General features: G+C 45.4%; 2 protein-coding genes and 2 pseudogenes across 10 annotated transcripts in view; 1 reads left to right on the top strand and 3 right to left on the bottom strand.

Annotated features, from left to right (window-relative positions):
- Positions 1-6,351, top strand: part of WNT2 (Wnt family member 2) — a 55,466-nt gene extending 49,115 nt beyond the window's left edge. Inside the window, exon 5 of the mRNA XM_006100191.3 lies at positions 6,116-6,351. Coding sequence (XP_006100253.1) covers positions 6,116-6,345 — 230 coding nt within the window. The 3' untranslated portion in view covers positions 6,346-6,351. The remainder of the gene's footprint in view (positions 1-6,115) is intronic.
- A 6,190-nt stretch (positions 6,352-12,541) lies between these two features.
- On the bottom strand, positions 12,542-36,741 carry LOC102419020 (annotated as a pseudogene).
- Positions 36,742-40,100: 3,359 nt separating this feature from the next.
- LOC102418699 lies at positions 40,101-41,840 on the bottom strand (annotated as a pseudogene).
- Positions 41,841-46,077: 4,237 nt separating this feature from the next.
- The window catches only part of ST7 (suppression of tumorigenicity 7), a 246,223-nt gene continuing 222,074 nt past the window's right edge, over positions 46,078-70,226 (bottom strand). For 4 of the 9 annotated variants that reach the window (XM_006100186.3, XM_006100189.3, XM_023763800.1 and 1 more), the window contains 4 exons: positions 68,334-68,484; positions 56,595-56,687; positions 53,847-53,986; positions 46,078-46,346 (listed from right to left, as the gene is read on the bottom strand). In XM_006100186.3, the coding sequence (XP_006100248.1) occupies positions 46,251-46,346; positions 53,847-53,986; positions 56,595-56,687; positions 68,334-68,484 (480 nt within the window). In that variant the 3' untranslated portion in view covers positions 46,078-46,250. Of the gene's footprint in view, positions 46,347-51,930; positions 52,961-53,846; positions 53,987-56,594; positions 56,688-68,333; positions 68,485-70,226 lie in introns of those variants that run through there. The other 5 variants (XM_006100184.3, XM_014465581.2, XM_023763802.1 and 2 more) reach the window with 4 other exon arrangements.

Genomic DNA, 70,226 nt, shown 5'->3' with positions numbered 1-70,226 from the left:
TGTCACACGGTCAAGAGCTCCAGCTCTGGAGTCTGACAAACCTCCCCCGCATCCCGACCCGGCCACCTGCTGGCTGTGGGATGGCTCCCTGAGAGCCTCCGTGTCTTCATTTCCAAGATGGTATAACAATAACACCTACGTTAGCCCTAGCCGGTTGGCTCAGTAGATGCAGCATCCGCCTGCAGACCAAAGGGTCCAGGTTCGATTCCAGTCAAGGGCACGTACCTTGGTTGCAGGCTCCTCCCTGGCTCAGGCCCTGGTCAGGACACATGCAGAAGGCAACCAATCAATGTGCTTCTCTCACATCGATGTTTCTCTCTGTCTTTCCCTCTCTCTTCCGCTCTCTCTAAGATCAATGGGAAAATATCCTCAAGTGAGGATTAACCAAAAAAAATTTTTTAAAATAATACCTACTTTATAAGTGTATGAGAACTACATGTGAAGATGCGGGCAAATGCTTCTCCCGGGGCCCAGCCCACGGCAGTGCTCCATAAATACTGACCTCAATTATGAATGGAAAGAAGAGAAAGAGGATGAAAAAGAAGGTAGAGGAGAAGGCAGAAAGAAGAAGAATGAGGGAGGAAAGATGAAAAAAGGGATGGATGAACCTCAAGGCTATTTGGTTTTGAAAATGTGAGAAGTGTGCCCTCTGGGCGCAAGGCTGACAGAGCTTGCTCTGTCTCCCCAAGTGTTCCTGTCGAGGCCCAGGCAGGGGTGAGTGACCCATTAATAAGTGGGTATGTTGTTTAGAAAAGATATCTGAGAATACATGTCCCAAATATTCAGAACTAAATAGCAGGCAGGCCATACAGCTCAGTGGCTCCCTCTCACAGAGAGAATGTGCACATATGCACACAGATAGACTTGGTTCTTATCTATAATAATAAAAGCATAATATGCTAATTAGACTGGATGACCTTCCTGACAAAGCTGGGCCTGCAAGGGAAGCCTGGGTCCCTGATGCCAGAGGGAAGCCGGTGCCGGCAGCCGGGGGAAGGAAGGCCTACCCTTGCATGAATTTCGTGCATTGGGCCTCTAGTTCTGTAAGAATAATGGTGATGCTTTCAGTTTTGGAAAGACTAGTGAGAAGCTGCAGAGACGGTAAAGCCTTATTGCTGTCAATTATAATGAGTCCTTATTATAATTCCAATAAAGGAAAGCCGTCCCAACAAATTTCACATTGCTCTGCACTCCAGAAATGTGCTCTTCGGCCATTTTGAGGAAATGGCTGTATATTTGCTCAGATGACGGCAAGTGTCAGAACTGCCCTTATGCCTGTCATTAGAGCTAATAAGATCCAAACCCCAAAGCAGAGCCCATGTGCAGCCCAAAGCTATGCAGCCTCATCTCTCCCAGGACTTCAGAGCCTGCCCTTCCCCTCTGCCGTGGCCCATTCTTGGGCGCTGCTGCCACCTCACAGGGCCCATTGCCACTGCTGCCTACTCCCACCGCTGTTCTCACATCAGTGGCTCTCAGCCTTCAAAACCCCCTCTCATCTCCCACCTGCTTTTCCTACTTGACACCCCAGCCACCCACTCCCTAATTCAGTGAGTGGGAGGTTCTTTCTTGTCTGGAATGCCTTTCACCGCATTTCCCCCTGCTAATCTTCTCATTATTTATATCATACTAGAGGCCCAGCACATGAAATTCGTGTGTGGGTACAGTTCCAAGGCCTGGCCTGCGATCAGGGCCATCTTCCCTGGCTGCCCGCAGCTGGCCCTGCCCGCTGCCACCACCCACCCTGGTTCCCCATTCACCATCAGGCGATCAGAGACTGACAGCTGGGGAAAGGGACCAAGAGTTGGTCAGTGCACCTCATAGTGACTGGTCGAGCGGTCATTCTGGTCATTCCGCCATTAGGGTCAATTTGCATATTACCCTTTTATTATATAGGATAGAGGCCTGGTGCACTGGTGGGGGTTGGCTGGCCTGCCCTGATGGGGGCCCCAGATCAGGATGGGGGTCCCCGCTGGGGGGTGGGGACGGCTGGGGCGAGGGGTGGCATGGGGGGTTTACAAGCTGGCGATGCCCCCGATCAGGGTGGGGGTCCTCACTGGGGGGCAGAGCCGGCCGGGGTGAGGGGCTGCAGTCGTTCTGGTCTCTAGTCGTTCTGGTCATTCCACCATTTCGGTCGCTGGGCTTTTATTATATAGGATTTCTAATGCCACCTCCTCTACAAAACTGCTATTAACAGCTTCTCTTCTGATCCTGATTGCTACTATTAATATTAATACCAATAAATCTATAATAATAAAAGCGTAATATGCTAATTAGACCAAATGACCTTCCAGAGGAAGCCAGGGATGTGAGGGAAGCCCAGGTCCTGGGGGCCTGCTGGCGGCTAGAGAGAAGCCCAGGTCCCGGGTGCCAGAGGGAAGCCGGTGTCGGCAGCCGGGGGAAGGAAGGCCTACTCTTGCACGAATTTTGTGCATCATGCCTCTAGTATTATTATAATACTAGGGGCCCAGTGCACGAATCCATGCACCTTGAAAGGAACTGTGGGCCACATGGCTGTGGTAGGCACAAGGGTTGGTCTCGGCCCATCCTCCGTGCCTCTGTCCGGCCCCTCCTGCCGCAACCCCCGGTCTCCTGTCTGCCAGTAGCCCCACTCCCGCCGCCGCAACTCCCATGCGCTGACAGTGCTGGCCCTGCTCGTACCTGCTGACTGCACGGAGCGATTGGGGCTGGCGCCAGCAGCGGTTGCAAGTGGGGCCAGCACCATCTGTGATGTGAGCAGCGGCTGCTGCCCTGATTGCCCCGAGCAGGGAGAGGTGGAGAAGCCCTCAGGGGTGATCAGGGCCAGCAGCCGCTGCTTGCACCTGCTGATGGCACCGAGTGATTGGGATCGGTGCCAGGCACCAGCAGCGGGTGCGAGTGGTGGCTCAGGCATTGGCTGTGAGTGGGGCCGACACTGGCAGTGGGTATGAGTGGTGGCTCCGGCATTGGCTGTGAGTGGGGCCGACACTGGCAGTGGGTATGAGTGGTGGCTCCGGCATTGGCTGCAAGTGGGGCCGACACTGGTAGTGGGTATGAGTGGTGGCTCTGGCACTGGCAGCGGGTGCAAGTGGGGCTGGCACTGGCAGCAGGTGCGAGCGCCGGGCAGGACTGCAGCGTGGGAGCAAAGAATTTTCAGTAACCACCAGAGGCTCGCCCCGATGACAGTGACCGGTGCCCAGCCTGGTCTGGTGCCCCTGCTCACCTGCCCCACCATCCTACTGCGGCCAATGCCCACCCTGTTCCACACACGCCCCCTGGTGGTCAGCACATGTCATAGCAACTGGTTGTTGTTCCGGTTGTTCCACTGTTTGGTCTATTTGCTTATTAGCCTTTTATTATATAGGAGGATGCTTGGCTCACTTCCCCTAGAGCCGTGGTCCGCAAACTGTGGCTTGTGAGCCACATGCGGCTCTTTGGCCCCTCGAGTGTGGCTCTTCCTAAGCCTTAGGAGTACCCTAATTAAGTTAATAACAATGTACCTACTTATATAGTTAAAGTCTAAAAAATTTGGCTCCCCAAAGAAATTTCAATCGTTGTAGTGTTGATATTTGGCTCTGTTGACTAATGAGTTTGCTGACCACTGCCCTAGAACATAAGCTCCTTGGGGCAAGATCTTTGTTTTGTTTGCTGATAAATTTTAAGCTCCCAGAACTATGCTTAGCACATAGTAGGCACTCAGTAAACCCTTGTTAATTGAATGAATGGTTCCTATTTATTGAGCACTTATTATGCAGGGCACTTTTGTGAATTATCTCATTCCATCCTCATCCCGATGAGGAAGGAACTGTATTTATTCCAATTTTTCCTGAGAGGAAACTGAGGCTTAATTGCCCAAGGTCACACAGTTGATACATAATAAAGCTAGGATTTGAGCCCTGATATGTTCAAGCCCTAAATATCCCCATTTACCACCTTTGAGCTTTGTCTACAGTGGTGCTTTGTGTAAAACTTTTCTGTAGGCTATAGTAGGTTTTCAGCAAATTCTCCAAGCAGGTAACACAGTGTCTCAGACATGTTTGTGTTCACCAAATGTTTATTGAATTTCCAAAATGGGTGTGCTGCTCTGGCCAATGTGACTCAGTTGGTTGGAGCATCGGCCCTACACTGAAAGGTCGCCGGTTCAATTCCCCATTGGAGCACATGCCCTAGGTGGCAGGTTGGATCCCTAGTCTAGGCAACTGATCAATGTTCCCCTCCCACCTCTCTCTCTCTCTCTCTCTCTCTCTCTCTCTCTTTCGTCTCCCTCTCCCTTCCTCTCTCTCTAAAATCAATAAAAACACATCCTCAAGTGAGGATTTTTAAAAAAAAAGAACTTTCTAAAAAAAAAAAAAGGGTGTGCTGTTTAAGAGGCAGCATTTGGCAGTGAGTCCTTCTTGCACAATCAGTAATTCTGAGCACTGCCCTGATTGTTGCTGCAAATCTCGGCCCAGATGCTGCCTCTTCTAACCTTTGTTTCTTCGGCACCATGTAGGATCAGGGATGTCCCTGGCTGACCCACCCGCCACCCTGACCCTAGCCCCTGCCATCCTTCCTCTCTCTGCCTGCCTTCCTGCTGTGGGCGCCTGATCACGCAGAGCAAGTTATGCCCCTCCCCGCTCTTCTCTTCTTGACCCCACACTCTGCTTGAACCTGACTGCTTCCCTGGTCATTCGTGACTGTCAGGGCAACATGACATTTATATAGATAATTGGAACGCAGTGCAGATTGTGATAAACACAGAGAGAGTCAGGAGGCACTGGAGGAACTATGAAGAGGAAGAAATGGCGAGTGACATGATGAAGGAAGGGGAAGTGAATTAAGTTACTGTCTTTTTGATTCCAGTAAAAGCTATGAGCCCAAAGGTTGGAATGCAGCCCGACCTCAGGTAGAGATAGAAGTAGACGGAAAAACAGTCCAGGATCTGAGCAGCATTTTCTTTCCATGTCTTATCCTTGCTGTCTGTACATCTGTCTCATTCTGGTCTCTCTGGACCTCCTCTAGTCCACAGACCTCACTGTGGTGTGTGGCTACCAATGGCTACTGCGTTTATACTTGGCAAGCCTATCTCTATCAAAATCACACAGAGTATGACTAACTGCTATGCTATACACCTAAAACTAACACAAAATAATGTTGAATGCAAACTGTCGTTGAAAATTACAATTTAAAAAAAATCACAATTCCCCAGGGAAACATACCTGATTGGCTCACTGCAAGTCAGGCACCCTCCCCTGGTCTGATCACCTGCCACCAACAGAACGGGGTAATGTTGGGCGATTATGGCTGCCAGACCCCCATCTCTGTCCAGGAGGAAGAAGCAGAAAGGACCATTGTAAGTTGAGCGGATGCTCCGAAAATGTCCACTATACTTGGTTGTCTTGTGAAAGAATTCTAGGTGTTTCCCACAAAACAAAGCAAATTAAGAGGCTTCCTATCATGGAGGCTGTTTTTCAAGAACAAATTCATAAATATGAGTCACCCTAAATAACTCAGATGATGTTCCAATGGTCTTTCTACACTAATTGTGTTCATCGAAAGTCTAGGTTCCTGGCTTCAACCAGGTGCCTCTCACACATCTCGATGGCCTGTGAGACCACGGCATGAAAGACAGCCAGGCTGGGCATGGCTCCCTCCTCCAGGTCTTAAACAAATGATACCCAACCCTCCCATCATCAGCCAGGGTTCTCTCCTCATTCTAATGAGCCCAGGGAACCAGGCCGGGGGAGAGAGGACCCCTCCCTTTGAGGGCTGCACACCCCGACAAATTCCGAGAAAGCTAGCTTCGGCCACTGCTCCCTTCATGTGCTTTGAGGTCAGGAGAGGGGACTAGGATAGATCCCTCTTTCATTCTGATCTGGCCTTGCCCACTCGGTGCTCCATCAATCCACGGCTAGGTAGGGATCATTTATCTCAGGCCGAAGTGGGGACGCTGGAGTGAGGGTGCCCGGGCAGATCCGAAGCTGCACTCTGCTCCAACCTTCCTGGACTTGGCCCTGGGCAGCGCGATGTCCCCTGGGGTTGGCCCCCGGAATGGGGGGTCAGGATGCTGTTCTGGAGGACGGATGACTCTGTAACTCTCCTCCTGGAGGCGGCTCCATGGCACCCCCACGTCCCCAGTGACGCCTCTCTGTCCTTCCAGGCTCCCTGGGCACGGCCGGCCGCGTGTGCAACCTGACCTCCCGGGGCATGGACAGCTGCGAAGTCATGTGCTGCGGCAGAGGCTACGACACGTCCCGCGTCACGCGGATGACCAAGTGCGAGTGCAAGTTCCACTGGTGCTGTGCCGTGCGCTGCCAGGACTGCCTGGAGGCCCTGGACGTGCACACGTGCAAGGCCCCGAAGAGCGCCGACTGGGCGGCGCCCACATGACCCCAGTGTCGGTCGCCGTCCACCTTCCCTCCAAGGACTCCCCGGGATCCGCAGGGACACTGGGCCTTTGGATTCTCTCAGGGAGGCGCGTGGCCTTTGTCTCCGCAGAAGCCTGTCCCGCCTGCCTGGGGTCCGGGCCTGGGCCACAGGCTGCAGGAGAGCGCGCCCCGCCCTCTCTGCCGCCAGCTTTCTAGGCACCTCTCTGCCATTTCATGACAGGCTGTTCCAGGGGGAGGGGTGTGGGCCCAGGTCACTGTCTCCACCCGCCAGACGGTTCTTCTTCCCAGAGCCCTTGGCTCCTGAGAGAACCAGTCTCTCAAAGGAGCTTTCCCTGTGTTTCCCACAAATGCTCATGGGAAATCCATGCTTCTCTCTGGAGGGTAAGGTCAGGAGAGCAGGACCAACTGCCACTGAATTAGCTTCAATTTGTAAGACCAAGCAAGGCTTGTGCCCGGCCCGGTGATGGTCACAGCCTCCAGGGGAAATCGGCGATGATCAGGAGAAGGGCGGCTTTCAATAAACGTCAGGGGTAAAATGCATTGGGAGCAGCGATAGCAGACGCCTCAGAAAAGGACGGCCTTGCATGGCTGTCCTCTCAGTATAAAGAGCTTGTGGGGACTGAGACTTCTTTCTCACGTAGGATCGGGAGAGTTGAGAAAACTGACACTCTGCCAGCATTCTGCAACTGGTGGGTGAAGATGGAGGAAAAGAACGTAGTGAATAGAGTATCCGAAAATGTGTTTGTACAGATAAGGAAAAGGGGAGGGGATCAGATTCCTACCCGGGATGATGCCTGTGACCTATGGGAGTTTGTAACTAAATGGCTTGGAGAAGGAGAACTTTGGGAGGATCAGAGCAGGGAACCAGAATGCTGACGGAGAGGTTTCCAGAGCGAAGTCCTGCCCAGACAGCCTCTACCATAAGCAGATGGTTGGCCACGTGTGCAGAGGAGTACAGCTAGGACTCACCACCCTTCACATGCATTTTAAAGACCTGACATATGTAATTGTGTTCATTTCATGCTGACGAGATGACAAAATACCGTAGCCTAAAGCAAATGACACGTAGCCTTGCTTATAAAGTTGGTAACCCTGGTATGCTCTATGGCAAACAAATCATAACTTGGAGACTGTATTTAAGAGGCCCAGCTATCATTATGGGAACATCAGTGTACAGGCTGTGGTTGGCTTCTGCCATGAGCTGAAAGATGACTATCTGGGGGAAACGGAGAGGCTGCCCGTCCCGTTTTGAGTATTACATAAAAAAATGTGAAATATATGAAAGTCCTTCTCATCCCCTCCTACAATTTGGTTCTTGTTCAAAATGTGATCGCTTCACAGAGCTATGTTGAGTCACAGGATGCTTCCTTATGTGCACCTGACGTCAAATTATTAATACTTGCTCATTCTTTACTTCTTTGGCCTCTGGTTTCTCTATCCTTACTTCATAGCAGGACATGTAGACGGAGGCCTGTGGGGAACAACTTGCTGGAGGACTTTATCATAGGAGATAGTCGCCTCCCAGCCCTCTTAACAATGACTGCATCCATGTCTTTTCCCTCCCCACAAACCCCACAACTAGTTGTCTACTTTTTCCAAAGAGGCTCTTGCTCTTTTTATCCTATGGATTCAAAAGGGCAAGAGTGGAGTGTGACAGTAGCTACTCTGAGTTTAGTGGGGTCTGTGGGGAGTGGGAAGGCCAGGCAAGCGGGCTCAGTCCTAGCTACACGGAAGCTTGCTATGAATGCCTCGCTGGGAGGGCAAAGGGACTTTCACGGAATCCCAAAGCCATTAGCCCTTCTTCCTGCTGGATGAACTGTGAAGTAAAGATCCAGGGATGTATTTAGACATGGAAAGGAGCCTAGAGACATCTCAGCTGTCCTCAGTTTATATCTGGAAAACTGAGACCAGGGATCTGTGCCAGTATCAGCCCTTACTCCAGTGCTCCATCGCAAACAGGACCACACTCTGAGTATTCCAGAAAGTTAAGCACTTTATCTATTACATAAAACTAGCTTGTCTCAGGATCAATGCGGTAGATTCTAAATAATTTTAGCATCCAAAGGCAATGTTCCTGGGATGTTTAAATCTGACTTTCTTTTTATGCGGAAGTGCATCCTCCCTGACAAGGAGCAAGGGGATAAGGCATATCCATGTTCACATCTGCATAAATTGTCCTAATTTGTAAAGGAGACTCTGCCAACCATCTGAAGCAGCAGCGGATGTGGCCATTGTGGAGGGCATAAGAGAGTGAAGTATTCTTATCTGCTCTTTCTGAAAGAGGAAATCTCCATTATTTGAAAAAAAATGAGAGGGTGGTGGTGAAGATAATCTCAAATTCAGTTTTGTTAGGGCTTAGTGAGAATTGATATTCCTTGATTGAATACATGGCATAAACTACCCAAAACAAAATAAGAGATTCTATTCAGGTCAAATCCTCTTACAAATTACCTCCCAGTAAAATGTCTTATTTATAAATTGACGTTTTTTAGTCCCAAGACGATATCCATTAATTAAATTCCACACAACAGGAGACCCTAATTCACTGAAGTGTCTTCAATAAAGACAAGAGTCTGCACGTGACTCTGAGACTTAGCAAATGGGTTGTTCTCTTCAGTAGTTTGCCTCCCTGAATGAGCCTGTGGTGCAGACCGATCTGTCTTCTGTGAACACACTTGTCAAGTACATGGCAGTTACAGCCCCCTGGACAGCCTCACGCTCTGAAAGCCTCGATGCCCTGCCTTCAGAGACCAGCCTACCTGCTCAGATGCCTTAAGCTCAAGCACAAAAGCCCCCAGTGCAATTACCACACTCAGCTCTGGCTCTGTGCCCCTTGGGAGGGGGAGCCTGGCATGTTATTAGACCACAGAAGATTCAGGGTGGGTGTGGGAGGGGCATAGGGCACCCCAGAGCACTGACTATCTTATACAAGTGTCGCCACGTTGAAATGAGCATCCCGGAAGCATCTATCAAATGGCAATGTACTCCGCAAGGAGCCAGATGATGGGAAGGGGAGTGAGAGGGAAAGGGCGGGTAGCTGTTGGCAAGTGATCGGCTGAGCACTTGTTGGTAACCTCCACCCTTCCTTCTGCTGTAGCCCCCGCCCCTCCTCCCCTCCCAGCACCTTCTTTGAGGCTCAGAGCCTCAGGCCCTTGCCCAGATCCTCTGTACCTATTGCGTGGCTCTGCTAGAGTCTGTGACATTCATTATAAGAGATGTTTTCAATTGTCCCAACCGTATTTCTTTTCATTGGAGTTACTATGTCGCTCGAAAATGTCACATTTCTTTTTCAAAGAAGATAGCTTTAAAGTCAGAAAATCTACCTTCACATTGAGATTTCTCAATCGTATTAACTTACTAAGAATCTTACCTCAACCCCATGAGACCTACAGTATGGACTTTCTCTCTCCGAGGCAGCCAACATGATTGTGCATGCGCTTGCGCTTGATGGCATTTTCAGGCCAGGATTTTGTTATTACTTCTCATTTATTAAAGGCTGGCCCAGGGCTGGTGTTTTCTCACTCAGCTGAAGAACATTCATCTCCCCTCTTGCTCACTCTCAACATAAAGGCTCAGAGAGGCATCCAATGGACCAGAACCAGTCTTTTGTATTTGTTTACTGTACTTCAACCTGGCTTTTCTTATCTTAAGAGCAAGCGTTGTGCTCTTAACCAATAGATCTCACTGGTTCCAGAACCGGTGAATTGCTTCTGTCAGGTCTGTGCGGACCTTCTGAAGAGCGATGCACGGTGGGAGCTGACAGCTGAGGCGTGCTGATCCTGACCTCCTTCCCTCGGCAGAGAAATTTTCAGTCAGCCATGAGACTGTTCTTTACATTTTTCTGGGGATCAGCGAGTTGACAGGTGGTTTGCAAAGCCCAACATGATCCTCATTTTTCTAAATCATTGTTGTTCCAGCTCTAGGGTTTTTCCCCCCTGATATTCACGTGGACTCCTGTTTAACCAAACCTCCCACTTCCACAAGCTAATAAAAGTGTCACGCAGATTGTTACAAAGAACTATTGTTATTTACAAGTCTACATGTTCTGTGAAATCAAAACATAATAAAGTGACTTTTCAGTGTTGACTTTGTTGTTTTAATCTTGTGATGTCTTGCCAAAGCCTCTGGTGAAAAGAAATCCCTGCAGGTTCTGGGAATCATTCCCTTGTCTTTCTCAGGATCACACTCAACACAACTTGATCAAGGGGTGTCTTTCAAGTTTGTAAAGATTTTCAGGGAAGACCAATGACCTACCTTACTGATAACTAGTCTAGTGCGTGAGTGGGTAAGACATTTAGTGGACTGAAAAATTATTCCAGGTTTCCACCCTATGTCCCCCTGTGGTTATCATGCAAGGGCCTGTGCCCTCTTGGTGCCAGTATGCTTTGGCAGTGCTTGTAAGTCTCCACAGCAGCCAGACACCCCCCCACCCCAGGACTTCTTTGAATCATTGCTTCCCATGTATGTGCTTGCTCCGGTCTGAAATGATAGTTTCAGCTTGATTAAAAACATACAAAACCCCTCTCTCTTTTTTTTGAGATCTGTGAATTCTGATTGTGTATGCTGCTTATATGCATGCAGTGAAAGCTCAGAATATGAAACCTCCCCAGCAAAGGAAACCCATCCCCATTTTCTCCTCCCTGATGAACTGTTTTGGGGTCGACCTAACTAAGCAAGGTGCTTACTCTGCACTATAAGCACCCCAAGGTGGCTCCACGGTCAGACTGCTCACTCTCTCTAGGATTCCATTGTTCCTTCCATGCTCAGATGGTCTGAAGAAGAGGTGGTGTCCCCTGTGTCTGTGTGTTTTGCAAAGGGCATTTCCCCCAAACATTTCTGCCTGAACATTGTCAATGACATTTCCCTGTACCTAGCCCTTTGTGTAAGAGGGCTGTGCTGCTCCTTGTAGGATCTGTAGAAGCTACCCTGGCCCCTACCCATTAGATGCCAGAAGCAATTCCCCTGTTCCCCAGTTGTGACAACCAAACGTGTCCCCAGACATTGCCAAATGTCCCTGGTGAGGGAAGGAGGTAGCAAAGGTTGAGTGAAACGGCCATTTTCAGTTAGAAATGCCTCACTGGGAATATTAGTTTAATGGGATGAGTTCTCAGTATGAGTGTATCAGACCAGTTGGGAAGGAATCTTTTGGAAAAGATATCGTATTAGAACCCCTCACATCGTGGGCGAATGAGACAGGCTGAGACTTAAATCTTACTTAGGCTGTGTGTCCCCGGAAGGAGGAAAGTTTAGCAAAGGGAAACAATAATGTGGTTTTAGGAGCTGGCAGCAGAATTCTTCTTAGGAACTCCCCAGTTTCACAACACTCAGAAGGAAAAACAAGCCCAAGATACGGCCTGGAAGGCGGAGGAGTGAGAATGCTCTAGCTCTGCCTAATATAGTTGAGTAATTTTTAGTTTCTCAGGACAGAAAGGAGGGTGATAACAAAGATAGAACACTGAAAGATGTAGGAAGTCTGAGTTTAAAGCAAAGAGAGTGAGAATTTCCAGTTTAAGGTGGGGTAGGGGATCATCTGGAGGGCTGTTCATTGAAAGAACCCCCAACACACACACACACACACACACACACACACACACACACAGCCAGATGTCCCTATCCCAGGTAACACTCGCCTTGTATGGGCGATATTTTAGTGGCAGGAAGGAATTAGGGTGCTGTCCAACATGTGCCAACGAAGGTGGGAAGGGGCAGCACAGGCTGGATGCAAGACCGGGCAGAGTGCAGAAAGAAAGAAGCCTGGGTGATTGGCCAAATAAAGAGTAACCCCAAGGGCTGAAGAATTTGGGGCAGATAACTGGCTGAAAGGATGAAGAAAGCCTGTCTTCTTTTACTTGATGAATTTTCATGGGCCAAACCAATCACTTTCATCGCCCATAGAAGTGAAGAGCAGATGAGAACCACTTGGATGAATAACTAACTGTCTGTTCCCTCATGCTACTATGTACTTCTAGACAGTAGAGCAGGACTGAAATCCAACCAACATGATCAACTGACCAGACTGTTTTTGGACCCTTGATTTTTTAATTTCCAAGTAGTGACTGGCCCCGTGAAAGCCTCTGTGCTTGAGTCACAGGCTCTGGGTTTCCCCAGGCCGTCCACCCAATCCTATGGTAATAGGATTACAGTCTTTCCTACATTCCACAAATGAGAGGACTCACATTACTGCCCGTAAATCCAATTCAAATCATAAATGATGAAGATGCATCCAGGATCTGCTTAGTTGGGTTGCTCACACTGGTTACTTCAGCAGAGGCTGGGAAGCTTGGCAAACCCATCTGTAACTGTGTAGGCGCTTCCTGGAGGTCATACACCAGCTGAACAGCAGGAAACACAGAAAATGACATCTGAATTGGAGCCTCTAAAAGCCTATCTACCCATGTAAACTTTGTTATCTGCCTCTTGAGCATTATTTTCCAATAGTAATGATGGCTTAATGAAGGACCTTGAACTCTTAATCGTCACCATGAAGTCATGCTTAATCGAGACAAATATTCTCAGCATAATAATACAACTAGAAGGAGCAAGGATTAATTTCCCTGTATGTTGCTGTAACTATAAACAATATCTCATCCTCTCAGCAACTCTCATATAGCATGATTGAAATCCAGTTGGATGAATAAATAACTCTATCTCTTCCCTCATCTTATATAATAAAAGGCTAATATGCAAATTGTCCCCTCAACTGGGAGTTCAACCAGAGGGTGGGGCTGGCTGGCCAACTGCCCATGCCCCCCTGACCCTCCCTGCTGGCCCAGCCTGATCAGCCGATTTGGGGTGGGCCAGCCGGACCCCACCTATGCACGAATTCATGCACTGGGCCTCTAGTGAAATAATAAGCACTAGTGTTTTTTTAAGTGTTGCCACCAGCCCTTGCAGATTTTATTAGAATCATGATTCAAAGATGAGAAAGTTCCCTATTCTACAATATTTGGTAACTGGAGTAAGAATTACTCAGTTGACTGTCTATACAGACAAATGCATTTGACTTCTTCTGGTTATTAACCATGCACTCACTGGGATTTTTTCTTTTTTTCTGAACTGACTGAATAATTGGGTCAAGATGATCCCTCTGGTTTGCCTTTATAGACATATTATTAAACAGTTTCTGAAACTTATGTTGTTCTGTCATATGGATGTGGAACTTCAGCAGAGCAGTGAGGTTCCGTGACACTTCCAGGATCCCGAGAGCAAGGATTCATGGAATCAGAATGTCACATCTGGAAGGAACAATGCACATTAAGTTATTCCAACCTCCTCACATTTGATTCATGGGAAAACAAAAAGAAATTTTATAGTTTGGACTCTGTTGTAAGCCAGGCACTGAATCATCTTCAGGGAAGAACAGTCATTATTCACCCAATCAGTCTGTATTGAACATCTCCTGTGAGTCAGCTGCTGTGCTACATCCTGGAAATGCAGCAGTGAGTAAGACAAGTGCCCTTGCTCAGAGCCTCTGGGAGGGCAGGCATGGAGCATGCACACTCTTACTTTACAAGTCCTTCCACATGCATGATGGAATTTAATCCTTAGAACCACCCTTAGATATAAATGTAATTATCCTCTTTTTTGAAATGAGGCAAGTTTCAGAAAGATTTAGTAATTTGCCCAAGGTCATAAAAAGACTCATAAGAGGCAGAACCTGGCCTCAAATATCTATCTCCTAACTGTCATTCCAGTGTCCTTTCCAGTATCTGGAGATCCCTCTGATTAAAACTCAGTGAGAAGTGTTCTTCCCAATGGGCTGTTGAAAATTACTTCGTTGGTTTCATGACCATATTCCCCAAATGTAAACGAGGACCGGTGCACTGCAAGGAAATTTCTGGTTTCATTTATGTGCATCCCAGACAGCAAGTTATATGTAGGTACACATTTAACAAAGTCCTACCAGGGGGCAAGAGACTTGTAGTTATGCAGATAACAATGTACTTTCATTTAAAATACATTAGTTTTGAGATTCTCCTAGAAAATTTGACATACCTCATCATAAATCTACTTTATCATGTGTTGATCCAATACACAATTGAAGATGGTTCAAAAATATTATGTATCAACTCAAACATGGCATGAACCATGATTTATTTATTAAGAGTTTTCCCCAAACTCTTACCTAATGTTTGATTACCCAGATTGAATTAACATGTCAATAATTTAAAAAAATATTTTTCATATGTCTTGCCCTCTTACCCGTGTTAACGATGGGGGACGGGGGTGGGCACGAAAGACACCTACTAAGAAAGGCTCCTGGTGGCTAACTGGGCTCACATATAAAAAGCAGAGCCTAGCAGGCATTTCTGCATAAGGGTCTCTCAGGCAAACTGCACTCCTGGAGAGACCTCTGTGCTAAACTGCAGGCCTGCACTGTGTTCCTGCCCGCCAACTGCACTTCCTGGAGAGACCTCTGTGCTAAACTGCAGGCCTGCACTGTGTTCCTGCCCTCTGAGCCAGCCCTTATAAAGGTTTCCTGGAACTATTTCAACCAATAGGATTGGGGCTTTCCCCATCCAATCAGAACGCACAGCTCTTCCTGGATTCAGAGCTCTCATTTGCATGAGGATGGAGGGGTCTCCTGTCCACATAAGCCAGTTCCCCTGGCTAGGGAAGCATGCTTTCCCTGACCAGGAAGCAGACCAGCATAGAGCTGCTTAGCTAGAGAGGGACCCTGAAGAGGGGCCTGGCACACCTGCAAGGAGCTGTGTAGCTGGAGAAGAGCCACATCACAACTGAGCTAGTCTCCACAGCGGTGCTGTCCTCACAGCCATGCTGTATCACTGTTGAGCTCTGTACTGAATAAAGTTTCCTTCTTCACTACACCCCACATTGAGACTTCCTGTTGGCATTGGATTGGCACCAATGACCATTGGTTAACACCAGGAAGAAGAGAGACAGTAAAAATTTTCTTAGCAATGATGCCAAAGAATTATTATTTTCCAGAATTGTATTCAAATGTAACCATATATTTAAAAATATTTTTGAAGGTATAAAATATATGTAAATATGATATGAGCATCTATTAGCAATAATATTTTCACCTTGTTTAACATGAAGTATGCTGGGTCTTTCTCTCCATAAAGCAAACTGGGAAGATTTGTATAATCCTAGTTTATTAGATGTTATTTGTAGGAGTGACAGGTGACCTCTCCTCTATATTCTGATCTAGAAACAGCCCAGCGGATTGGAACAATTCATGCTGCTGTCACTGACCTTCAGTTGATCTCTAATGGACTGCTCACTCAGTCCAGCCTTGTGGTTATGATTGTTTGTGATGGTGGCCAAATCAGCAAAACAAACGTCTCTTCAGCATGTAAGGAACCAAAGACAAGTCCTTACATGAATAGCTGATGTGTGTAAGAGAGTGAGAGAGAAACTTTGTCTAAAGGGAATCTTAAGTGACAAGTCAGGGGAGACGGTGGAGAATTTTTATTACAATTACTCTAGAAGTATGTGGAATAGATTTACACTCATGTTTATTCACGAGGAAAAAACTGTCCCCAGATATGCATTTTAATTTGTGAGAAAGCTGCTAGGAAATGTAAGATCATGAAGAAGATGGTCCTTAAAATAAATAAATATAATCGAGGGGGAATGTAATCCTGCCTAACATGTAATTCATTTTTTTGGAGCAATAGAGTGAGATTATGTCCAAAAGCAATTTTCCTACTTCGTGGACATGTAAACATTTTTCCTTATAACTACTGCATCGGAATCAGATCTATGGGTAGATTATATTACCAACTATGGCTGGGTGGGGGAACAATTCACCCACAAATGTCATTTTCTTTTTATGGTCCTTAAATGGGGACCCTCATCAATGCTACCTGGAGATTAAGAACCTATTTTAGAAAATTTTCTTTTAAAGTGAGTGAATATTATTCAGTTTTATTCCTTAATCCAACAATTATTTTATTCAACAAACACCTGGCACAATTTTTCATCTATCAAATATTTTTCCCTGTATTGGAGAAACAGCATTGAATAAGGTAAATGAAACAAATGAGACTTCTATTTCTGGTAATATGGCAGACTAAAGATCCACAAAAGAAGCCTCTTACTGCAAAATCCCTACAAGTTTGACATCGGGTAAAATAAGCATTCTTTGATATGGATAAGTGAACTCTTTCTACCTCTACCCTCAAATACAAAAAAGCTCTAAAGGCCAAAAATGAAGAGGAAGCTGAAAACGCGAGCTTTGGTAATCTTCCTTTCTAGGAGGTTGGTTTCTCAAGGCCCTGTCAGTGCAGAAAACAAGGTCTTGGGCTTTGTTACAGTGAAGGATTGGAATAAGGAAGCACCACTCCATCCCTTCCCACAGAAAGTCGGAACCTACATTTAATAAAGGAAAAATCTGAGCACCAGCACATGGAATAAACTGGGATCTAGTTTGTTATGAAATGGGATTAGGGTAGGGAAAAGTTAATTAATGAATTAGTTAATTAATTAGAATACATTTACAGCTCTGACCATTTACAGCTACCAGCCTCTCCTCACCTTAGCTTGATGTTAGAATTACATAATGTGTATGCTTCAGAAATTGTGTACCCAGGAAAATAACGTTAAAAGAAAGTAGCCTCAACAAAACAAAACATGACAGTTCTAGATTAAGGTGCCAGGCAGATGCAAGAACAAAACTACTTTGAGAGTCACATTTTTAACCAGGCTGCAAGGATTTTCACAGACAAAGCTTCACCAAACCTGAGCTCATAATCTACAATTACAAAACACACCAAAAAGTAAGCCATCAAGACTGAGCATTACAGGAAAAACAAACCATAAATTTAGACTCCCAAGAATAGCAGATGATACAATTATTATTCATAGACAATAAAACAGATCTGCGAGGCATGAAAAAAGAAAATTTTAAATGGAATAATAAACATGAATAAGATGTTTAATATTTAAAGGGAAAAATTAAGCTAAAAGATATTTGAAAAAATAAAAAGTACATCCATACATGAAAAATATAACCACTGATATCACAAACTTAGTGAGTTTCTGCCTGTGGCCACAGCAGAGGAAACAATGTTAAAGTCTTTTCTCCTGCTGCCATTGTGCCTAATTCAAAGTTGCCCGAAGAGCTGCAGGAACTCTTCATTAAAGGTTTGAACTTTAAGATAACCAACCAGAGACTAGGGAGCCATTTTCAGCCAGGGGAACACTCACAGACCTTGTGGTAATGAAAGATCCAAACACCACGCGTTCCAGGAGTTCTGAGTCCGTCACGTATGCCACTGTGGTGCAAGCAGACATCGCCATGGATGCAAGGCCACAGGAGGCAAATGGCAGCGTTTGGAACCAAAGATGGTTCCAAACCGTCTGAAGAGAAGGTGTCAAAGGCCAGGGGCCCAGCTACCTATATAATAGTGGCATTCAATGAGACACTGAGGAACATCATGGAAGGGACTTTGAGCAGAATAGGAAGACTGCGGTGATTGAATTTATCAATGACTAAGGCAATGACTAGAGGAGAGGCTTGCCTTTATCACCCTTGGTCACCGTGATAACCCCATGGGAAGACTGTTATTCAGAAATACCATGCCATGAACAGCCGTCACTGTGAAATAAGGAGAACCCTGGATAAGCAAGAGAGGGTGAGAGTCTCATCCAAAAGTGGTTCTGAAAACTGGCAGTGGTTTGTGGAGGCAGTTTTAGAGGGAGTGACAACTTGAGTTATGAAGGAAACTTCAGTGATCGTGATGGCTTTGGTGGCAGCCATGGTGTTGACGGGTATAGTGAATTGGGTAATTATGAAAGCAGTTTTGGAGGTAGTGGAAGCTACAACTTTGGCAATTACAATATTCAATCTTCAAATGCTGGATCCAGGAAGGGAGAAAATTTTGGAAGCAGAAGCTCTGTTTTTTATGGTGGTTTAGGTCAGTACTTTGCCAAACCCCCAAATCAAGGTGGTTATGGGTGTTTCAGCAACACCAGTAAATATGGCAGTGGCAGGAGATTTTAATTATGTCCAAGAAAGAAAGAAAAAAAAACCAATCAGAAGAGGAGAGACAGAGAAGTGACAGAAAAACTACAAGTTACAACAGGTTTCCAAACAGTAGCAAAACCTAACTGCTACAGGAGATATATGTTAGAAAATACTCCTATGGCTCCCACAAAAATAAGGAGTATTTATTACTAATTATAAAACAGGTATTTTATTTTCTGTTCTGTGGAAAGTGCAAAGCATGCCAACAAAATATTTAATATAGAGGGGTTTTTTTGTTCACTTGTTGCTGATTGCTAAATGTAATAATGTGATCATGAAGCTGATTAAATGTGGTTAAAAAAAACTCAGTGGTACACAGAAAAGTAGATACAACTAAAGAGGTTAGTGAAGTGAAATATAGATTTTAAAAAATTACTCAGAATGCTGCCCAAGATATAAGGAAATGGAAAATATGAAAGGAGGTAAAAGAGATGTAAGGTAGAATGAAAGAAGAGAAAAAAATGAGAAAGATGAGCATTTCCCAGACTGGATGAAAAATAGAAACTTTCAGATTTAAGAAGCAGAAGTTCCAACTGGGATAAAGAAAATAAATACACACCCAAACATATTGCATACAAAGTACAGACTAAAAGAAAAAAAGAAGTTATCAAAAGTAGACTTTTCCAAAGCAATGATAGAAAGAAGAAGATAATGGAATAATATTTTTTAAAACCCTGAAAGAAAATATCAATCTATAACTGTATTCATCTGAACAAGGTAAAATAAAGACATTTTTAGGGGGATTTCAAGATGGTGGTGGAGAGATATCAAATTATACCACAAAGCCACCATAATCAAAACAGCCTGGTACTGGCACAAGAACAGGCATATAGATCAATGGAACAGAACAGAGACCCCAGAAATCGACCCAAGCCATTATGCTCAATTAATATTTGACAAAGGAGGCAAGAGCATACAATGAAGTCAAGACAGTCTCTTCAATAAATGGTGTTGGGAAAATTGGACAGAAACATGCAGAAAAAATGAAACTAGATCACCAACTTACACCGTACACAAGAATAAACTCAAAATGGATAAAAGTCCTAAATGTAAGTTGGGAAACCATAAAAATCCTAGAAGAAACCATAGGCAGCAAAATCTCAGACATCTTGAGTAGCAATATGTTTATGGATACATCTCCTAGGCAAAGGAAACTAAGGATAAAATAAACAAATGGAACTACATAAAAATAAAAAGCTTCTGAACAACAAAAGAAACTATCAACAAAATGATAAAGGAGCCCACTGTGTGGGAGAACATATTTGGCAATGATACATCTGATAAAGCGTTAATATCCAAAATATATAAGAACTTATACAACTTAACAAAAGGAAGACAATCCAATTTAAAAATGGACAAAGGACCTAAATAGACACTTCTCAAAGTGGACATACAGATGGCCAAGAAACATACAAAACAATGCTCAAAGTCACTGATCATCAGAGTGATGCAAATTAAAATGACAATGAGCTATCACCTCACACCTGTGTCAGAATGACTATGATCAACAAATCAACAAATGACAAGTGCTGGTGAGGATGTGGAGAAAAAGGAACCCTAGTACACTGCTGGTGGGAATGCAGACTGGTGCAGCCATTATGGAAAACAGTATGGAGTTTCCTCAAAAAATTAAATATGGAACTGCCAGTTGATCCAATGATCCCACTTCTAGGAAAATATCCTAAGAAATCAGGGCATGTGTGGGATACAAATGTTTTTCTCTCTCTTCCTCTCTCTCTTTCTCTCTTTCTCTCTCTCTCTCTCTCTCTCTCTCTCTCTCTCTCTCTCTCTGCCTCTACCCTTCCTCTCTTAAAAATCAATGGGGAAAAACTATCCTTGCATGAAGATTAACAACAACAACAACAAAATACAAAAGATCAGTGAAACCAAATGTTGGTTCTTTGAAAAGGTTAGCAAGATTGGTGAACCTTTAGCTAGACTCACCAAGAAATAAACAGAGAGAACCCATATAAATAAAGTCATAAATGAAAAAGGTGAAGTAACAACTGACGTCACAGAAATGCAAAGGATTATAAGAAAAACTAGAGGCCCGGTGCACAAAAATTTGTGCACTCGGGGGGGGGGTCCCCCAGCCCGGCCTGTGCCCTCTCGCAGTCTGGGACCCCTCAGGAGATAATGACCTGCTGGCTTAGGCCTGCTCCCGGGTGGCAGAGGGCAGGCCCAATCCCTAGGTGCAGCCCCTGGTCGGGCTCAGAGTAGGGCTGATTGGGGAGTTGGGGCGCCGCCCCCTGTCATGCACAGAGCAGGACGGATGGGAGGTTGCGATGCCACCCCTAGTCACGCTCAGGATACGGCCGATTGGGGGGTTGGGGCACCGCCCCCTGTCACACTCAAGGCAGGGTCGATAGGGAAGTTGCGGCGCCACCCCCTGTCATGCACAGATGAGGCGGTGGTACTGAGGGACATCTCGTCCGATTGGGAGCTGAAGGGGCCACCCTCGAACTTGGTAGAGGAGAGCGTCTCCCCGGGCTCCAGCACCACCAGGGCCAGGGTCTCCGTGGAGCTGTCCGAGGCGCAGTGCTGGGTGTCCAGGCTGTTGCTGCTTTTGTGCAGGATGGTGGGGAAGCTGGCGGAAGTACTACTCTCCCCACCCTCCTCTTCCTCCTCATCTTCCTCCTTGTCCTCCTGCTCCTCCTCCTCCTCCTCCAGGCTCTGTAGGTGCTGCTGGCTGCCCACGTGCTCCTACGCATGCAGCTGCTGCAACTGGTTCTGGGCATTGTAAATGGAGTCCATCCAGCCCTGGCACAGAGCCTGCCCGCTGGCCTGGAACGTGTAGGCCCCCACGGCGCTGTGGAACTTGTTCAGGTAGATGAGGAGGAAGGAGCCAGGGTCCCCCAGCTCCTGGCACACGATCTTGTCCACCAGCAGTGGTGGCCTGAAAACCCTGGTCCCCTCAGCCTTCTTCACTGCCTTGGTCACTAAGAGTAGGTCCGTGAAGAGGAAGCAGTACACATCCATCTTGCTGTCCTTTCCCTCCTTCATCATCAGGCTGCCCTCCAACATCAGCTGATGCGTCTCCTCTGGGGAGGCACCAGGGATGGGCACGGTCAGGTCCAGGTGCAGAAATTCCTTCAGGAGCTTGTCCACCTTGTCGTTGCTACCCTCCACCACCTCGTAGGCGTCCATGCAGCTCACCACGGTGGCCAGCTGCTGCCGCTTCTGTCGCTGCCGCATGCACGCGTTCACGTGGTGGATGAAGCGCTCCACGGAGCTGATCATGGTGATGACAGCCTCCTTGGCAAGTGGCTCATCCCTCTTCCTCAGCACCGACTTGAGCAGCAGCGGGTACTTGGTGAGCCGCTGGTGGGGCTTGGCGAGCATGTCGCTCAGCTTCAGCCATTGGCACTGCTGGTGCTTCTCGGCCCACATCACCTAGGCCGGGAAGAGGTTGTCGCGCAGCAGGCTGCGCATGTACTCCATGCAGCCCTCCTCCTCCATGCAGTATCGGATGTAGGGCTTGAAGAGGGAGCTGAACATCTTGAAGCCTTTGAGGAGGTCCCAGGCTGCAGCAGCCCCCCCGTGCACAGCGCCTTCTCCACCATCGGTGCCATCATGATGCCCCACAGCCCGCAGTGCAGACACGTGATCTTGGGGATGTTGCTGAACAGGAGCGGGTCTTGGAGGTGTCCGGACTCCTCCCCAGGGTGACCCTTTACCTGGGAGTCCCCTCTGCACCTGAAGGGTGCATAAACACACAGGGCTTCGATCAGGCTCCGCTGATCCCCGGGCTGGGAGGCCTCGTGGCTCCGCTGATCCTGGGGCCCTGAGGCCTCTCGGCTCTGCTGATCCCAGGGCAGTGAGGCCTCTCTGCTCTGCTGCTTCAGGGCTGTTTGGCTTCGCTCCACCGCTTGGAGCCTGAGTATGCAAATTAACCGCCATCTTTTAGCTTCTATAATTGAAACATTGTATCTTTTGGAGCTGTTGCTTCAGGAGCTCAGAGCCCCGTAGCTGCAGGCGGGGAACCTTGGCTTCCTCCATGCTGGGGCAACCAAGCCTCTTGTTCTCAGCTGCCTGGCTGTCGGCTGCCATCTTTGCTGGCAGTTAATTTGCATATCACCCTGATTAGCCAATGGGAAGGGTAGCGGTCATAGGCTAATTACCATGTTTCTCTTTTATTAGATAGGATAGCATGAACAACATATGGCAACAAATTGGACAACCTTGGCCAAATGGACAAATTCCTAGAAATATACAATCTTCCAAAACTCAATCAGGAAGAATCAGAAAACCTGAATATACGAAAAACAACTAACGAAATTCAAGCAGTAATTTTAAAAAAAACAACTTTCTTCAAACAAAAGTCCTGGTCTGAATGGCTTCACAGGGGAGTTTTACCAAACATTCAAAAAATTAAGACCTATCCTTCTCAAACTATTCCAAAGAATTCAAGAGAAAGAAAGACTTCCACTCTTTTTATGAGGCCAGTGTTATCATAATTCCAAAACCAGATAAAGACACTAGAACAAATGAAAATTATAGGCCAATATCCCTGATGAACATAGATGCCAAAATCCTCAACAAAATAGTAGCAAACTGAATCCAGCAATACATTAAAAAACTCATACGCCATGACCAACTGGAATTTATTTACGGGATGCAAAGCTGGTATAATTTCCACAAACCAATAAATATGATACATCACACAAACAAAATGAAAGATAAAAATCACACAATTATATTAATAGATGCAGACAAAGCATTCAATAAAATCCAACACCCATTTATGATAAAAACTTTCAGCAAAGATATCATACTCAATGGGCAAAAACTAAAAACATCTCCCTTAAGATCCGGAAAAAGACAGGGATATCCACTCTTGCCACTCTTATTCAACACAGTACCAGATGTCTTAGCCACAGCAATCAGACAAGAAGAAGAAATAAAGGCATCCAGAATGGAAAGGAGAAAGTAAAACTGTCATTATTCACAGAGGACATGGTACTGTACATAGAAAACCCCTAAAGTCTCCACCAAAAAATTAGTAAGTCTAATAAATGAATTCAGCAAAATAGCACAATACAAAATTAATACAAGAAATTGGTGGCATTTTTATACACCAACTAGAGGCCCAGTGCAGAAATTCGTGGATCGGTAGGGTCCCTAGGCCTGGCCAGCATTCAGGGCCAATTGGGGCCTTCCTTCCCCCAGCTGCCGGCTGCCAGCCAGGGCCTTCATTCCGCACCACCCCCTGATGGTCAGCGCATGTCATAGCAAGTGATCGAACTCATGGTCAGTAGAACTCCCAAGGGGACAATTTGCATATTAGCCTTTTATTATATAGGATAACACTCTCAGAAAGAGAAACCAAGAAAACAATCCCATTTACTATTGCAACAAAAAATAAAATACCTAGAATAAACTTAACCAAGAAAGTAAAAAGCTGATACCCAGAAAACCATAGGACAATGAATAAAGGAATAGAAGAATATGCAAACAAGTGGAAGTAGAAACCATGTACATGGATTGGAAGAATTAACATAATTAAAATGTCCATACTACCCAAAGCAATCCATGGATTCAATATAATTCTTATCAAGATACCAATAGTGTATTTCACAGACTTAGAACAAATATTCCAAAAATTTATATGGAACCACAAAAGACCATGAATAGGTACAGCAATCCTGAGACAGAAGAACAAAGTTGGAGAAAACATGCTACCTGGTATCAAAATATATTACTAGGCTATAGTAATAAAAATAGTATGGTACTGGCATAAAAACAGACATATAGTCAATGGAAAAGAATAGAGAGCCCAGAAATAAATCCATACCATTATAGTCAATTAATATTTGACAAAGGAGGCAAAAACCTACAATGGGATGAAAACAGTCCACTCAATAAATGGAGTTTGGAATATTGTCAGATATATGCAAGAAAATGAACCTAAACCACCTTCTTACACTATACACAAGAATGAACTCAAAATGGATTAAGGATTTAAATGTTAGACTCAAAACCATAAAAATCCTAGAAGAAAACATAAGCAGTAAAATGTTGGACATTTCTCATAGCAATATTTTTTCTGATATATCTTCTCGGGCAAGAGAAACAAACAAAGAAAAATAAACAAATGGGACTATATCAAACTGAAAAGCTTTTGCACAGCAAAGGAAATTATGAACAAAACAAAAAGATAACCCATTGACTGGGAGAACATATTTGCCAATGATATATCTGATAAGGGGTTAATATCCAAATTTATAAGGAACTTATAAAACTCAACACCAAAAACAGACAAACAATCCAGTTAAAAAATGAACAAAGGGCCTAACTTTACACTTCCCCAAAGGTGGCCAATGACATATGAAAATATGCTCAATGTCACTAATGAGAGATGCAAATTAAAACCACAATGAGATATCACCTCACACCTTTCAGATGGCGATCATCAATAAATCAACAAATAGCAAGCATTGGTGAGGATGTGGGGAAAAGGAACCCTTGCTCAGTGTTGATGGGAATGCAGACTGGTGCAGCCACTGTGGAAAACAGTATAGAGTTTCCTCAAAAAATTAAAAATGGAACTGCCGTTTGACCCAGTGGTTCCACTTTTGGGAATTTAACCAAAGAAAGCTGAAACACTAATTCAAAAGAATATGTACATCCTTATGTTCATTGCAGCATTATTTACAATAGTCAAGATTTGGAGGCAGCCCAAGTGTCCATCAGTATATGAGACGATAAAAAGGCTGTGATAGATTTACACAGTGGAACACACTCAGCCATAATAAAGAAGGAAACCTTGCCTGGCCAGTGTAGCTCAGTGGTTCAGCATCGACCTATGAACAAGGAGGTCACACTTCAGTTCTTGGGTTGTAAGCTTGATCCCCAGTAGGGGATGTGTAGGAGGCAGCCAATCAATGATTCTCTCTCATCATTGAGGTTTCTCTCTCTCTCCCTCTCTGAAATAAAAAAATATTTTTAAAAAAAGAAGAAATTCTTACCTTTTGTCACAGCATGGATGGACCTGGAGAGCATTGTGGTAAGTGAAATAAGCCAGTCAGAGAATTACAAGTATCATATGATTTCACTGACATGTGACATCTAATGATGAAAATGAACTACCAAGCAAAATAGAGACAGACTTGTAGATAGAGAGCAGGCTGACAGCTATCAGTGGGTGCGGTTTAGGTGGTGGTGGTGGTGGTGGTGGTGGTGGTGGCGGGGGGGAAGGGGGGGTGGAGGGATTGAACAAAGAAGAAAAAAAGAGACAAAATGCCTGGTCTCAGAGAACAGTGTGGTGATTTCCAGGGGGAGGTGGGATGGGGAAGGAGGATGAGAGTATAGTCCAGATAAATGGTGGTGGAAGGAGACTTGCTTGGGGTAGTGAACACACAATACAGTGTACAAATGATGTGTTGCACCTGAAACTTGTATAATTTTGTTAACCAGTGTCATCCCAATAAATTTAATAATAAGGAAAATAAAAACAAATGAAAAACATTTAACCATTCATGTAGGACAGCGGTTCTCAGCCTGTGGGTCACAACCCCTTTGGGGGTCGAAGGACCCTTTCACAGGGGTCACCTAAGACCATCGGAAAACACATATAATTCAATATTGTTTTTGTGATTAATCACTATGCTTTAATTATGTTCAATTTGTAACAATGAAAATACATCCTGCATATCAGATATTTACGTTAGGATTCATAACAGTAGAAAAATTATAGTTATGAAGTAGCAACGAAAATAATTTTATGGTTGGGGGAACCACAACATGAGGAACTGTATTAAAGGGTCTTGGCATTAGGAAGGTTGAGAACCACTGATTTAAGGCAATAAAAAGGTGACTTGAGTCCCAACTGGTTTTGCTCAGTGGTTGGAGTGTTGCCCCTTGTACTGAAGGGTCCTGGGTTCAATTCCGGTCAAGGGCATGCACCTCGGTTGCAGGCTTAATCCCCAGCCCCAATCTGGGCACATGCAGGAGGCAACCAATTGATGTGTCTCTCCCCTTCCCTTCCACTCTCTCTAAAAATCAATAGAAAAATATCCTTGGGTGAGGATTAACCAAAAAAAAGGCGGGGGGGGTGGAGGTGGGGGGACCTGAACAGGAAACAGTAGAGAAAGAGATAAAAAACAAATGTAAAAACCTGGAGGAGATTGCAGTAAGGAGAGTTAGAGTACAGGTAGAAGGAGAAAGATTTGGAAGAAGAAAATGAAGATTAGGAGCTAATGGAAACTTAATTAAATATTTTAAACTAGAGGCCCAATGCACGGAAATTTGTGCAAGAGTAGGCTTTCCTTCCCCCAGCTGCCGGCACTGGCTTCCCTCCTCCGGCCGCCAGCAGGCACCCGGGACCCAGGCTGGCTTCCCTTGGGCTGCCTGCAGCTACCCAGGACCCGGGCTGGCTTCCCTCCAGCCCCAGCTTTGTCAGGAAGGACGTCCGGAATGACGTCTGGAAGACATCAGTCTAATTAGCATATTACCCTTTTATTATTATAGATGGCATTGAGGGCTCAGCTGAGAGATCAGAGAGAGAATGACATGCTTGAATGCGTAGAGGCTGAGCAGCAGGAGCAGCTGTTTGCAATAAGCAAAATTTGAAGATTGACAAAGTGAGTGCAGTGTAGATGAAGGGATGAGAGACTCTGCGTGCTGGCCATGCAGCATTTCAAGGGCCAACCCTGGGATTCTGGCTGATGTGGTAAGGAAACCTGAAGAGAGCTGGGATCCTATGAGATTAGAAAAGATTAAAGACAAAGGGTTTCGATGAATCCTAAGAGAATGAGAAACTAAAGGGCAAGAATAGGAGCCTAAGAAATTGTCCTCAATGCAAGGAAAATTACGACATCAGGTTTTGGAAATAAGGCTGTATAAAGAGATGAGTTCATGGTTTGGCTTTGGGAGTAGAGTTCAAAAATCAAAACAGAATGAGATTATGGCCAGGAAAGTATTTCCTAAGCTGTAAAATACTAATCCTTTTTATATATTGTTTTCATTATTTTTGGAATAGATGTGTTGAGGAATTCTAGGGCTTACCTGGTGCATGAATTATCCCTGTGGACACTAAGGTTGTCCAAGATGATAGCAGGGGAAGGAAGGGCTAGGAAACTTTCTATGTTTATTAGGGAACAAGATACCAGTGGATGACAGGGAAGAGAATAGTCCACCCTCATGTTGGACATGGACCTAAATAGAAGGTTGGTTTGTTTTAAAAAGGCATTGTCCTAGCTGGTTTGGCTCAGTGGATAGAGCATTGGCCTGTGGACTAAAGAGTCCAGGGTTTGATTCCAGTCAAGGGCACATATCTGGGTTGGTGGACTTGATCCCCAGTCAGGGGTGTGCAGGATGCAGCCAATCAATGATTCTCCCTCATTATTGATCTCTCTCTCTCTCTCTCTCTCTCTCTCTTTTCCTCTCTGAAATCAATAACAATATATATTTTTTAAAAAGGTGTTGCAGAATAATCTGGGAAACAGCTCTGTGGGATGAGAGAAATACTCCCTGGGCATGGGGGAAAAACCTCCACTTGATAGATGTTGAAGGCAATATAATCATCAAGAATGTTCAAGAAAGACTCTTTTGATGGCAACAAACAGAAATCCACTCAAAATAGCAACACACACACACACACACACACACACACACACACACACACACACAGCAGGTCACTTTAAGAATTCAGAGCTCTGACAGAATTTCTGGACGGGGAGCAAAGTTCAGCTGGACTTCAAATGAACTGGCATTTGTTTCTAGAAAGACGTTGGAGACTAAGGCAGCTGCTCTTCACTTTTCACTCATGCTGATGGCCCCTCTGCTTTTCCCTGTAGTTCAGCTTTCTCTTCCTCTTTCTTAGCCTCTTCTTTCATGTGCTTAAATTTCACGTGGCCCAACATGATTACTGACTCCAACTCTTCCTCATAACCTCACACTCTCACACCCTGTCCCTCTCTCTTCCCAGGTTCAGCAAGAGAAAGAAATGAATTCCTTCTCACCAGGCATGTCAAGGGACTCTTGCCCCCTCTGGATTGGTTGCGTAGAGGTCAGGTGTCTCTTTTCCTGGGAAGCATCCTAGGGTTCAGGTCCACTCGGCAGAGGCAGAATGGAAATGTTGGGCGTGTGTAGCTGAAGAGGAAAGTCAAGACTTCATTAATCCAGAGGTGGAGGGGGTATGGGAAGTCACTTAAGAAATCCATAGTGAAAAAGACCCAAGAGAAGTTTGGCAGAGGATAGAGAGCCCAAGGAAGAGGATGAAGTGTTTGGGTAGCAGGGGCTACACCTTGGGTGGCCATGGCAGATCAAGGAGGCAGGAGTTGGGCTACAGACAAGAAGGACAGGGCGAGGCTGCGTGAACACTGTGTGGGATACTAGACCACGTTAGCCCCGAGGCTGCATTCCCAGCCTTGAGGGAACCAACTGGCTCGCCCCAGGGCAAGAGTCCTCCAGCTGAGCAAGAAGCTATGGTAGGATGGCTGGAGTAGTCTGGCCTTTCAAAATGTTCCTCTTACACATAGAGGAGAAAGGATGCTGGGTAGAGCAGCAACCCTCCATCCTGCTCCACTATGCCAATTGTTGGAGCACAGGTCCTCTGACGCCGGGGATTAGATGAAGACATGAGAAGTTGCAGGCATATACTTTATTGTAGACCGTGTAGCCATTGCTACTACAGGAGCCATCAGGCAGAGTGTTCCTCAAAATAGCCCCACAAAAGCAGCCTCACAAAGTGGCCGCACAAAGCAGCCTCGCACCAGCTGGTCAGTAGTAACATATACAGACTCAAACAGAAGAGGCCTCGTGCCAATTAGTGACACTCATGCTATCCTATATAATAAAAGGGTAATATGCACATCAAAAGGAGGAATGACCAGTCACTATCACGCGCACTCAACACAGGAGCTGTCCCCTGGTGGTCAGTGTGCTCCCGCAGGGGAGCGCTGCTCAGCCACAAGCTGGGCTGACAGCTGGCGAGCGCAGCAGCCCGCTCCGAGGCAGGGCTAAGGATGTCCCACTGTGTCTTAGGCCCGCTCCCCATGGGGATGGGCCTAAGTCATCAGTTGGACTTCCTCTGAGGGCTCCCGGACTGTGAAAGGGCACAGGCTGGGCTGAGGGCTCCTCCCTGGCCCCCAGTGCATGAATGTCATGCACAAGGCCTCTAGTACTAACATAAACAGGTTCCATAAGAGTGCACTTGTGCAGTACATATATTGCTACTACTGAATCATTTCCCTCACACCTGTGTAGGACAAAGGGGCCTTGCACCTAATAATACTGCTGTGTCCTCGCTGGCACACATGCGTATGGCTAATTGGCCTTGATCATCCAGCGTACTCTGATTAGGGTTCCCACACCCTCAAAATTCAGAGTCTGGAAATCTCTTTGAAAAGCTGAACTAAGGCAAAACAAGAAGTCAGTTGTCTTCACAGTGTGAAGTGGAAAGTCAGCTGTTGGTTCTGATCCTTGTTGGTTCTTGGTGATGATGCTCACGTGTTCAGAGGTTTAAGCTCATTGAAGTTGCGCACTCAGAAGTCCCCAGGCCAGGTTCCTCCAGCTACGGCCAGCTGGCTGTTCAGCACCCCTGCTGCTAACAGGCCCGCCTTTCTCAGGGCCTGAGGCTACTTATGGTGTGGCTGCTGTTCCACAGAGTTATTGCTTCCAAATATCAACATAGAAACAGAATGGGATATGTGGGGGCAGAGGTAAGAGAGGGAGGGAGGGGCGCACTGGTGATAAAACGTGGCATGTGGAAGGAATGAGGAGAGAAGCACCAGAAGGAAACTGCCACCGCAGTCTGGAAAATGAGCAAGAACGAGCACACGGTTACCAAAACACTGTCCATTTCCCACTACAAGGAACCCAGAGCTCCTTCTAGGAGCAAAGAAGGGATGAAATAAGCTCTGAATGTTTTGTTGTGCCAGAAAGCAAGGAAGTGATCAAAGAAAGATGGACATGTCCAAAAGACACAGAGTCAGGCTGAATGGGCTCCTGCTAGCCATACGTTGCACAATTTGAACATCAAAATAATGATCATAACAGATCATAACCTCTTGAATAAAATAGGAACTCATGAGCCCGTTCAGATATAAATAAACCCAGTCATAAGTTGAGAGTTGGTGAAGAATAGGATATTTACACAGTGTCAAGATTCTCCCTACAAAATACGTATTAATTACAAGGGGAAGAAGAGTTGCCTGATAGATACACCGTAATCAGGTGATTGAAGTCTTCATTGCCAGTGATTCCACAAATCGAGAGCATATGGTACCTGATGCAATGAGAACTCAGCAATACTTTGGGAGTAGTCCTGAGAAAGATGCATAACCTGAATCTGATCATAAGGAAATACCAGGCAAGTCCAAACTGAAGAACATTCTACCAAGTAACAAATTCTCAGTCTTCAAAGTGTTAGCACGTTGAGCGCCCAGTCAGTCACCGGTGACTGACACTATACTTTCTGTCCGGAAGACAAAACAGGCTGGCGCTTAAGGTGTTAAGGAGTTAAATCTCAAGGAAAGACTGAGAATCCGTCTCAGAGTGGAGAAAGCTGAAGAGACATGACTGCATGCTCTGTGTGATTCTGAAGTAAACCCTTTGACTACAGAAACAGTCATAGGACCATTGGAGGAACTCGAATGGGATTCCTGAGCTGGAGTGGGGAGGATGCTCTGCGTCCGAGGAATGTCCTTGTTTGCAGGGAACGTACACTGAAAGGCGAGGGGGTCATGGGGCAGCACGTCAGCAACTAAATCTCAAAAAGGAAAAAAAACGGGGTTTTGGACTACACTTCTAACTTTTTTGTAAATTTTTGTTGTTTTCAAATGTTTAAAAAAACATAAAATATAAAAATATTAGCCTCTGTGTTTTAAAAAATGGAGCTTTCTTTTAATGTATGTAATGGGTTGAAAGTATCTCCACATCCTGGCACCTGTAATGTGACCTTATTTAGAAAAAGGGTCTTTTCGGATGTGATTAAGAATCTCAAGATGAGAGCATCCTGGATCATGTGAGTGGGCCCTAAGTCCACTGACAGGTGTCCTTATAAGAGACACATAGAGGAAAGACACGCAGAGGGGAAGGCCATGGGAGGCCTGGAGCCACCAGAAACAGGAACAGGCAAGGAAGGCTCCTCCCCTAGAATCTTTGGGAGCGAGCACAGCCCTGCCGACACCTTGATTTTGAACTTCCTGCTGCCAGAACTGTGAGAGAATAAGTTTCTGTTGTTCTAAGCCATGTACTTCATGGTAATTTATTACTGCAGCCCTAGGAAACTTACACAGAGCACTATTCTCCTTTCATTTTGTTTTAACTAGGTAAAGACTGAAACCAACTTGTACTTTCGATGACCTTACCAATTTAGGCTGCGTTAGCCCAAAGTGGGGATGGACATTCATCCACCCCTGAGAAAATGGCCGCCAAATATTGCATTTGACCTTCACATTGACTCCTTGGGTGCCAAAGTGCTGGGCTTGTTGGGATTCTTCCTAAGGCAGTGGTTCTCAACCAGGACATTTGACAATTTCTGGACACATTTTTGGTTGTCATAACTGTGGGGTGGGAGTTGCTTCTCAGATCCAATAGGTAGAGGCTGGGGATGCAGCTAAGTATTCTGTAACGCCCAGGACAATTCCTCACCGCAAAGAACTGTCTGGCCTAAACTGTCACAGTGATGAGGATGAGAAACCCTGTTCCAAGGGAACAATTTTCTTTTTCATTCTGCAAAGAAATGGGATTATTGGATCCTGTGGTAGGACTATTTTAATTTTGGCCCTACTATTTTACATGCCCACCCACAGTATACAAAGGTTCTAATTTGTCCACATGCTTGATAACATCAGTTATCTTTTTTTTTTTAAATAATGGTGATCCTAACAGGTGTGAAATGATATATTGCTGTGGGTTTTATTTGTTGTTCATTGTTTTTGGGTTTTTTTTCATTGGTTTTGAATCATATTTCCTTGATGATTAGTGATGTTAAGCATCTTTTCATATACCTGTTTGCTATTTGCTTATCTTCTTTAGAGAAATGTCTATTCAATTCTTTTGCCCATTTTTAAATCAAGCTACGTGTGTGTGTGTGTGTGTGTGTGTGTTTTGTTTTGGGTTTTTTTTTGCTACTAAGTTGTTATGTTACCCTTTACTGGTTATATGGTTTGTAAACATTTTCTACCATTCCATAGGTTACTGTTCTACTGTACTGAGTGCTTACATTTCAGAATGAAAGCTTTCAGTTTGATGTAGTCCCACTTGTCTATTTCTGCTTTTGTTGCTTATGCACTTGGTGTCATACCCAAGAAATTGTTGCCAAGAGCAATGTCATGAAGCTTTTTCCTATGTTTTCTTGTAGGAGTTTTGTAGTTTCAAGTCTTACTTTTAAGTCTTTAATCCATCTTGAGTTGATTATTATGTCTGGGGTAAGATAGGGTCCAATTTCATTTTTTCATGTGTATATCCAGTTTTTCCAACACCATTTTGAAGAAACTACTCTTTCCTCAGTGTGTATTGTTGGCACCCTTGTAGATCAACTGACTGAATATGCACAGGTTGATTTCTGTGAGAGAACTGTGAGAAAATAAGTTTTCGTTGTTCAAGTCAATTGATTTATTTCTCTGTTTTTATAGACCATACTGTTTTTATTACTGTGTTTTATAATATATTTTGATATAAGAAAGTGTGATGACTCCAACTTTGTTCTTCTTTCTCAAGATTATTTTGACTACATGGGAGTCCTTTGTGATTCCATGAGTTTGAGGATTTTAAAAAATGTTTGTAAAAATTGTCATTGAAATTTTGACAGGAATTGCATGGAATCTGTAGATCACGTTGGGTAGTATGGACATTTTAACACGATTGTCTTCCAGTCTATGAACATGGGATGTCTTTCCAGTTTATTTGTCTTCTTTAATTTTTTCATCATTATTTTGTCATTTTCAGTGCATGAGTCTTCATCTCTTGGTTAAGTTTATTCCTAAGTATTTTATTGCTTTTCATTTTTGTTTGCCTTCCATACTATTTACTAGTATATGTCTCCCAGTGCCAGAAGCCTGTGGCTTACAGTAGGCTATGGGCTATGTGTAAGATGTGGGAAATGAGCAAAGGATCTGGGATTTTTGAAAAGTCCCAGCCTCACACCTTTCTTTAGGCTGGTTTTGCTCTTTACCACTCACCTGTGGAAAAAATCTTCAGGTGACTGCTGTAAGTTGGCTCTGAATACATCTAATAAAATATTTCCATCTCGACGACCAAACAACATTGCACAAAGGGTGCCAGAACCCAAGCCACAAACCCCAGGAGCTTAAGCTCCCACATGAGACACCATGGGAGGAAAACACTTCTCTGACCCAACCACCCTTCTACCCTCCCTGCTTCCTTCTGCTCAGCATTTACTGACCACCACCAATGCAAACATTGTGCTAAACACTGGGAATACAAAAATAAATAAGTTCAAAATCTGATCAGAGGACAGAAAGAGACATTAACTTGTGACGTTTGAGTGCTGTTATAATGGTATCAACAGAGAGAAAATTTTTAAAAAATGTTTTTATTGATTTTTTTTATAGAGAGAGAAAGGGAGGGAGGGAGCGAGGGCGAAGGGAACATCGATTGGTTGCTTCCGCATGCACCCCGACCAGGGTATGTGCCCTGACTGGGAATTGAATCAGCGACTTTGTGGTGCGCAGGATGATGCTCAACCAACAGAGCCACGCCAACCAGGGCCAGAGAGAGAATTTTTGAAAAAGCTTCCTTCACCTGACAGGGAAAATAAATCAGTATCCAGGCATTTCATAGGCGAGATGGAGAAAGCATCCTTCAGAGATAAAACTGAAAAAATATCTCAGTTCTTCCTGCAGCAAACACTGCGAGGTGTGTGGAGTGCCTAATTTTATGATCCAGTGTGCTCTTTAACTACCAGGTGAGCCCTTTCTGAACTAAAAGACACTGAGAGGGCTGTTTTTGAAGGTAAATATTCTTGTGAGTGCTGAAAAACTGCATTTATGAAAACATTTCTTACTGATATTCAAACAGAACTGGTTAGTCTTGCTGGGAACGCCGTAGGCCCCTTGGGTTTGAGGCTGTCAGTGGATATCATCGCAGTGGAGCGAGGCAGAAAGTGAGCGCCTGGGGCATCTGTCATGACTCCCCTTCTTTGATCTCATTTGAACGGCACAGGCAAAGCAGGTAGGTTACCTGAGTGACCCTCTGAAGACATGTCTTTGGCGCTGGTGACCAGTGATTATTGGGCAATCTCTTTTGATACTTTGATTGAAGCAGGTGATTAAAACACCTACTTGCCTATAGCTTGGCTATTTTTAGACTATTTCCTGGCGTCCAAGACCCTGTGCAAATATGGGCGAAGATGCTTAAAGAAGTGAGGAAAGAGAAAGAGGCCCTGTGCAGCCCTTGCATATGAAATCACAGCAGGGCCATTTGAATCGTCGATATCCCTCCTGGTGACAGCTGCAGACACGCGAAAGCCGAGCCAGGGACTGCTCAGCCAATTGAAGTGCCGTGTAGGTTCCCGTTGCCTTCAAGAACCTTTCTGATAAATAGCTCTTGGCCAGCTCCTTATATGGCTACAGACGGCCCCAAGAGGTTGTGATGTATTTGGACACAATCTGATCCTTACTTCTCACGGGTCTCAGGCCTTCGCTTCTGCAGCTGAGGGCGACAGCAGTGGGCTCCAGAGGCTCTCGTACCCTGGCCCCGTGCAGTCACTTTTCCACTGAAGACTCTCCCTTATCTTGAAGAAGAGAGGTGCCTGGCGCTTGTCACACTGTGTAGGGCAGCGGCTAAGATAGTTAGAAAGGAGCTGTGCGGGGAGATCAGAACTGGCAAAGCTGCACAGGAGAGAAGTGGCTCTTCACTTGTTCACCTTGGAGTCTTTGGGACCCACTGAGAATAATTTCATCGGCCCCCATGGGTGTTACAGGCTGGCTCTCCAATGTTGTTTGTTTATTCCTCAGAAGAGCCACACCAGAGGGGGGGTCACTGGTGTTGCCTGGCATCTGCTGCTACAACCCAGACACTTCCCCTCAAGGGCTGTGGCCCTTGCATGTTAGATTTTTTTCTTGTGTATTGATGGAACTCAATGCACAATATATGTTGAGTGAATCAATGCCTGGAGCAAAGACAGAGCTGGTGGCTCATTAGAGTTTTGTTCTTGGATCTTGAAGCAGACAGGATGAAAAATATGTTGTCATTATGGATTTTAGTGAAGTGACAAAAAAGATTAGATCATGTGACATTCCTAAAACTGTCTGTTAATAATGCTACAACACCGGTGCTTATGAGCATGTCAGAAGACAAAAACCCTGTCACAAAGAGGACAAAACTCATTCTGATGTTCGTGTTGCTGTAAAAAGGTGTGGCCGTTGGTCAGTGGTCTTGATGGATGCTGGCACGCCCATCCCCTGCCTCTGGAATCAGTGTGGCCACTCACGCTCCAGTTGCTGGCCTCCATGGACGCACCAAGCCTGTTGCCTCAAACAGCTGCCCCTTTCTAACCTCACCTACAGAAAACCTAAGAGAAAAATACTTTCCGCCTTCTCCAGGTAGACTGTTCTTACTAGAGGCCACATCTTCCCTGAGGAGTATAAAGGAGAGGGGGAAGAAAACTCCCGGGAAAACCAGCATCCAGAAATGAACAGACAACCTTCTTGGCAGCCCGTATTTAACGTGGAACTGGAACTGTGGAGTGAGCGCTGTTCAGAAATGTATACCCAGGAGTGTAACGACCTGTAATATATGAACTGACTTTGGAGTAACCTGTAATATGCTGAACTAACATTGCAACCAGGGGAGCCATTTTTTAAGAATAAAACAACGAGGAAGAATAAATATCACTAATACAGCATGAGTGATATGGGAGTTCCAGCGAACGGGCAATTTTCTCACTCTGACATTAGACTCCAGTCACAGAGGGACCATCTTAGTTGTCACTAACCAGCTTTTGAAAAATAATGTAAAATATAATTTGTTATCTATAAGACCCGGAGGCTTGGGTTGGTGAAAAACCCCACTTGGTGGGGCCCCCGGAGTGTGATAGTAATTAACTGGTCACCGTGGCCAAAAAATCAGCTCTTAACAGGCTCTCTCAGACACCATCACTGGGATGTCCTTGAATGACTGGAGAAAGAACAGGACACTTGCACGGCTGCACCAGTCCTTAATTTCTCTATTTTGTTCATCCATATTGGTATCCATGGACAATTATAAGGTCCCAGGACTCTCTTGGGAGTCCATGACCAGTCCCAAGGGAACTGGTAGGCAGGCCAGGAGTGGGAGCAGAGCACACGATGCCCAGCTGGGGAGCATGACATCATCTCACAGCTGGACGCAGCCTGGATTCCTCCTGAAATTGTCTGGCAGGCCCCACCTGGTCAGGACGGACAAGATGCTCAGAGACCACACATCTTGTTCGTGGGTCTTTTCATCCCGCATTGGCCTTGTCCAACGTCTTCCAAAATAAATGTGTGAGATGTTCATAAGTGACCTTTATAAAAGAGAAGGGGGCCGACGGTCTGTCCGAACTGCCAGTTGCACAGACTTCTTTATTCTCAGGGCTTCCTGACACTGTGACTTCCAAGAGAATGGTAAGAGGTACAATGTTTGCCAAAAGAGCCTTTCACTGGGCTAACGTTTCTCGCACCCATTGTGGGAAACATGGTCTGTGTTGCTACAGGAGTCCTCTTCCTGTTTCAAATCCACACAGCATTCCACTTGTTTCTGTGCTGCTATTGTGTTTTCTAGAAACATCAGCTCCCTATCTCCTATCAGAACACACGTGGTGAAGAACAATGCGGAGTCACCTTGCCTGTTGAGACCTGCTCGGGCTCGCACCTTTCCCAGGCCCTTGAGAAGCAGTGTCCCTGCGGTGCTTTCCGTAGCGTCACAGATCAGCTGGCGAGTCATCAGCTCACAGCCGTGAAACCAGCCGGGCCGGGAGGCAGAGGCTGCGTCCTGGCCAGTGTCCAGCTGTTCAGGCTCCAACCAACTCCTGACTCCGAAGCTGTGCAGTGGGGGTGGCATTAGCACCGACCCCACAGAGGGGTCTGGAGCACTGAAAGCAATCGTGCCCATGAGGACCGGGTGCTCACAAACAAGAACAACGATGATTTGGGGAACACGGGATAAGAAGAAATAACATGTCCCCAATAAAATTATGATTTGGCAACGTTTTTTACAAAAGCTCCTCATTACAAGCGGCTGTTCCAAAATAGAATAAGTGTTATTTCATTGTAATATTCCCCCCAGACTTCCGTAAAACAATGCTCACTTCTGTTTTCACATCATCCTCTCCTCTACCCCACCTGTCCTTCCTTCCTGCAAACATGTGTTGAGCTTCACTATTCTAGAATAGAGAATAGCTCATTCTAGATCACGAGGGTGTGAAGATGAATACCATAATGTGGAACTCAGATTCCTTGTGGTCCGGTGGGGGAGGCAGGAATGCACAAGTAAAACACGGTGCCGTCGAGAGAACGTGACGGCACCCCTGGCACAAAGTGGGTCCTAGTCCACTTGAACTGAGTAAAGGAAAGAGTGAACAAATGAATGAATTCATGCTGACCTGCAGGAGGTTATCACTGATTTGAGGGGCAAAATATCTTTGTGATGTTCATTCACATTTTATCCCTGAATTCTTCCTTTTATCACTTCCAGTTAAATGTACAGATTTTGCAGTTCTTTGCCCCAGATAACTATCAAGAAAGGACCTGCTCCCCCTGTAGAGACGGTCCTGGGTGTGTAAGAGGGAGAGCGGAGAAGCTGAGAGGCATGGAGCGCGGTGTGTGTCTGTGAGCAGCACCTAGATCTCAGAAAGGGAGGCTCAGGTACACACGGGGGCGCCTGGCGCAGGGGGGTCCCCAGGTCCCACAGCCCATGCGTGCCGCAGAGGCGAGAGCCAGCAGACTTTAGGGGAGTGCCGGCTCGGATAACGGCACTGTCACGGCCAGCAGGACGCGGTGTTGTTTAAAATTCTATTCCTTGTACACTCTCTGAAATTGTAACTTACTGCCTCTTCCTTAGACAAACACACACACTGAGTTTTTGTTGCCTTTTGATGATGGTCAGTTGAGGTTTTCAATTCCAGAGTTTTCTGCCTAAGGCTGGTCGCACACAAACTTCAAGGCCGAGGCCCCAGGAGACTGCAATCGGCTACAGCTGGATGTAAGAGACAAGCTGGGGAGAGAGGGGGAGAGAGATGGCGTCCTTTCTGCCCTTTCGCTCCTGCTAGAGAATGACAGCTACCACTCAAAAGACAGACACACCTGAGGGTCGCCTGGACATTCCTCTCCGCAGACATTTCTTGTCTGTTCGACCTCAGCCATTCTTGACTCTCAAAAGGCAGAAATGCAAGACCAGTTCCTTCAAACCCATGTCTAGGCCCTGCCCGCATGCCCCACCCCGGTCAGTTCCTAGCACAGCCCACGCTGTCACTACCGCAGAGCAGAAGCCTAAATATGTGATGGGAAAGTCTTCGAGGCACCTCTTCTCCCTCCTCTTCAGCACCTACTCCGGGTGCCGCTCACTGTGCCTGCTCAGCAGGCAGGTTTGATTCACTGGGGTGGAGTGAGCATGGCCAGGGGCAAGGAGAACACAACACGGACTGTGCATGGAACACAAACATGTTCTAAACATTTTAACAATGTCCCTGAGGTTGCACATGAAAGAAAGATGTATTTTTTAAGAGTGATTGGAAGAGGGATCCAAAGTTTCCTTAGACGTAACCCCTGGGTGTGAGCTATCAAGGTTTACTATATTTGGTGAGAGGCAGTTGAACACATTTAATGTTTTCATTAGACATTGCAAAGTAATATTAAAAATAAATTCCTTGAAGGCAGTAATGGATGCCAGTTATTAGGAAAGGATCACTCCTAGATGAGAAGAAACCAAAACAGAAGTTTCTAGAAAAGAAAGAGAATACTTCATAGCAAAATCTATCGGACAAGAAAGCTACACACATAGAAAAATGTATAGCCTTAAATATTTTCTTTCTTAAAAATAAAAGTGAATCAAGTGCTCATCCAAGGAAATTAGAAAATTTATAATTCTTACAAAGAAGAGAAGCCAGGAAGAGCAAATAAAGATAAAAGCTGAAAGTAACAAAAGATACAGCAAAAAATATGATTGAATGCATCCAAAAGTCCAAAACTTGTTTTTTTGAAAGAATAATTTGTGAGGTTGTTTAAAGAAGGAAAAAAGACAGGGACGGCAAAAATACACAAAATTAGTTATGAGAAAAGAGAAATGATCACAAATACTGAAGAGATTAAATATGTATATAAATGATAAACCCAAGTAACTCTGTGGTAACAATTTTTTTTTCAGTTTCCAAGTAATTTTATTCAGAATTTTGTGTTTGTTTCCTAAATCAATAAATACTGTACAAAACAATGTAAAAATGGCTACAGTTTTTCTCTCCCCCCCCCCCCCCCCCGACACACACACTTGGGGACAGTCCCCTGGGCCATCTGAGGGCTTCTCCCTCCAGGTTTGTGACACTCTAGCCCCCTCGAATCATCTTCAGAGGAATGTGGCTGAAGCGGGGAGGACCTCCTAGGGTTTGGAGGTTGACTAGGTTAAGGACATGGATTCGTGTGTTTTTTGGAGATGAGACAGCGCTTGGGGCAAGAGCTTATCCCAAAGAAAAGAGTATCTAAAATGTTCATTTTTATACCCTTCAGAAAGTGACATTTATTCAGAAGAAAACAGCAAAAGAAATGACAAGAGGTCCATCCCTTGGCTCCCTTCCCTCTTCCCTCCTGCTCCTCCTCAGCCCCTGAGGACTGAGGCCCCTCTCAGATGAGGTCAGCAACACTGAAGGTCTCAAAGCCTTGAAGAGTCCTCTTTTCTTCTGTCACCCTGTTAATAGCCACACCCTACGGCCAACATGCCCAGCCTGACAGCCTCTGTGGGTATAGTTCTTCCCACTGGTGGAAGGTCACAGTTAGTGGCTAAAGAAACCTGTGGCACATCCCTGCCTCTGGCCAGCAGTCAGTGTGGGTCAATACTCCGCTAGAGCCCAAGTGGAACTCCCTCCTGGTCACATCTCACTCCTCTGGTTCGCATCTCCGTGCAGGGCAGAGACAGCGAAGTCTCTGGCGTGCATCTGCTCAGTGAGCAGCCTTTCTGCGAGTGTCCGGGAGATGACTACCTGGGTGATGGGGAGGGTTTCATCCAAGGCACAAAGCACGTCCAGCTTCCACTCCCCTCCTTCCGCGTTGATGTAGAATTGGCAGATACCCTCCAGAGTCAACTCTTCCTTCCCGCCAAGAACTCGAATGGGGTCCCTCAGTAACGTCTGGGTCACCTCAAGCACTTGGGGCGTCATGGCACCGAAGCTGGCAGCAAATCACCCGGGAGTTGCTGGTGAGCTTTTGGAATATGTCATAGATGTGGTCCCTAAATCATGGCTTCACATTTCATCAGCGTCATCCATACAAACCTCTTGATGTGTTTGGGAGACAGGTATTGTAGGGCGCGGCTATAGAGTTAAGCCTTGGACTGACCTGTTGGCAAAGCTGCAAACAAATCCCAGCTTAGAGGGCACAGTCCTCTTAGCATAATTAGGCTTGACCTTATGATGCTCCCTAGATCTTATCTGGGAAGCTAATGGGCTGTGGGAGGTGCAGCAAGTGCTGCCAAAAGAAGTGAAACTCACAAGAACAGTGTAACTATGGTAACCACTACCTTGTTTACCTCTGGCTATAAAATAAAGGCTCAGCTTGCCTCTGGATCTCTCTCTGTGGCCTCAGCCAGGCACAGGAAGATCCACCTAGACCAGTGATGGCCAACCTATGACACGTGTGTCCGAGGTGACACGCAAACTCATTTTTTTGGTTGATTTTTCTTTGTTAAATGGCATTTAAATATATAAAATAAATATCAAAAATATAAGTCTTTGTTTTACTATGGTTGCAAATATCAAAAAATTTCTATATGTGACATGGCACCAGAGTTAAGTCAGGGTTTTTCAAAATGCTGACACACCGAGCTCAAAAGGTTCGCCATCACTGACCTAGACCCAGCTTATTCTCTTTGTCTGTCATTTCTTCATCCTTCACCGCCCTCACTCAGGCTTGTGGAACCCTTGGCTGAGCTGGCTATAGGTGAGCATGTCAAACACATGGCCTGAGGCACCCACGATGATATGGGGAGCACCCATTTGCAGCTTCTGCACCTCAGCGTGCACACTGGTACCCCCAAGGCAGGAGGCCCTCATGCAATGTCCTAGAGCCATGGCTACCTTCTGTATCTGCAGTGCCAATTCCCCAGTGGGTGCCAGGACCAAGACCTGGGTGGCCTGTTGAGCCAATGCAACCTGTTGCAGAACCGATGTGGCAAACGTGGCCATTTTTCCTGGGCTTGAGCGATCACATCATAACCCTTGATACAGGAGGATGGCTCGCTGCTGGATGGCAGGGGGCTTCTCAAAACCACAGGCGTAGATGCCACACAGGAGGGACCCATAGGCTCATGTCTTCAAAGCTGTCAACAGTCTCATTCCAGTTACTCTCAGTGCCGCCTTCAGGCTCCATTTCCCGGGGGCATTGTCTCTGGATGTGGTTTAAAGTCTGAGTCTGCTGACTGAGGCCCGATGGCTGGCTCTTCCTTCCCGCAGCTGGCCAAGCACGATGCCATCGCCATTCCCTGACCCCCCCCCCCCCCCCATAGCCCCCAGTTCCGGGAACCCTGACTCACAGACATGATCCTTAGACACTCCTGTGGTAGCACTTTGAATGGCTAGAGAAAAAGGCTATTTCCTAGAAAAATTATACAAGCTAAACATAAGAAACAAAATATTTGCCGAGACCATAGTAGATAGTAAAAACATGATCAAGGGTCTATCATTAACAATCCAAAAATTAGATGTTTCATATCTAAATTTTTTCTAATCTTTGAAGAGAAGGTCATTTCAGGGTTTATTCTGGGCCATATAAAAATATGGAAAACTCCGCAGTTCTTTTTACAAAGGCCGAATGACCTTCCTACTAAGTACTGATAAGGAAGTTAAAAACAAACAAACCGATTATTCCCTGTATAAGATTCAACGTGTCAATTTTTAATTTAGGATGCCTGCATTTGTATCCCAATACGTAGGAGTTGAGACCAAGGGACACTACTGCCCTGTAGGAGGGTCTTCATAGAGAAAAGCCCGTCTGAATGGCTTTCGATGTCCCCTCATCTAGAAATAAACCCAGAAGGCAGGAATGCAGCTTGGATTCCAGCTGCCACTTCAGTAAGAAGTCAGATGTGGACCTTGGGTGAGCAGTGTGAGCGCCATGTGGACATGGTTTTAAAAACTCTGTTCCATACTGGTGGCTGCGCTCTGGCTCTGCCTCCCCATGGATATGTAAAAGCCTCAGAACAATAGGACCCGGATGCTTGTGCCCAGGTGCAGCGAATCAGGCAGGAGCTGGGAAGAGAGCAACCGCCCTGGCATCCAGTCCTGGGGAGGCCGAGAGGGCAGGAGGGAGTCAGGACTCCGCTCCAGAGCTGAGCAGAGGAGAAGAAAATGGCAGCTGCAGAGGCAGACCTGTCAGGCACCTGTCCCCGGGCCAGACTAGAAAGACAACTAAAATGGAAACATCCACCTGGAATTACCAACTGAGGCCCAGCTGAGGAGACTTGTATCACGGGAGGACAGAAAACACATGGAGACAGGTAGGGAGGGCGAGGTCCCGGGAAGAGCTGCCCCAGCTCCCAGGGGCCGTGGGCTGAGAGGGAGGAGGAACTCTCTGCCATGGGAGGGTCTGTTCCCTCAGAAGACAGAGGCCTGGAGCCCAGAGACCCGCCGCCCAGGTAGCATCCAGCCGTGAAGGCAGCACCAGAACTGGTAGGAGAGAGAGTGGCGGTTTCATTTATGTTTTTCTCTAAACCGAGAGCCCAGGAGTTTTCATTTGCAACTACGCACCGAGGCTTTGGTGCAGTGAGGGAGACGTGGACTCGGGTGCCTGGGGAGAGGCTGGGCTGGGAGGCATTGTGGGGGACTTGGCGGGACAGCAGCCAGGAGCATTTGGTCCTAGGCCCCCAAACTGAAATGGCCATTTTTCCAGAGAGGAGCTGGCCACTCCCAGCAGCCAGAGGGCAGGTAATGGAAAAAACCTGCCCCAGGTGATACAGCCCATCCCACCCCCAGGGCCCAGCCTGCCACTCCCTGCATTTGAGCTTTTCAGAGGAAACAAATGCAGAGGCCAAGTTTATGGGTTTCTACAGTCTCAGGAGCCCTCAGTGACTGGATTGGGGAAGGGGACATCCGCCCCACTATCCTGGGAACCAGACTGGTACATTCCCCGCACTGGATAACTGATTAAAAACCCCAGGTTTCCAGCCAACCCCGTTGGTCCCCATACAAGGATCTCTGTCCAGCCGAGGGCAGAGTAATACTTTGGGCCAGTGCGGAGGAGCAGCTCTGGGACAGGGAAACACACCCACCACTTTCCCTGAAAGCTCAACAGCACCTCCCCGCCTAAAGCCCTGTTAGAAACAGACTATTGGTGATTAAGATTGATAGCTGGTTGGTAGGCAAAGGCGGGCAGAGGTGGAGTCTGGGGAAATAGGGGCAGTGTGCTGACCCAGCCCTGGGCCCCTGCTGCTAACCACGCAAAAGCATACAGGACACTGAAAAGAGATACAGAGGAAGATAGAAAGAAGTGAAAGAATATACCGTGTTCATGGTATCAACTTTATTAACCCATGGGCACAGACAATAAGGTGGTGAAGGCCTGGGGCTAGAAGAGATCAATGGGGAAAAAAGAGGGGCATATGTAATACTTTCAACAATAAAGATTAAAATAATAATCCTATATAATAAAAGCCTAATATGCAAATTGTCCCCTCAACCGGGAGTTCGACCAGGGGGCAGGGCTGGCCGGCCAACTGTCAGCTGCTGGCAGCCACTAGGGACCCTACCCCTGCACGAATTTCGTGCACTGGGCCTCTAGTAATAATAATAAAAGAGCCTAGCAGAGTAGTGGAAGAGGCAGAGGGAAGGGAGCATTGGGGTCACAGCTTGGCCTGAAGAGCGACGCTGGGTTTTAAGGTGAAAGGGCTGTTAAGTTCACACAAGTTTAGAAATGTCTCCCTCCTCCTCACGTGATTAGCTCCTCTGGGATCACGGGCCCATTTTCTTCAACAGTCTCCATACCCAGGCTGGTGTCGTCATTCTGCCACCACCTTTGTCCACCTTCACCTCCCCCATTCATCCCTTTACGCCTCACAGTCTAACTTCTGCCTCCCCTACTCATGAAACTGCTCTAAAGTCCTATGACATTGACGTGCGCTTTTCCATCCTGTGTTACATTCCTTTGCTGGGTTTCCTGGAACGAGGGCTCCTGATATGTACTCACGTTGGGCCGTTTCCATTTGCCTTTGCCTCCAGGCTCTTGAGCATTTCTGTAAAGTCTTGTCACAGTCGAGTCCCCAACCCAGGCAGGTGAACATCGCTGTGGACTTGCGTTTGTATTCCAACACATATGAGTTGAGGCAAAGGGACACTTAATAGGTGGTTTCCCCATCTATTAAATCAAGTAATGGTCCTTCTCTGGGAACCAATCTCTCTCCTCTGAACATGAACTAAAGTTTACGTGTCCCTGTCATGTATTACATCAATTCCATGAATCATCTGAGCACCCATTCCAGGTCAAGGGTTGTGCTGGGGGAATAAGTGGTAAAGAGGCAAATAAAGGCAGACCTGGCCCCACCCTCAGGAGCAGCCCTGCTGGTGTGCATTTAGTTCAACCTCTTCCAAGAAAATTTCCTAAGGGCAGGAGGCAAGTGCATGTCCCCATCAGGGCTTTGCACAGAGGGGGTACAAAGACAAGCTTGCCGAAAGCATGAACAACCCGTGGGCATGTACTTGGCTTTGCTCTGGGATGGAGACCGGGAGCCTGCAGGGTCCAGCTGTGAGGATGTGTTGTGGCCCTTTCCCCACACGCTGCTATTTGAAGGCTCCTGGGGAAAGGTTCGGGATTCTAAATAAAAGGAAACGAAGTATGTAAAGGACAACCCCCACCTCCCTTTTTTAAAGCACTGGATTGAGATTTTAAATAGACGTGTGTTCCACTTCAGATAGAGGATTTGAGGTTATTTTTCTTCTTTTGCTAAAGCCAGATGCTCGGCAGGTGTAAATCATGTAGGAAGCTTTTAAAAGTGGTGAGATCAAATGATCACTAAAAGACTCAATGAATGCTCATATTCTAAGCAATGCACACATGACATAAAAAAGTACCCTTCTGAGGAAACATTTTCAAATGGCAATGTAGGTGAAGTGGTCAAGTTCTACAACAAACTGTTGAGTCTATAGCCCCTCATCAAAAGTTTTCTTCTCACAAGTTGGCAGAAAGTAAAACAAAATGATTCTGAGAACTGAAGTGTTGAGTTCCAGTCAATGAGTAGAGTCTGAACTGGAACAACCTGTTATAGCGCATTCAAGTCATCTCACTCGCACTTCCTGGCATTCATTTTGAAAGCTTGTTTTGTGCATTTGGTCCGTGAGGACACTCAGTTTGGGGCTGCAAAAGATGGTACTCTTGAACCAAAGAGATTCCATTTTCCAAGCTACCGACCGCAGGAGTTCTAAGGGCCTGCTGAGTTTCATGAGCAAAGTAAACCACTGGGTCCCTAGTAAATTAACGTGAACCTGTAGGTTTATTGGGGACACAAAAACGTTTAGGCTTGGAAGACATAGGAAGGTCACAACTGGTTACTGCAATACACAAAAGTTTATTTTTGACTTTTTTCTTTTTTGAAGGAAATAATAGAAATAAACATTAATAAATTTTGTACAACAAAAACAGCTTTTAATATGGAACAGACAGCCCATGAATGTTCTAAATCTCCAAATGGCTTCCCTTTTTCAAAGTCATGCTTTCTTGTGCTCTGGGAGGAATCGGCATGGAAACGTCGGTGCAGTCCACCGGGCGCAGTGAGTGGGAGGAAGGGCTTCCCTAGATTCGAGTCAGCTGGTGCCACAGGCTGGATGGGAGGATGCTTTCCACTTTCTCCATGACAAAGTTTAAGGGGGCAAACAAAGTGCTGAGGAACTGCAGAGAGAGCAGAAAGGCGCAGCTGTCAGGAGAGATCTCATTCAAGATGATAAAATAAACCCTCCAACCCAGGTTTGCATCTAAAGTTCTGCGTTATAAAAGTCTCAAAAGGCTGCGACTTCCTATTTATTCTATAGGAAACACTGGTTGATGTTCAAACCTACATTCCAGTCCCCACCCCTGAGCTCCGAGAGGTAAGGGAAAAGTGTCTCCTGGCAGCCCCCTTTGAGAGCTGCCCCACAATTCTGAGTCCTCCCATTAGCTTTTAGGATCTCCTAGCTGCCCATGCAGATGACCATCAAAAGGGACTGATAGGTAGCAAGTGGGCAAAGGAGTTAAAATGGTGACAAAAGAGTTAAAAATGGTGACCACCTGCTTACCTAGCTGGGTATGGAACTCACTAAGTGAAAAAGGGAATTTTTAAAGTCAATGTTGTATGGCTGTGAACTGCTTTGGATCCTATAGTCTCCCAAACACCTGTGCAGCCCATGCTCATTTCTGAACCACCTGCATCATGGCAGCCTGCATCACGATGTGCATCATGGGAGCCTGGGGAGGGCAGCCAACTGGCCAGCCCGCCGATGGCATGTCCTTGTTGAAGAGGTGCTGCTCGGAGACCTTGGGGAGCTATTTCATTTCGTTACTAAACTTCCTGCTTTACATGCAGAGAGTAATTTAGCACATTAACTGTGCCTTTTAAGAAACCCAAGTGCTTCGCCGGAGACTCATCTAATGTAACCTCAAAACTGTCCTGATTGTGTCCTTGTGAAGAACCGCCTTCACTTCATGAACCATCCAATATTTGGCAGAAGAGGGGCCCAACCCAGGCGGCACGAGGGGCATTTGGAGGTTCCTTTGCCCTCTGTCTCTTCAGAACCCAGGTATCACCTCACTAGGGTCCGATACCTGGTTTGACTACCGGGGAGTCCTTTGTCCTAATCCCTTGTCCATAGCACATCATTGTCTATAGTACCAAGAATTTCCCATAGAAGTGATGTGAGTATATATGCAGAGGGGGGACTTGGTTCTTAGGTCAAAAAATGAGTGGACAGTACACTTCATGAAGTCAGGACAGGCTTATCTCGGGTCATGTGTTCTATAGACTGTGGGTCTTCAAGGAAGGGTATGGTAGGCAAGTTTCCCAGATTCATTTGACCTCAGAATCTTTCCTCCTCCTTTTTAAAAAGAACCAGTAGAGTACAAACTGGGAAGCCTGTGACACATTACAGCTGGATCATCAAGTGTGAGGATGTAAAGAAAAGCCAAGATAGTGTAAGACTTGGAGCCTTTCTCTGTGATGTCTTTTACATCCATTAAATATATTTGCTCAGTGAGGCTCTTAAGCGCTGGGTGAGATATAAAGGAGTGTAGGACAAAGCTGCTACTGTCAGAAACCTTAAAGCCTGGGACTGGGAGGGAGCGGCACTAGGCCTGTACCCAGCAGAGTAATAATGCCAGGTAGACCAGGATCGAACAGGAGCACCAGGAGGATTCAACAAGGGAGAGAGTGCTTCCTGTTGAAAGGATTGGGAACATCTTAAAGTGAGGCAACTGAAATAGACCCCAATGGATGGTTGGATATCGAAAGGAGAGATGGGGTAAGGATGATAAGGAAAGAAACAGGAGTAAGTGGACCCTCCAAGCCCAATAGACAACTGGAAGAGAATGGGAAAACATCTGGTATGACCAGAAGATAGTAAGTGGTCGAGCTTAGCTGGACGAGTTACAGGTAGAGCTTAAAAGTAGCTAGAAGGATGCTAGGGAGGGCCTAAAAGCCAGGCTGGATTTGTAGTTAAGAAACAGGAAGCAACGTTAGTACCTGAGCAAAGATGGATGGCTCTTTCCTTCCTCAAGTGCATGCAGGATACAGTATAAGGCAATCTCCAGTCACCCTGTGAAACTAGCCTTTGAGTGCACAGAACCACTTTAGATGCTCGCCCTACAGAATGACTCCCTATGCCTACCCTTTTCAGTTTAGAGTTGAACGAAGTTGTAAGGCATTAGGAGAGATATTGGCCCAGAAATGAGTAATTACTTCCTCTGAAAGAGTTTGTAAAGTCCTGGTTATGAAAGGATAATATGGAACAAGTCTACTGATTGCATTAACCTAACAGGATAACATTATACAATTAAAAATATATACACATTTTAAACTTACTTTTATGTGTTCAGAGACTACCATGCTTCATAAATCACAGCATTTGCCTATAATGCTCATTTCCATAAAGAGGAGCTGGGTGCTAAAGGGGTCTGAATAAACCAGAGATTCCGACAGGGGTTGGAAGATGGGCTAGTGAACAGGCGATGTTGTTGGTGAGATTATCAGATCCTAAAGAGTTGACCAGAAACGATTTAGAACTGCTGACGTTGTGCCTGAGGGGGAGGAACTACCAAAGTACTAGCATGTGCCACGCGTCAGAGGAAAGGCGCGCTCAGCGTCTGCACTTGGGCTGTTCCCCGCACTGTAACATGGAGACTTCAGGGAGCCTCAGCTTGGGCAGCAGAATGAATGGGGATGTTGTTACAAAGTTGGTTCGAAATAAAGCTGTTTGTTTGCTTTGTTTTGGGCGCTGACCTGACTTGGATAACAAGTGCAAAAGGCAAGGCCTCTGGAAATCCAGAGGTGAGCCTCTCTCCGTTTGATGTCTGTAATTACTCCTCCTCCCCAAGGTGCAGTAAGACCATGGGGCCTGCCTCCCGGACCCCACCTGCCTTCTCACCAAGGTTCCACAGAGATTTAAGTCCCCCTTCCTCCGAGGTATCTGATAACTTAATGCTCTCGCTCGCATCTAGAATGTTCCGTCCTGAGGAAATTGAGAAAAGAGACCCCAGTTTTCTTACAGCACCCAGCTGTGATGCGCTCACTTTATTACTAAGCTGCTTTCCTCCTTAGCGCCCTGCCCCCCAGCCTCCTTCCCACACCCCACCCTCAGGGAGAAGCTGCTGACCCTCTCATTTAGAAACAAAATGAAGGTCAGCAGCTTCCATTGGAGGCACTAGAAAAAAGTTTGGTAGAACCCATCTTGCTTGGGATGCTCATTTATATTTCTTTGCATGTTTGAAGATCAGTCCTTTTTTATTTTTATTTATTTTTATGTTTTGGCCAGAGACACAACCAATGCACATAGAGGAACAGCAGCTTCACTCGCAGACTTGGGAAGTTTACTGCTTGGAGAGGTAAGTCTGAGTGCGCAGCACCAGGCAACCTGGAACAGCTCATCTCTTTCAATGTCCAAAACCTCTGTGCAGAGGGCAGAGATAGACGGTCAGATGCACCGTGAGTCAATCAGTGTCTGGTGGTGAGAAAAAGCAACTGAACAGATGAAAAAGGGAGAGTGACACTGCAATTGCCTGACCCTCCGTTTCCTGAAGCACCATCACTCAGAAGGAGGTGGTGGCGCCCAACATGCTCAGTGACCGTTAGAAACGCCTCTGCTTATCTGAATAAGTTCCAGGTGCCCCCTGCAATCAGACAATTGACATTTCACTGTAATCAATATCAGACTTCAAAGAGGGCAGGGCCTGTAAGCAAAGACGAGAGTCAGAAGCCAGCGGGCTCATCTCGGGAAGGAAGGAGAAAGACTGCGGGGTAAAGACAGGGCCCTTCAAAGCAGAGGGGTCAGAAGGCTGACCTTCCCACGTCTTCTCAGGGGCTGGGCTGGAACGTAACTTATTTATATGGGCACCTTATCTTGGGAGCCAAACATTCTAGGAGGAGTCAGTCCTAAGTCATTGAGGTAGATTAGATAGGGGAGCCAGCTGAAGCCTCTCGTTCACTACTTCCAGGGGCTCCCATAGGCTGGGCTCCTTATTGGCTGCACATCAACATGTAAACACACGACAGAGCCCCCACACTGCATGTGGCCTGGGGTGGCAGGGCCATCTCTGCATCTACTAAAAGTCATTATCCCAGGGACGTATCGCAGGCGAGGGCTGGGAAAGTCCGTTTCACAAGCAGCAGATGGTTGCGGGCAGCCTGTAGGGCAGCCGTGATAACCTGCAGGAGGCTTCGTGAGGGGCCCTGTGAAGGGACAAGGGTGAAAATGTGATGTGGGGAAGACTACGGGGCGGCGTGGGGAGGAGGAGGGCGACGCGGCTCATCTCTTTCAGGCCATCCATCTTCCTTCCTCACAAAGTCTCTCCAGACGTTTTGGAAACTGTTAAACCTTAATGAAGGGCAAGATGAATGTGATCCTCCAGACAGAGGTTTAAAAGCAAAAGCAAATTGATCTAAGTCATACTGGAATATTACAAGTAGCTGACCAAACCCCCACACCTTGGTAGGGTATAAAATATGATGAGCCCCGCAAAGCAAACTTATATTTTGTTCAATCATTTGATCTTAGACTCAAAACCAAAACTTGAAAACATTAAATAAGGAGAGTGCCCCTTGTCTGGCACCACAATGAATGCATCGCGGACACTCCGGGGGCTGCACAGCTTTCCCGGAGAACACCAGTCCTCTATTTACTGTCCCCATCCTCCCAATCCCATCCTACTTAACGCAGTGTCCGGAGATGAGTCATTTCATTCAATGCCGTGGCTCTCACAGCCCTGGCTCCATACCTGAGTCACCTCGGGAGTGTCTGAGAACTCAGGTGCCCAAGCTGCATCCCAAACCAATCAGCCAGATTCCCTTGGGGATTGGTGAGGGCAGGCATAGTAACTGACAATCTCCCTAGATCCGCGGTCAGCAAATCGGGGCTCTCGAGCCACAGGTTTGCCGACCACGGCTCTAGATGGTTCCCAGGTGCAGCCCGGGGGGAACCACTGATTCCTAGAGAGTGTTCGCCTCAATCGCTCTGACAGCACCCCACACACCCATAACGTTCTTGAAAGGAAATGTGGTCCTCAACCCGTCATCAGAATCTGGGGTCCTCATTAAAAAGATTCCTGGTGCTAAGCCTCACAATTCTGAATTTTTGGTGGTAGGACCAGGTGAATATTATGCACTCTAGAGGTTGAAAATCTCTATTCTAATCCAAAACTCCCACCAAGTGCTATTTTTTAGTTTAATGGAGAATACGGGGCCAATAACATACTTTTACAAATATGCCTTACAAATGTTTAAGAGAGTATGAACATAGGAGGAACAGTAATTATCTAATGTTGTAAATATATTCTTACTGGGTACAGAAATCATGCCATGTACAGAAGACATAAGGAAATTTAAGATACTCTGCTTGGAGAAAAGAAGAGGTAGTCAGTCAGAAGTTCCAGGTGGCCATCAATGCATTAGTTATCTTAAGAATTTGCAAGAGGAAATAGGCTTGTTTCTATAGTTTTGGAGGGCGGAGTAGGAACAATAGTGGGAATTAAAGGGAGGCCAATTTTATCAGGATAAAGAAAAGTTCTGAGTGACCCAACAATGAAATGGGCTTTGATGTTAAATAGGTGAGCTCCCCATTGCTGAAAGGATTCAAGATGTGTCTACATGATCTCCATCATGTTTCTGTTGAAGGCATTTTGTTTAAGGTCCCTTTCAACCCTAAGAACCTACAATTATAAGTATAAAAGAAGAGAAGAAATGCTAGGCTGCATCTGATTTTTACACTGATTCTTTCTGCAGAAACCACTACCATTTATTTATTTAATAACCATTTATTGGAAACCTACTATGTGCAAGGCACAATGCATAGCTTTGGGGATACAGAGATGAGGAAGACACAGTCCTGCTCTCAAGGAGCTCCCATTCTAAAAGGGGGACAGACAAGTTTTCAACAATTATATAATACAATAAATGTGATCATATAGGTATGCATGGAATACTGTGGGATCATAGAGGAGAGATCTAACTCAGCTTAAGAGAAATTTATAAAGCTGAGTATAAAGGAATAAAGAGGCACTAGTAGGGTGGACAAGTGGGGGTGGTGATGGGAAAGACCATGCCACGCAGAGAAAATAGCATGTGCAAAGGTACTGAGGTAACAAGACCCTGGTGCATCTGGGAAGGCTGAGCAATTTACTCTGGCCCTGAGCAGTGTCTGTGAAAGAGCTGGGAGAGATGAGGCTGAAGAGGCAAACAAGGGCCAGATCACAAGGGACCTTACATGCCACGCTAAAGAGCTGGGGTTTTATCTTAAAGGTGGTGGGAAACCACTGGAGAAATTCAAGCAAGGAAGTAACATGCTCTGACTTGCAATTTAGGAAGCACATTTTTGTGTCAGTATGAAAGAAAGACTGGCGAAGAATAAGACAGGAAGCAAGGAGACCGGTTAAGACTTGTAGGATTCCAGGCAAGAAATAATGAAGACCTAAACTAAGAGAGAGGCCATGGCAGTAGGAGGAGAAGATGTGAATTACACTGACTGATGTCTAGTGGCTTAGGAGGTTATACCCAACAGGTTTTGGAGACTGGACAGATGGGATGTGGGGAGTGAGAGAGGGAAGAGTAAGGACTGCTGCGTCCCTGGCTTGAGTGACAGGATGCTACTGTGGAGGTCAGGGATACAGGAGGAGAGCGATTTTGGAGGTGAGGAAGGGTGATGAGTTCAGTTTTGGAAATGTTGAGATTGAGGTGCCGGTGGGAAATCCAGTTCATCTTCAAAACGCATGAAAGTACTCTTGCAATTCCAGTCCCTGACCTCTGCCGAGCAGAAAATGTCAATCATCTGGAAAGGGATGAAATCAACCCAGCCACGTTAAAAATCATCCCTTCTTACTCCATTCGCCTTGAAATCAGAAGGGAGTTCCAGGTAAACAATGGATATGCTTTTCCTTATTTCTTCTGTTTGAAACTCATCTGTGGCAAAGTCAGTTAACTTATCCTGTGTGTGCGCAGGCCAAAATGGTCAGTTTCAACACGAAAACAGTGGTTCTTGATGGTCAGTTGCAGGTGGCTTTTCTGATTAAAGCTCCTCTCACAATCCTCCTTAAAGATTCTTACTGGACTTCCATATTTCTAAATGTCATATCTGTGTACTTCTTACTACTACAAGCTCTTCACACCCTCTCAGTTCATTTCCCAAATAAGCAAAGCAGCGGTCGCCAACCTTTTGGACCTCACGGCCCACCAGTGGTCAGCTGACCACTGGTTGGCGATGGCTGAGCCAAACGTTTGTAATCATTTAAAAATTTTTAATTTAAACCATCTTTGAAAATGTAAATCTCATATTTCTTGAAAAAAGACTCATAATATCTAAAGATTGAAAATAATGTCATTCAATTATACAAAACTAAATAATCTCCCAAACATTTTTCATTTTGCTAAGAGTCCCTTCGTTATTTATTTAATCCTTTTAGACCTTATGCATTTGGGGGGAATTGCTAAGAACACTTTGTGTAGGAAACAAAGTAAGGCACCCATTAACGAACAATCTACACTTTCTCGTTTGAACCTGAGCCCTTAGATTCCACTGATGATAAGGAAATTAAATAGTGAGCAAATGATCAATACAGGCATATCCTTTTCTATGCAACTGCACCCCATTTCTCTTATGTTGCTTCTCTTGCTTTTCCCGCCCCTTCCCTGAGGCCTCCCTCTTGGCAAATACTCACAGCTTTTGCGAAGACCCCCATAAGTTCCGGAAACTGATGTGTCAAGAGGGCCAGCATGGCTGTGAAGGAACACAATCCGGCAGTAAAGAGAATAAAGAAGGGAAGCTCCTTCTTTGGGTAAACTGAGACCTCATGGAAAGCTGTGGAGAAGATCAGAGGGAATATCAAGGCTGGAACACCACGCATTCTCAGGGAATTTCTATATGTGGGACGGACTCTTCAGAGCTGTGGCTGAAGCCTGTTGCAAATGAAAAAGGCGGGGCACTTGAACAAACCATGGTCAACATTGGAGCCAGCCTTTGGCTGCCTAACTGCTTCTCCCAAGTCCATGTTCAGCCGTCAGTGCTCTATAGGAGCATGACAGAGCTCATGTGGGGATGTCACACATTCACGGGCAGGGACAGCAACACCATCTATGCCTAATGTATAATATTCCTTTCTCAAAAGCGAACACAAAGGCAACAAAACTTTATTCAAATTATAAAACACATGTTCATTGTATACAACCTGGAAAATCCGAAGTCAGTACACTGAAAAAAGAGCCTGTCTCTAGCTTTTCGCCTGCCTGTAATTTTTCATCATCATACGGCGGCGATATCAGTTCATCTGGTACTTTTTCCTGGTGCGCGCTAGGTATGTTGGTGGAGGGGCTGCCCAGACAGAGAGATGTTCAGCAGGACCTCTTTCGTTGGCCAGGGCTTTGGAGATGAGGGTCATCTGGCACAATTGCGGGAGACTTGTGATGATGAATATACCGCCAAAATACATAAATAAATAAATAACTGGTGCTCTTTAGAGCACCTTCCATAACTTTTAAATTTCAAATGCTGGGTTTGGGGAAACCAAAAAGCTGTACCACTGAGAAAATGGACTCCCTGCTTCCTGTGGCTCTGTGGCTGCCTGTGACCTGATTGGAGGGGGTGCTGACCAGGGGAGGTGGGGGCTAGCCTCCCTGAGAGGCCCTGGTAAAGGGAAACCATGTAACTGCATGTGAACAATATTGCCACTAGAACCAAAAGGATCCAAACGCTCCACTTCCCTCAGGAAATCCAAGATGTAAAGGCCTTTCCTTGACTGCTCAGCTCTCATTACTTAGATCCCTAAGAGTCATCCACTCTGCTGACACTAAGGGTGGAGAGGGGCCGAGGGAGAGAGGGGCAAAGCTAACCAACCACACACCTGAACCAGGGAGGTCAACCTGCTGGGGTTCAGACGTGGGTGGAAGTGTACTCGGGGCCACTGTGGCAACAGCGACTTTCTCCATATCCTCACTCTCAAAACCCAGCCCCCCCAAACTTTTGAGGGGAGATCAGACTTGGACCACTGCATTCAATTAAATAAATGTGAGCCATAATTTCCTACTTCAGGCTTATAAAGATTATTCCTGTAAAGTTTCTTTTAAGAACTGTAATCTTGTCGTAACAGTGAATCTACCCCCATGGAAACTTAGTTGGACTCACCTAAAACATTTAAAATAGTGTACTTTTCAGAAAACTGTCTCTCATACCAGAAAACTGAAACTTTAACAAGGATCTCCCTGAAGGGGGAGTCAAAAGGTAAAGTATGGCCCATAAGAGGGGTTTTCTGAAATCAAATCTAATGTAGTGTGAGACACCAGACCCTTGTCACAATCGGACTCGGCCAGCGAGGAACAACATGTCACTGAGGCCTCCCGGCTCCCTCAGTAACGAAGTGCACACTGGGGCTAGCTAGCAAGGAGACAAGTGAGCCACCTCCTGCCACTGCAATTTAAGACAGAGATTCGTTTTGCACCCAGACCCCACCATGTTGGAGATTTATGACTGGCTCAATAATGCTGGTGTTGGACAATTTACTATGCACTCAGGGCTCCAACGTTACACAATTCCTCTGGGCAAAGTATTTAAATATGTTACAGTTATGAGGTATGATATAACTGGGGCTGGTAAAAGGGAGGGGTGGCAGGAGAGAGATGGGAAAGAAGGACTAGCCAAAATTTGGAGCTCATTATCTGAGGGGAAAAAATAGGTCCTAAGTCAGGGCCACATGAAGAGCCTGGAACTGATCCTCGTGCACAGTATGATTTGATAGTAACTAGTTACCCAGAATTGTCAAAACGGTGTCGTGTTACAGTCAACCAAATCATGTTTTCCACATGTGGTATGGGCAGCCCCCGGCTGGTACGGCACTTGAGGGCAGAGGCCCGCTCATACCGCGCTGAGGCTGCACGTGGGCTCCGCACCTGGTATGCAACTCACTACGTGCAGCTCTAGGTGCTCGCGGGAATCCCTCTGGCCAAGAGTACTGCAGCACCACAGAGAACACACCTCCCCGCCCCACAACTCCACCTCTGGCAAAGGTGCCAGGGTCCTGTGCTGCTTTCCCATCAGTGACTCATCAGCTCCCCTGAAGTCTGTGCGAACTGCCTGTGGCCAGAGGAGAGGCCAGGCAGCACTCTGCACACTAGACCAGCCCAATCAACATCAGCCCCAAAGTAGGGGTCTCTGCGCTCAGGCCAACACGATGCCTCTTCATGTAAATTTCAGTCCTGGGGGGGGGGGGTCTTTCTCTCTGACAAATCTGAAGAGACTTGGAGGAGCAGGAAGCCAAACCCACTCACGTAGCTCACTTTAATGCATATGCTATCAAATAAGGACAGGGTTTGGGAGAAGAGTAATAAAAGACAAGGAACATTATAGACATTTATCATTCCCACCCCCCTCACAGGCACCCTGCTCACGGGCTGAAGACAAGACAGGAGAGACTTACACGGGAGCAGTTCTCGGTCTGCTGTTTCTGTGCAGATCGGGTAAGGATAAAAGAGATGCCCCTTTTCTAGGGGATAAGGGATCATCCGAAAAGCTGAAAGGAGAGACAGTATGTTAGAGGTTCAATATTTGTCTCAGAACTTCTCAACTTTTGAGCATTTTCATAATGGGGAACACTTCTACAAATAACTCCTAGAAAGGATGCAAAATTTCCCCAAACTCTGAGTCATTGCCAGATAAGCTGTCAGAGGTGCATTATGATGTATGACTCACACATTAATCTCACTATATATTCTGGGCAAACCTCACAAAACTGGGTGGGGATGGGGTGCAGAGGAGTAGGGAAGCCATCAATTCCAATGCCCAGAATTTCCTCATCTACAAAATATTATTAAAATGCCATAAGCACTAATCCAATATAGTTCAACTGATGGGAACAGCACAAACCTGCATTGAAATGCTTCCCCAAGAAAAAAATGTGGATTGACTTGTTGGAGCCTGTTGCAGATGCACAAATATGAAAGGCATTTTAAAATCTATCTAGGTGGATTAGAATTCCAACCAAGATGGATAAAAACAAAAATCTAAAAATGCATGACTTGGGAGGTATTTCTAAACATTATGAAACATTTAAACCTTCAACATCATGGGAAAGAATGGATCCAGAGAGATTGTGTTTTGATGCCGGGCCACCTCAATTCTGCGTTTGTGGCATCATATGACATTAGGTCTCACACTGAATCCTGGCTTTCCAATCAATCCGCCCCTTCCTATATCACCTGTGTTCCTCTCCCTGTGACCATGTCATCAGCATGTTAGTCTCACATTTCCTATGAACAGTGCTCATGGAGGTGATTTTTCTTTAGCAGATGTCCTTTAACTACAGAGTGCTGTAGATATAAAATATAAAAACTGAGCCCCACACTGGGAAATGTTGGATATCAATCCTTGCCTTCATGCCTGTCAGAGGGGTGGTGGCAACACAGGATTCTTTTTAGTTTTAATGCGACATTTCAAGGAATTGTAGCTACACCCTTAGCTGTGTAATTACCTAAACCTTCTCAAAATGCGGTCGATGTATGTATTTATTTTTTGCATACTTATTTCAAACAGGAATCAGAAACAAAGAATGTTCTCCTCACAAGAAATGACAAGGTTCCATTGTAACCAGCATCGGTGCACATATGGTATTTATTCTGGTGTCTGAATATTATTTAAAAGTAAAAACATTATGTATGTGATTCCAGCATTTGGAATGCAGTCAATCTACACCACAGTGGTATCACTCTGAGGTTACAGCACATTGCCACGGAGAATATAAATCACTAGAAACGCGGGATTAGAGCAGAGCCAGTTTGCTGGCAGTTTGCTGAGTTAAAAATGTTATCAATTTTCCTCTCGTAACAGAAACCTCTTAAGCAGAGATTAAAACATTAAGAACACCCCAGTCTCTAACTGTTCTTAAATGAAAGGCTCACCCTGGCTCAGTCATACCTTAACTTTCATGCAAACAAAGATGACTTTTGCCCGCGACCAGCCAAGAGAGCTCTCCATACCGGTTGTGAACACACAGAGATCACTCCAAGAAACCGCATCTCTCTTAACAGAACTAAGCTTGCAAGAGGAGGAAAAAACTACAAAACCGAACAAATCATTTGAGTCCTTTGTAGGATACACCAAAATCTTTTCTGGGAAGTAGCACCTTTAAATTTAAACTGCAATATGGCAGGATTTTAATACTATTTCCCATAAGTGATAGCTCCTTTAAAAATATCCCAAATATGTAGAAAAATGTATGTGAAAGTTTTTCTTTCTTCTTCTTCTTTGTTTTTAAAATCCAGATTCTCCATGTACAACTGGGCTGCTGTAGTTAAGAATCTATTCAGGTTTAATAATATAAATAAACCCTCAGTTTTCAAAGTGACTATAAATTTGAATGCTAGATTTTATTCAAAATTTGAAGTCAGTTTGTACTTCAGGGAGTAATTCTTAAAATGAAATATAGGAGCACAAGATCTTGAGAGTTGTCAACCATGGAAATCAAATGGTTAGTTGGTATCTTTTCAATCAGATGCCAAATGTATTTTTACATGCATTAAGGTAGCTTTTTTTCTTCTAATCAGTTCTGGTCTTTTTGGAGAGGGTGGAGACACTGATTATATACAGCTTAAAAAGGCGCGCACGCGCACGCGCACACACACACACACACCTTGCACTGCCCCCCTAGCTCCCCAGCCCCCACCGCCATGATTGTAAAGATGTGTATTAAGGTGCTCTTTAAAATCATGCTCTTTCTCATGTCAGTTGTTATTTACATCGAGTTCATAAAAATAATAGTAAGACTTTTGGCTTCACTGAACAAAGGCAAATGCAGTTTCTGTTTGTATAATTCTATCCTTCAGCCACCCTGCTGTGCAGGGTCAGGAAAGTGCAGCTGTGAGATAAGCAGAGTGAGCCTGGAGCGGGAAGAGGCGCTGCTCATGCCTCCCCAGCTTCGCCTCCACCTCCTGGGCCTTTCCCTGCAAAAACGTGCCTGCAACTGCTCCGCGAGAACCTCGTGGCTTTCATGTCCAGGAATTTTGCAAGAGCAAATATTAGCACACTGATATGGCAGTGCAAATATGAAGGAAAATAAGGTCATTTAATCTATTTTATGAATTTGATTTATTTTATGTGCGATCCCAAACCTCCTAAAAATCTTTTCTGAGAAAACACTCATTTCCAAGAAATTAAAGATATATATGTATTTGCTTAAAAACAAAACAAAAAAGCGAGGCTACTCCGTATACTACATGGCACACAAATGGCGTCTGTCTGTTCCTTTGTGTGCATCGCTCCCTACCTTGATCTGTGCTGTGCCCCTGTTGGGGGTGACAGGAACCGGGAACCAGTTAATGAACACACCAGGCCCCCCACAGTGAGTCTGAGGGGTTGCACTGCTGCCTTCTACACCTGACCAGACACATTTTCTCGGCTCCTAGCCTGTAAGTGAGGTGCACAGCAAACACTTTCCACCAATACTGGAGGAAAAAATCAACAGAACCAAAGAGTGGACAGAAGGATGGATATGGGAACAGGTTCATGCCTGATTTCCCCAGTGAGACAGACAAGCATAGAAGGTAAAGCTTTGTCTATGCTGTCTTTCCAAAGAGGATCCAGAGACCCCATACAGACAGATTACTTGTAACAGTGAGAACTGAATTTGAGTCCCAGCTCTACCTCCTGAACATGTGAACGTCTTCCTCACGCAGCAAGGATCTTAGAGAAGTGAGCAGGCTCACATGGTCCCTGCACTGACAGAGCTCACTGCCCAGGGCAGAAAGTGGATGCGCCAATAATCATGAAAATATGTGTGAACGTTCCCACTGTGACAGCTCCTGATCGGAGAGATCCGTGGGGCTGTGTTTATCTGGAGGAGGAGGAGAGGGGGTGACAGCTAAAGAAGGAGCTGAACTTGACCAGGCTAACAACTGCATGTCTTTGGGTGGGTCATTAATCTGTGTCGAGTCTCTTGGTCTGTAAATGAGAATATCACAGACCTGGCGAGGCTGTCAAAGGGACTACGTGTGACAGCAGAGGTCAAGGTGTCTATACACAGTGCCTGGCTGCTCAATACAAGTTAGTTTCCTCTTTCCCCTCCCTTTCTACTAACCCTCAGGTTCATGGTCTCTCTATTAGGCCATACTCTAGCTTACAAATAAAAATGCTGCTTGTTTGTAAACAATTAGAAGTACACATGATAGAATAGAAAATTCTCATCAAAATACAAATTTTATATTCTCACCTTTTACTGCATTGTAGGAAACTGCCCATGAGGGCTATGGCTTTTGTAAGACATTTGGGTATGACAACAGAGAAAGTACAAAAGTCAAAAGCCCGGGTTCTGGTCCACATTCTTTCAGTATCTAGTTAGTGGCCTTGAGAAATCAGTTTTCTTTGGTTAGATTAAATGATGTTCTACTCTAATTCTGAAGAGAAATTCTAGAGATTTACAGCAGATTCATAACTTGTTAGTAACTCTGGCACTCTGCTCCTACTTCCATGACAATACTGCTCACACACACACACACACACACACACACACACACACGTGTATGTGCATGTGAGTATATCTGTACATATGTATACACATACACATGTTTCTCCCAAAGCATTTCAGAGTCTTACTCATCTTGGTATCCCCAACACAATGCCCGACACAGGAGGGACTCAATAAATTTTTGTAGAGTAAAGGAATGAACAAATTAATGCACAATCAGAAAGAGCGGAATTTCCTTTTTAAAAACTCAGGTGGATCCAAATTGTGGTCAGTCAGCACGACTGAATAACATGAAGGAGCAAGCTGGGCTCAGTGGGCAGAAGGTGGGAACGCATTGCCCTGGATCTGGACACTGGCTATTCGTAAATGGTAACTATCACAGGGACTTCAGTGGGCCACTGCTTCTCCCAAGAAATAAAATCTTAGCTGTCAGGGATGGTGCCGTGGGGGTGGGGATCTCTCCTCCGCAGCCCCAAAGGTGCCAGCCTTTTGGAGGAAAGGTTTAGCTAGAGGAAATGCCCCAAGGCCCACATCTTACAGCAAGTAGCATTTACCATTAGGTTCAAAGAGAATAAATTAGAATCAGAATTTCATCCTATGCTTTTAACAATGGGCTACTTTCTCCTCTCAAAGGAAATACTCTGCCTTATTCCTCCTAAAAACCACCACCTTCAAATCTTATACATTATTTAGTGAATTCTTGGGGGATGGGGGGATCTCCAGAAAGAAAATAAAGAGTCTTACTTGGTAAAGTGGAATAAATGGAAACAAAGAAAGGCTAAGTGATGTACCCCATGGCATACTAGTCTTCTGATATATAGAATTAGAAAGTTAAATCTTAAAGTTCACAGTTGAAGTTAGCAGACTACCTTGCTTTATAAAATAAATGCAACCAAAACAGCCTTGAAAAGATCTAGGTAGGAAGGAGATAAGGCCGCATCAGTATTTAATACAGGTAAGACAGAAGATGTGAAAGGCACAATACCATTGTAAATAGGACCCAGTGCAAGCGAAACCCTGCATTCATATGTGCTTTTTATATTCAACTCATACTTGCAGTGGTGTGTGTGTGTTGTGTGTGTGTGTGTGAGTGTGAGAGAGAGAGAGAGAGAAAGAGAGAGAGAGAGAGAGAGAGAGAGAATAACCAGAACCTACAGTGTTTAAAATAAGTATAATTCAGATAAGATGGCAGCTGTGTAATGAACTAAGAAACATATTTTTAAATCTTGTAAATTAAAACTTTCCCCCTTTCTTGATTATCCTGACTTTAAGGAACATATTGTGTAATTTCAAGGGGCTGGGACAGTGATGAATCAAACATTTTAGAAACCTTTGAAATGCTGATGTATTTGTGGTTTGAGGACTCTTTTTTTTTTTTAACCACCATATGTTTCAAACCCAAACAATCTCTGCCATGTATCAGCTGAATTTGGGGGTTTTATAAAAAAAATGTGAGTTATTTCAGCCTAATTGTTGAGAAACTCACTTAATCCCACAAGATGACTAATGCTCCAGCATTAAAAAAACACACACAACATTAAAGAGGAAAGCAAAATAAATCTCCATCCCCGACCCTAAACAACACTTCTGACAATTTTTTTTTTAATCTCCAAATTAAAATTTGACCAAAAAAATACTCATTTTTAACATGGAAACTAGTGAAATTAGGTGCTGCTACCTTCCTCCCTGAATTCCCTATTAATGAAAAGGGGACACTGAAAGGAAGTTGGGGGATGCCCTAAACTTTCAGAAGAAAGACAAACCTGATTTAAAGAAGTAAACCTACATTGGGAGGCTGGAGATGTCAAAAGGCACCACCATGTGGTGCACTGGAGGAAGTGCAGCGGCCTGCGCTCAGGCACGGCCCAAGGGAAGCCCACCACCTACTCCAGGAGGGAGAGGGAGCAGCTCAGGTGCTACAATCATCCTCTGCTCAACTGCGTGGAAGCCCACCAATGGGGTGGGGGGCTTTCAATATCAGGAGTGCTTCACGGTGCTCAAAAATTGGGTAAATTAAGTAAATACCACTGTAAGCAGGCAAGTCAGAATTCTGATCCAAGTCCTCTGATTTAAAATCCAGAGCTCATCCTAAATACAGAGAACAGTTTGGTGGTTACCACAGGAGGTTGGGAGTGAAACGGGTGAAGGAGGTCAAAAGGTAAAAACATCCTGTTATAAAATAAATAAGTGACAGGGATGCAATGTACAATGGTGACTATAGTCAATAACACTGTATTGCATATTTGAAAGCTGCTAAGAGAGTAGATCTTAAATATATACAAACTAGAGGCCTGGTGCACCAAATTCATGCACAGGAGGCGGGGGGTCCCAAAGCATTGATTGGAGGCCTGCACCCTCTCCAATCCCAGGCAGTCAGGGATCAGGCCTAAACTAGCAGACGGACATCCCTCTCGCAATCTGGGACCGCTGGATCCTAACCGCTCATCTGCCTGCCTGCCTGATCACCCCTACCCCCTCTGCCTGCCTGCCTGATCACCCCTAACCACTCTGCATGCCTGCCTGATCACCCCTAACTGCCTCTGCCTTGGCCCCCAGCCTAAGCCGCAGTCTGGCCTCCCTCTGACGGAGGCAACCTGGCTGATCAGGTGAAGGCACCGCCCCCATCACCCCACTGCTGCTGCCACTGGCGGCCACCATGGCTGCCTGAGCCTTGGGTCTCGCAGCCAGATGTGGCTTGCCTGAGCCTCGGGCTGGCCCTGGGCAGCAGTAGCCGCCATCCACGGCTTGCCTGAGCCTCGGGCAGCTGCTGAGGCTTTGTCCGGAAGGATGTCCGAAAGACGTTTGCCCTAATTAGCATATTACCCTTTTATTAGTATAGATTGTCAAATCATCGCATTGTATACCTGAAACTAATACCTTATATGTCAATTACACCTCACTAAAAAATAAATTAAAATAAAACAAAACCCAGAGCTCTGATGCTTTCATTTAACTTTGGACACTGATCTAGAAGTAATGGCAAAGGATTGCACACAATTGTGTGGAGTTGGAATGGTATTCTTTCATCTAAATTGCATGACTGATTTATAGCTTTGTTTGTAAAAAAGACCAAAGTGCTTGTAATGAAAGATTATTTTTTAAAATTAACATATATATGTATACACACACACATATCCTAATATATAAAAACCCTGGATCATAACAGCCAGTAATGACTGAGGCTCGACCAACCGGAAGTCAGTCCTGCGGTCAGCGCTGGGTTGCCATGGCAACCCAGCACTGACTGCTTCTGCTGCAAGCATGGTGCCCCAGCACTGACTGCTGAGGGGACTGTGAATCAGGGCCAGAGAGAGGCCTGAAGAGAGAAGCAGGGACTGATCCATTGCCTCTGTGGCAGCTTTTGATCAGCACTTGCCTCTCTCTTTCTCTCCCAGTCTGACCAGCAGTCGTGCCTCCATTTCTCTCCAGGCCTCCACTGGGCTGCTGATCAGCCCCACCCTTCTGATCATGCCCTGTTGATAGGCCCAGAGACGCTGACTGGCATAGAAACTGACCAATCAGAACCAAATCTGGGTGAAGTGTGAAGAACCAATGGCTGCCTAGGAGGCAGAGCTTTTGACGCTGACTGGCTTAGAAACTGACCAATCAGAACCAAATCTGGGCCAACTGTGAGGAGCCAATGGCTGCCTAGGAGGCAGAGCTTTTGATGCTGACTGGCATAGAAAACGACCAATCAGAACCAAATCTGAGTGAAGTGTGAGGAGCCAATGGCTGCCTAGGAGGCAGAGCTTTTGATGCTGACTGGCATAGAAAATGACCAAACAGAACCAAATCTGAGTGAAGTGTTTGTTTGTTTGTTTTTGGGGCTGAGATCAGGCTGGCACGGGAGAGCAGTTGGGGGCAAGATCAGGCCAGCAGGGGAGGGCAGTTAGGGGTGATCAGGCAGGCAGGCAGAGGGGTTAGAGGCAATCAGGCAGGCAGGCAAAGACAATTAGGGGCAATCAGGCAGGCAGGCCGGTGAGCGGTTAGGAGCCAGCGGTCCCAGATTGTGAGAGGGATGTCCGACTGCCAGTTTAGGCCTGATCCCACAGTGTTCGGGCCTAAACCGGCAGTTGGACATCACCCAAAGGGTCCCCGATTAGAGAGGGTGCAGGCTGGGCTGAGGGACGCCCCCCTTCATGCACGAATTTCATGCACCAGGCCACTAGTATATACATATTTATGCTTGTAGAAAATATATATCCTTGCATAAAATTTGAAAAATACAAATATGAAGGGAAAAACACTTAAAATTTATTTAAAGATGTATTAATTTCCAGTCTCTTTCCTTTGTTTACAATTGGATTTCTTTATTTTTTTTAATAAAAATGGGCTCATTCTACATTTAAAATATTTAAGTCAGTATTCAACAACAAAAAATTTGGTTTTATATAAAATGATTAACTTTATAAACACTAGAAAGGGAGTAAGTATACAGCCTTTAAGTAGTGATGTAGAAGTTGAGGGCTTAAGCAAATGTTTCAAAGATAACTGGTCCTCTTATCCTTTTTCTATGTAGGAAAGGCCTAACTAGCTGATATCATAGAAAAGAGGAGTAAAGGTAAAGTGAACTTAGGTTTATATCATGGCTCCACCAACAATGGCTGCATGACATTCAACAAGTCATTCTACTTAATTTATCTGTTCCTCTCTCTCTTTAAAAAAAAAATATTTATTGATTTTTCACAGAGAGGAAGGGAGAGGGATAGAGAGTTAGAAACATCGATGAGAAAGAAACATTGATCAGCTGCCTCCTGCACACTCCCTACTGGGTATGTGCCCGCAACCAAGGTACATGCCCTTGGCCGGAATCGAACCTGGGACCCTTGAGTCCGCAGGCCGACGCTCTATCCACTGAGCCAAACTGGTTAGGGCTCTGTTCCTCTCTCTTATTTATTTTTTGTTTTTGTTAATCCTCACCAAGGAATATTTTCCACTGATTTTTTTTATAAAGAGTGGAAAGGAGAGGAGAGAGAGAAACGTTTGACATGAGAGAGACACAGCAATTGGTTGCCTCCCGCATGTGTCCCAAGCAGGGCTGGGGATTGAGCCTGCAACCGAGGTACATGCCCTTGACTGGAATTGAACCTAGGACCCTTCATTCCACAGGCCAACGCTATCCACTGAGCCAAACTGGCTAGGGTTGTTCCTCTCTTGAGCAACCAAGATGGACAACTCTGTCCTGCCTGACTCAGAACTTTACCAGAAAGAATGCATGACATGATGGAATTGCAAACCCTCTGTAGAATTACCCAGTTCTACAAACACTCTTCAAGGTCTTGGTGCTCCACAGGCATTTGGTAGCTAGTAGCACTCTCACGGGTCTTTTTGGAAAACTGAAATGCAGTGTAACTTCCCTGGAGTGGTTCCTATTGGTCGGTAAGAACCAGGAGCAGAATTTCCCTTTCCTATAGGTCTCTCATTGCCTTGCCATACTGTTTTACGTATAAAAATTCATCTTTTTATAACGCTAATAATTACATTCCCTTGTTTGATTTTGGAACTCACTATGTCACATCACATTTCTTGAAATCTCATTGTCCTTCCTGCTGATTTAAAGCATCTGTCCATTGTTAAATGATAATATGGGTAACTAATTTCCAAACAGAATTTCCAGTTAGTTCTCATAGAATTTCTTTGAGTTATGCCATTCCTAACAGCATCTCTCTCACTTCTTGCCCCTGTGCACCCTTTTTGATCTTTTCTATAGAACTGACAACTTTTTTTCAATTGGATCCAATTGATAAGCTTCTATTACTATGTTTCCAAAATGCCAATGTAGGAATATGTTCTTGTTTGCTAAGTCAATCTGTGCATTTAATATATCCACAACTATGTTGAGGCTTCTCATGTTCAATCTTGCTGGGATTTTTCTGTTTGTTTGTTTTTTGGTGTGTGTGTGTGTGTATGTGTAAATAGAAATTCCTTTTGTCTTATTTGGGTAGAACATCTTAAATGCAACAATGACCAAAGCCAAGGGGGACTGTACATGTGCCCACACATGCCTGAGTAGAGTGTGCTGTCCTAACACATCCAAATACCAGCACCAGGACACCTGGAATATGTTAATGCACTTACAGAGTGGGTGGGGGTGGAAGCATCAATCAAATCAGCATCCCTCATGTTATAAATGGTAAATTATCTACATAGACCAACTATTAATTCTCTAAAGAAATATTTTCAAAACAACTAAACAAAAAACTTTCAATCAACTTGAGTCCCATCCATTTCTATAAACTCACTTTTACTCCATCCAATTTGGCGGCTCCCACTGCTGCCCTCTTCCTACTCTAATTTAGATTCCTACTAGGTTAGGGAAGGACAGGAAGAGGGAAGAGCAGATTATAAAAATAAAAATGGAAGCAGCTAAGAAACAGAGTTAAAGGGATTAAAGAGACATTAAAGTTTAATAAAGCTGATAAGAGTAGGGAGGAACTACAAAAAAATTAACAGAAGACTCTAATATTTGTTTTGTTTCTCCAGGAAAGGAGGAAAAAACCTCATTCTACATGTCAAACTTGTTTTGCTTAAATTAGTGATAACAGAGTGTCAAAACACATATGTACAATAATCCACAGTCTTGGGTTTTTCCCTTTAATTTACATTCTCCCAGTGTCCTTGCTGGCCCAATTCTTCAAGGCTTGGTTCAATCTCACATGATCCGTAAGGTTACACATAACCACTCCACCCCAAAGACTTCTCCCTTCTGAAGAACCACTGGGCAGCTGCTACTGGTTACTAAACCGAATTAGACAAGAACTTCTCCAGGGCAGGGGCACATCTCACCCACATCAGAGCCTCTTCTTACACAGAATGATGGGATCTAATCACAGCCATCCTATATAATAAAAGCCTAATATGCTAAGTGTCTGACCGTTCAACTTGTTCAACTGTTCAACCAGTTGCTATGATGCACACTGACCACCAGGGGGCAGATGCTACAACTGGTAGGTTAGCTTGCTGCTGGGATCTGGCCCATCAGGACTGGGCGAGATGGGCTGTACACACCCTGGAGCCCTCCTGCAATCCCTCCCCAGCTCGGATCGTGCACTGGTGGGGTCCTTCGGCCCTCTTGCAATCCGGGATCCCTTGGGGGATGTTGAAGAGCCGATTTCGGACTGATCCCCACAGGAAAGGCCAAGGGACTCCACTGGTGCACAAATCCATGCACCGGGCCTCTAGTCTAACATAATCTGCCACCGAACACCAGGGTCCAATGGCCATTGCTCTTGTTCTGAAGCAGAACTGCTGCTCATTTGTGTTTGGCCACCTGACTCTAGTAAAGGAGAACTGTGGCTCATTAGCTAACCCATCCAGAAAGTCCATTGAGAAGTGGTAATAAGAGCCCAGCACAAGACCTAACACCAGGCCAAAGATTCCCACAATGGCATGGGGTTGTCCAAGTCTCCAAAGAGGGTTTTCCGCTGGTAGGATGCTCCTATGTTGGAGCATCCAGACTCATCGCATATGCTGTAGAAACTTGCCTTTTTGAGCTGCTGAGATGGCACCACCATAGTAACACCCACCACCACCAAGGAAATGGAGAGCCTGAGTAATTAACCATCTCACAGTGATGAATATCACAAAGAGGTACAGCTATTGATGTGCAAATCATTATTCATCATGGACAATCAGGGTAAAAACAGTTTTAGCATCTTTTCATGCTCTTAAAAAATGTTTCAAAAAAAGAAAATTACTTACTGCCTTCCCACGTACAATGCAAAAGATTCAAAGCCCCTTCCACCCTCTTCCAGTGTGCCAGGTGAAAGAACGCATATGCTATTGCTTCACTGTCCCCTCTCTTCAGGATATGTTCTGGGGGTAGAATTAAGCTTTTCATTTCTAGTAGGTACTGAAATAAAAAAGCAGGAGACAGATGCATTAATACACAGTCATTTGGAATTCAATACTGAAAATTGAAAGCTTGATTTTCCTAAAGCCACCACTCATAAGCATTTCATCAAACCTGCAACCCCATGACTACATTTGAAGGCAACAACTAAAACATCCAGCAATCCAAAGTTTGCTGATAGGTAATTAGCCTTGTACTAGTTTACCACAGTGAAGATCAGAGGCTTTAAGGCTCTGATACTATAAACAAACAAATAAATAAAGACAAACAACAAAAAGGAAAATTTAGAAGATGCAATAATTTGGTATACTAGTATAATTTTTTACCAAAAAAATGATGATGGAGTGATGTGCACCAGAATGAAAATATATAAAATGGACACATGAAGGTTAAGAAACTATATAACTAAACCAGCTGAGCTAGAGAGATTTAAGATTGACTAGCACTGCCCATTACTTTTTCTATACTGATTTATCAAGGAGAGACCCAGTCCTATGAAAAGCGCCATCCATCACTGCTCAGATGCTGGAGGGAAGAGGGGTAGCAGCCAGAGCATAGGAAGACCCAAGGCAGGGGAGCAGTATACTAGTAGACCCCAAAGTACAATGTTCTTTTAGGTCCTTTCCCAAAGACTGGAGGGTTCTCAGCTTACACCTCTTCACTCCTATCTTCTACAAAGGAGGTGGGTACAGGGCAAGAATGAATATTCTTCCTGGAGGCTCAAAAAACACTGATTGCCCATTTGTAGTTTTTTGTGTTTAGGACAGAAAGGGAAACAAATTTAGGATGCTATTTTATATTTGAAAACAGTAACTTCTTCCTGCTGCCTGGCCTTCCATTTATTACTCATTAGCTCCCTTCCCCATTTGTTCCCAACACACATACACACACACAACCACCACCAACCACCATCACATGAACCTATCATTGCCTTTAAAGTGGAGATTAACAAAAATTACAACTAAACCACAGAACAACCATCATTCAGAACCACCTAAAATCTAGCTGAATGGAAGCCCTTCAACAAGGGATTTAAAGAAGAAGCCACACTGAGACTGGTAGGAGGGGCGGAGATATGGAATGAGCTGGTGCTATACCCATTGTGTGGCAGATAAAAATTAGGAGGGATATCTTGGCTGTGGAGGGCCCCCTGAGGAGTGAGGGGTCCCAGGCCTATACCAGGCCTCCCAGCCCAGGTTTCAAGTGCCAGGAAGAGAAGGCCCCATAACTTCTGGCTGTAAAAACCAGCGGGGATCGAGGCTGAGGGAGATAAAGGGCTGCTGGAGTCCCAGGCAGTCCCTCCTAAAGGGCCTGTGCACAAATTACTCGAACTCACTCCCTCAAAGCTCCAGCACCAGGGCAGCACCTTGAAAGGAACCAGGGACATATGGGGAGAAACTAGATTGTCTGGCAACAGGGCAAGAGCTGGATGGAGGCAGTGCAGCTTTCTGCCAGAGAAAATGCAGGCAGAAGCCATTGTTCCTTTGCTAAGTTTCTCCCCACTACCCCCCAGAGCAAAGAGCTAACAGGCAGGTGCCATATCTGAGTCTCCATCAATCTGGCTCACAATATTCATCCCACCATGGAGAGTCCCTCAGACTGAGCCCCAAGCAACTGTAGGCCCATCCAAGCTGTTTTCAGAGGCGCTTCCATACAACTGGCCTTTATTGCCTCATGCTTCAGACTTCCCTAAAATCACACAAATAAGCAGCATCTGGCCTTTGTGTACACCATACCTCTTG

This window comes from Myotis lucifugus, unplaced genomic scaffold (genome assembly GCF_000147115.1).
Source record: "Myotis lucifugus unplaced genomic scaffold, Myoluc2.0 scaffold_301, whole genome shotgun sequence".
Classification (NCBI taxonomy): Eukaryota; Metazoa; Chordata; class Mammalia; order Chiroptera; family Vespertilionidae; genus Myotis; species Myotis lucifugus.
The sequence above is the reverse complement of the archived record's forward strand: the minus strand, read 5'-3'. Positions and strand labels throughout refer to the sequence as shown.